This window comes from Cnephaeus nilssonii (genome assembly GCF_951640355.1).
Source record: "Cnephaeus nilssonii genome assembly, chromosome: 19".
Classification (NCBI taxonomy): domain Eukaryota; kingdom Metazoa; phylum Chordata; class Mammalia; order Chiroptera; family Vespertilionidae; genus Cnephaeus; species Cnephaeus nilssonii.
The window spans coordinates 4,220,796-4,289,363 of record NC_137090.1 but is presented as its reverse complement, the minus strand read 5'-3'; the positions used below and the strand labels follow the sequence as shown (position 1 = coordinate 4,289,363).

The window sequence follows — 68,568 nt, the reverse complement described above, 5'->3', positions numbered from 1 at the left end:
TGCATTATCCGGTGGAATTTCCCGGCGGGGACACAGCGGGCACTCAGCAACACTGGTACTGGGACGAATCCGCTTGTGAGGGGGAGCCACTTACTCACAGCAAATCTGGGTGCTGCCTCGAGCTCTGCCTTCACGGGTGAGCCAGGACAGGGCGGGGGACCAAGCAGGCTGGTCCCCAGGCTCTGTACCCCGCCCCAAGCCAGCCCAGGCAGAGGCTGCGGCCCTGGGGACAGCGGCCAGACACAGGGAGGTGAAGGGGGAAGTGGGAGCAAAGCAGGGGAAGTCAAGGCCCAGAGCCGCAGGGAGAGGCTGTGGGCGGAGGGGGGTGCTCCTCGCCAGCTAAGCCCTCCTGCCGGCCCTCAGGGAAAAGCCACAGTGAGGGACACGGGCACTCTCAGCTCTAGGTCATTGCAAGGTCACACCAGCCAGCACATTAGCAATGAGTCATCCTGCCTGGGAAAAGCACCCTTGTGTGCGGAAAACCACCTATGCCTCATGGGAGCCAGCTGCAGGCTGCGTGCTGGGACAGCCACATTCTCCCCCAACCCCCACCTCCGGGGCCCACTCTCCCCACAAAGAACGAGAGAGGCCCTGCCGAGGTCAGAGCCACAAGCCCAGGGAGTCCGTGGAGAACCCACGACGCACGCGGGGAGGTCCCTGCTGGTGGGGTGGGACCCCATAAGAGGCAGGCGTGTGGCCGGCCGCTCCCATTCTCCACGGACTCCGCCGAGCGAGCGCTGGACACCCGCCAGGCCATCAGTGGAGGCGCTGGCCCCCACGATCCAGCGGTCCCGCTCTAAGATCCAAGGGATCAAGGCCAGACTCCCCAGGGAAGAGGATCCAGTCTCGGGCCAGTGCGTTTGGAGTCTTTTCCAAGAGGGCTTCGGGGCTGAGCCACAGAGGGACTGGATTTTCAGGCGGGGCCACGTGTCCAGCCCCCACAAAGGATTGGACGAGAGCTGCTCAGCTGCGTGCGATTGACATTTGGGATCACGTCCTTCTTTGTTGGGGGCCGTCCTGTGCTCGAAGGACATCCCTGGCCTCTACTCTCTGGATTCAAGTGGCAAGCCCACCTCCTCGCCAGCGGAGAGGACCAAAGCGGCTCCAGACACTGGCAACCCTCCCCAGGGGGCAACATCGCTGGCCGCCGGGCTAACCTGGCCTGGCGTGGAGCCTTTTCTCGGCTCGGGGTCCGTTTGATGTTCCCTCCTGCGGCTCACTCACACCGCCGGGGCCTTTTCATCTTCCGACCCTTCCGCCATCTTCAAGAGCACGCCCCTGGCCACGTAGCCCCTCTCACTCTGTTACCGGAAGCTTAGAACCAGGCCTGTTTCCGGGCACGGGCGGCCGGGGCGCCTCCTCCGTCTCATCTCCACTCCACTCCGCTCCCTTTCTTCTCGCCCCCGAACTTTTCTCACTTACGTCCGCCTTCTTATGTTTTATGCATTCGCTTTGTCTGCTTTCAGTCTTTTCTAGAAGAACGGAGGCTACAAAGAGCAAAATAAATATCTGATGTCCAGGTAGGTGCCCACAGGGATGACCTCAGAGAGAAGGCAGACACTTGCCCGGAGGGAAGTAAGATTGCCAGTAATTAGGGGCCCGGGAGGAGGCAGAACGGAACTGGTGCCAGCCAATCGCAGGGCAAGACGGGTGGGGGTCGCCCGGGGATGACAGCAGCCGGGCTGGTCCGAGCGTCTCCCCAGGGAAGGGCCTGGCTGCACCTCCTTCCTGTTCACAGCGAGGCGTTTTCATAGACGGTGTTGGGGTGTCGGCCGGTGGCCAGACCCAACTGGCCAGCCACGTGAACGGACCATCGAACGTGGCGCTTCCAGCCCCGGCTGAGCCTCCCGTGCTGACGGACGGACGGACGCTCACAGAGCAGAGACGGGCTGTCCCCACGAAGACCTCCCCAAAGCGCAGAAGAGAGCAAAATCAACGCCAGCTGCTGTTCCAGACACCGAGTTTTGGAGCTGTTTGTTACACGGCAAGGGATCGCTGGAAACCTGGGCTCCGTCAGGGAACCCTCCGAGGCTGTTTCCTTAGCGGGACGGTGAGCCTTGCGGGCCCACTGGGGGCCCTGACATGGAGAGAGGACTCCACCATCAACAGGGAGTATGAGCCGTGCTACTGCCAAGGGGGCAGGTACAAAGCCAAAGCACAGCCACGCCTCCGAACGGCTGGCCAGCGAAACAGACAGGCAGCGACAGCAGGAACCGCATCCGTTCCTTCTAAGCTCCCATCAGGAGCCCTCACGGGGCACCTAAAGGAGGCCTAGAAGGAAGTGCGGAACTGCGGGTCTCAATGAGAGGGGACACCCCACGCTTGGTCTGACCCTCTCTTCTCCCTCTTCTCCATCTCCACCCCCCAGGTCCCAGTTACTGTCCACGTCCCCAGACAAAGTCTCTCTTCTAGTCCCTCGTGCACATTTGACATTGCTTTCAGGGGCCTCAAAGACCCCCCCCCCTCACTACCTCTGCAGGTCCAAATCCAATCGTATGCCCATCCCCACCCAGCCAGCCACCCAACACCATCAACTTGACCTTCTCCTGCTCTCCCCAGCTAGTGAGTGGCTCTGTCCAGGGCCAGAAGTCATAAACTGGCCACCCGGCCCCTCCCTCCATCCCCCCACATCCTAAATGTCACTGAGTCCTGATGGCTTTGCTTCCTAAATACCACTCAAACCGGTCCACTGCTCTCCATCCCCACGCCGGCCCCTACCATCAGCTCCTGCGTGGACCACTGCCTCGTCCCTCCCACCACCTACTCATCCCTCCCACCTGTTCTACACACAGCACGAGCGAGCTTTTCAAAATACAAATCAAATCATGTTGCCTCTGCTTGAAAGTTCCTGCTGGTGTCCCACTGCTCCTGGGACAAAGAATGGTGCCCGGCCACACCTGTCACGGGCCCTGTGAGGCCTGGCCCCTGTCCCACCTGCCTGTACCACCTCAATCACCCCACCCCTGCCCTGCCTTCTGTGCTTCAGCCACACTGGCTTCTTCCCGTTTCCCAAACTCCCCACTTGCCCTCCTGCCCCAGGGCCTTTGCACATGCCGCCCCCTTATGCTCTCCCAGTCACCCACCTCCAACACACACATTTAAGAAGCCTCCCTGCTCTCTCTGACCTCTCCAGCCCCTCCCTGCCCAGCCCACGGGTACCAGGCAGTCTCTCTCCTTCATGGGGTTAATCTCCATTCCACGTTGCTTTCCTTTCTGCAACTCTTCGATGGGTGTCTTCCTTCCACGCTAGACTTCAAGGTCTTCCAGGCTGTGACTGGTTTTGGTTATTATTCTAACCGAAGAAGCTGGTGTGGCACCCTGACTCCTAGTAGGCACTTGACAAACATTTGTTGAATATTGGTCGGAAAGGACAGCAAAAGTGGAGGAGACGGTGCTGAGGGGCAACCCAGTTCATGGTCATCTGAAAAGTCGGGCAGCATGTTAAGGAGCAGGTGGGAGCTGAGCAGACCTGGATGCATAAATAGATTTTGTATTGCTGGAGTCATCTGGAAGGGTGTTCTAAGCGTATGGAACAGAACAAAGAAGTAGATACAACAAGTTTTGTGTGTGTGTGTGTGTGTGTGTGTGTGTGCATGCTCACACATGTGTGTTGAGTCCAAGGTCAGGCTAGTGGAGGAGCAGGTTGGGAAGAAGTGGGACATGGGGGCTGGTGGATGACTGTGGGTCTTGAAGCCAGACAGAGGAGTTGGTATGTGAGAAATGGGAGACTCAGCCCCGCCGGCATGGCTCAGTGGTCGAGGGTCGGCCTATGAACCAGAAGGTCCTGGTCAGGGCACAGGCCCGGGTTGTGGGCTCGATCCCCAGTAGGGGGCGTGCAGGAGGCAGCCGATCAATGGTGCTCTCTCATCATTGATGTTTCTATCTCTCCCTCCCTCTCCCGTCTTCTCTGAAATCAACAAAAGTAGATTTAAAGTGGGAGACTTCAGAGCAGTGGTGACTCCAGGCAGGCGGTCAGAAGAGAAGCAGACAGGAAGCAGAGGGAGTGGACATAGGGGCGGGGCCAGTTAGGAGGCTGGTCAGCGCCACGGATGTTCCCGTGAGGCCCTGGACGGTGAGGGCGGTGAGGATAGTGAGGACGGTGAGCATGGGGTGGCCAAGGTGGATGAGGAGATGTTAAGAAGAGAGCCATCCTGCAGCCCGGGGACCCCTGTCGGCAACGACCTCTTGTCCTCCTCGCCCCTGAGCGTGAGGACCAGACTGCCAGGCAGAGGGAGGAGCGGCCGTGCAAAAGGCACCAGTGTGATGTCCAGGCTCTCTGTCCCCCGGGCGCGGTGCTCCACGCCGTGCCCCCTTCTGACCAAGCGGATCGATACCAGCCATCAGGAATGACGCAAGGGACGGAGGACAAGGTTAGCCGTCTGCACAGGACACCCTGAAAACCCCAGTGGCGCGGGGCTGCCTGGGTGACTTATTGCTTATTAATAATATAAATATGTAAATGTTCCCCGGGCCATATTGATCCCGACATGTGCACCATCCATCATGAGGGTGAGGAACAGTGTGTTATAAATATCAAACAATAAGTCTGCGCCCAAGACTTATCGATGCGGGTGGGCAGAGGCCGGGACCAGCCCGAGGCAGCTTTACCAGGGAGAGCAACAGCCCCACCCGCTGTGGGGGGTTATGAGGGGCGGGGGGTGGGGGAGAGGAGATGCACTCAAGTAGGGATTCTTGGGCGAAATCCTCCCCTTTTCTCCTTATCCGTGAGCAGGAATTGCAGTCATGAGAGCTCCCGAAATCTCTGACTCGGGGTCCACAGCCTGGAAAAGCATCCATCCAAGTGAGGGGCGGGGTCCCGCCTCCATTTCCCCGGGGACTGCGCTCAGAGGCTAAGGATTCGGTCTCAGAGTCAGGCCAACCCCGGATCGAGTCCCGCCTCCGCTGCTGACTAGCTTTGTAAATGTCTGTTTGCTCATCTGGAAAGTGGGCATGTTGATGCCAACCTGCAGGGTTGCGATGGAGATTAAACCGGGCGATGTCTGTACAGGTGACCCTGTGGTGGTCAGGGTTTAAGCAGGATGATATCTGTACAGCAAAGTCTACGTGGTGGAGCGCAGCGGACCAGGTACATACCATGTTCAAGGTTCAGGAATGTCCTGCAGCTAAAAAAACAAAAAACACAGAAAACTATTTGATTTTATTGAGCTCAGCATTTCCCAAACTCATTGGCCACAAAAATCTTTTCCATAGAGACCTCCCTGGACCAATGTTCCACGTTGTCCTCTTCAGCAGACCCTGACCCGACCCGAGCGTAGCTTGAGAGCTTTCTGCCAGGTCCAAGGAGCCCTGCCAGGATCGATACCTGACCTTGACCTCCGCCCTTCACTCCCAGGTTTCCAAGATGGTCCAGGGGCTGGGAGAGGAGGGAGAGGCTTTAGGAGGAGCCGGGCAGGCAGTTTTCAGGGTTTGCATTGAATATTTCTGCATTGTTTGATTGCCTCCCAGCACACGAATTACTCTGGTGAGGAGGGAGGGAGGGAGGAAGGGAGGGAGGGAGGGAGGGAGGGAGGGAGGGAGGGAAGACTTGTCTCCAGCTCTTCCTGCCCATCCTCTTAAACTAAAGCAAACCTGCAGCACGGAGGGGGGGGTCTATTCTGCAGACACCACCGTTTCTCGTGGCTCTTCCCTATTCCCCACTCAGGCTCCCCGACCTCCCGCCCCCCTAACAACCCTGCAAGCACATCTAACGAAAAGCCACCCCACTGTCATGGCTGTGCCTCTGCCTATGCCTTAGCCACACGGACTTTCACAACAACTATCTCTTGATTCAGTTCCCCAGAAAGAAAGGGGCGCTCAAGGTCCCGGGAGCACCCCACCCGGCCCAGGACCCCATTGGTATGTGCATCGCCCCCCCCCCCCCGTCATGGGCCCTCTTCACGCCGGGTTGGTTTTATTATGATGCCAACAACACACCAGCTTAATTCTCCGCTGTCTTTCTTCTTAGTGTTTTAATTATACAATTCAGCACTCCTTAAAACATGAAAAACTGCTCAACTTTTCAAGCAATTAAAAGGCAGTGGAGTATATCAGCCGATCGGAGACGAGATGAGTAAATCACACAATTAAAAAAACTCATCTGGTGAAAATGCAGCCCCCCCCTCCCAGGAGCGAGTTTCCGGGGCCCCCCTGACAAGAACATGCCAGACAGGTGTCTCCTGCCTCTCACCTTCCACCTGGGCCCGCCGGCTCCCCGGCTCCTCCCTCCCTCCCTCCCTCCCTCCCTCCCTCTGTGGAGCTGGAGCGAGCTGCTTGGGGGACCGCCCACGGGGCCTGCGCCACGGGAGCTGGGCGGGAAGAGCCAGGCGGGCAACCTGGCCACTGAGCAGCTCGTACACGTGGCTGTGTCCGTCCCTCTCGGCCTCGGTTTCCCGTCTGCAAACGGGCTGTGTCGATGAGTCGGTGTTTGTTTTGGTTTGTAGTTTGGTAAACTACACATGACATAAAAGGCACCCCCTTATTGTGTGAAGTGCATAGCTCAGGGGTGGTAAGGACATTCACCTTGTGCAGCCGCCGCCCATCCATCTCCAGAGCTCTTGCAAAACTGAAACTCTGTCCCCATTAACCACCCCCACCACCGCCCCACCCCGTCCCCAGGGATTCCTGCATCACTGGTTTTAAACTGGCCTTTGGGGAGACTGGGGAGGGAGGGGGGCAGGCATCAGGGCTGCCTGGAAGGGAGGAGGGGAAGGGAGGAGTGAGCAGGGGGTTCTATTTCCATGGAAGTCAGCAGGCAGCTCCAGTTTGATCTGCCTAAGCCCCTGGGCTCCTGGGCGAGGAAAAGACTGCGATGCCGTTTTGAAGTCTGAAACGGGGTGGGATGATGGGAGAGGTCTTCTGCTCTCGGGGCAACCGGGCCCAGGGGCTTGGTCTCTAAGGAGTGCTCCGGCCAGGAGCAAAGAGGATTGGGGACCTGCTTCTCGGAGTTTAGAGCAGGACGGAAAGAGTCCCCTAGGAAGGGCTGAGCACACCCCAGAACCCGGCCTCCCCCACCCCCAGGTCTTTGTCTATTCCTTTCTCCCTGCACACTTGGCATCACGACCCCAGGCTCGTGGGACCCCAAAACCTGCGACTTCCCTGCATCTGAAAGTAAGGGAGTGGGGATAGGAGTGCACAGCCCCCCTCACCCAGCACACGGGGAGCTGGAGAGCCTGGGGGTGCCACCTGGCCCTGCTCGCTGACCAGGGGGCGCCTGGGCTGGCTCGGGGGGACGGAGAGGCCAGGGGCCGCTGCCTCGATCCACAGCATCTGGTCAGGATGGAGCCTCCCTGGGTGGTCAGGCCTCCTCCACGCTTCCTCCCACGCTGACGGGATGGCAAGTGCTGAGTGGTGGGCCCGAATCTCAACCAGGTTGGTCTCTGCGGAAGGAGGCGAGGTCGGGGGCCCAGGCATGGTCTCTAGGCCCGGGGCCCAGGTTTCCTGCAGGAGGCTCCACACCCCAGAAACGTGCTGGCTCCACACCGCCCTGTGCGGGGGAGAGGGATGGGAATCCGACGTGCCCTTCCCTTTAACGACCCCTGAGGGTCCGCGGATCGGGCTCTGAACTGCCCGTCCCTGCGTGACCTGCTTTGCGGGTGCAGCCTCCCCTCTGGGTCTCTCCCAGGAGAACCAGGTCCCCAGCCACTGAGGGAGGCCTGGCCGTGTGAGGGGGGACGTAGGCTTGGGACACACCCATGTGCACTCGAGCGGGACAGGTGCACACGAAGGTCCAGCCTTTACGACCACTTCCGGCCCCTGGGCTCCAGCCTGGTCCACGCACCGAGCCACGTTCTCTGCAGTCACCTCTGCGGGGCCACCGCCCGTGCCCGTGCCAGCCCGCCTCTCCTCGCTGACACCCCGCCCTGCCCCGCCCCTTCCCGGGGTCCACAGAACGTCCCCCACCTGGGCCCACACTCTCTTCAAGGTTACTCCCCCGAGCAATTTCGGTTCCAAACAGTTCCTGCTGGTTGCACTTGGTGATTCCAGAACCTCCATTAATCATTCTTAAGCCCTTTGAATGCGATATTTTCCCCAAGAACTGAAATTTCTTCACAACTCCGCACCCACCTGCCATCTCCAATTACCCACGCCCATCAGTCATTAACAGAGAGCATTAGCATAGCCATAACTCTGTATACCGGGATTGATCTGGCGTGGAGTTTCCTCCCCAGCCCCCTCATTGGCTGAGGAGTGACCTGGAGGGGGCGGGGGTGGGGAGGGCAGGCACCTCACCCCATCTCAGAGTTAAGATGTTGGAGCAGAAATAGAGTCCTGATGGCATTAAACCCAGCTCTTTCTTTTTACAGATGAGGAAACTGAGGCCGGAAGAGATGAAGTAACTCCTCCTCCTCCTTTTTCTCCTCCTCCTCCTCCTCCAACCACCCTAGGCAGACTCTCCTCCACTGTGTTTCCTACACACTAGTTGCCAGAAATGCTGTGCAGCCGAAACCGGTTTGGCTCAGTGGATAGAGCTTTGGACTGAAAGGTCCTGGGTTCGATTCCGGTCAAGGGCATGTACCTTGGTTGCGGGCACATCCCCAGTGGGGGGGTGTGCGGGAGGCAGCTGATCGATGTTTCTCTCTCATCGATGTTTCTAACTCTCTATCCCTCTCCCTTCCACTCTGTAAAAAAAAAAACAACAAAAAACAATAAAATATATTAAAGAAAAAAGAAATGCTGTGCAGACAGCAAAAGTGGGGAGGGGGTGGCAGGGGATGCCCGGAGCCCAGGGGACCTGTGATCCGATGCCTTTTGGGAAGCCTGAATATTAATTAGGTCACACGCCCGGGTATGGACAATGCCCCACAGGAGTGCATTCCAGGCTCCTGAGAAGTCTCGCAATGAAGCAACTCCTTTCGGCATTCTCTCTTCCGGGCCTCGGCTTGGAGGCTCTCTGCCTCCGGGCAGCCCCCAGCCGCGGCGAAGGCCAGGCTGACTCCTCTCTTCCATGCGGGAGCCCCTCCTGAGCCCCCGGTTCCAGTGTGAAGGCGGCTCTAAGGAGGATTGAAATTTGCTAACACTTCTCGGGAGCTTACGGCGAGCCAGGCACGGCGCCAACTGCTTCCCAGGAGCTGTTTCATTTCCCTCTCCATGACCCTGCGAGGTGGTTCCTCTCTCCCCATTGGACAGATAAGAAAACTGAGGCTCCAGCCGGTCAAGGAATCCTGCCAGCAACACCCAGCTGAGAGCGGCACGGATGAAATCAAACTGGGACTCTGATGCCAGAGCCCGAGCCGCTGACGATGGAGCGATGTGACCTCCAGCTTCCAGGTCACCTGTGTCCTGGGGGCGTCTTTTCTAGCTCCAGCGACCCTGTTCTCTCACTTCACCAGGAGTTCCAGGGACCCCCCCCTCCCCCAGGGCGATGCTCTGGATCATTCGATTTTAAAATGCCGCATACAGAATGATATTTACAGAACATCGTCTCCCAACAACGTAAAGGTGTCTTCTTCGCCTGCCCCCTCAAAACAGGTTTTAAAAGGCAAACGAATATCTTGAAAGACAACCAGTTATGTTAAGGACCAGTAAGAATATGAGCAGAAAGACAAGCGATGATGCTGGCACGCTGGGTAACTGGAGGCCCGTGCAATGAACGGATGCTTTACAAGCCCGTGACCGGGTGTAAGAGGACGCAAAGGCGTGGTGGCAGGTGCACGTCGTTACTGAGTCCTCCAGAAGCGTTCCACTGCCCCAAACCCTGCGGGCTTCACGTCTTCATCCTTCTCTCCCTCTCCCAAACCCCGGAAACCACTGAATGTCTTACTGTCTCCATCGTCAGAGTTGCCATCATTCAGCGCCTCCGCTGTCTTTGATTCCTGGGGCCAACTGAGCACTGGAGAACCACAAGGATCGTCCAAACACACAAATGAACCGGCTGAGAGACGCCCACATTCTAGGGCGTTTTGAGTGGATCAGGAAGGAGTAAGCTCAGGCCCCTTCCCCGGTTGGAGGAAGAATCCATTTCACTCCCTTTTCTGCCCTCCCCACCCCCAGCCTCCCTTGCGTCCCTCATTCCCTTTAAATTACCCAGGTTTCCTCCTACGAAAGCTAATTTAGGCCCCAGAACAGAGACTCCGTTTAATGTAAATGGAAGAAGTAGACCCGGAAGGATTGATGGTGATAATAACCTGCTTGTAATAACGCCGGGCGGGTCACCTGCTCACGGTACAGCGGACTACAGAGAAGGACATTTGCCTCCCCAAAGGGCGTGGTGTCACCAGCAAACTGCCGGGGCACCAAGGCTTGGATGATCTTATTAAATCCCATAGATCTTACCTTTCCTACGGGAAGAGGGCCACTCCTTCCCCTGGTTCAGACAGTGGCCAGGGGGAGCCCTGATGTGGAGATGGGGGTGGAGGGTGGAGGGAGGGCGGTTCCCCAAAGGCCTAGAGTCAGTGCCTAGTGGACCGAGGGCCAGACTCCCCATGAGGCCACGTGCTGCGGGGCACCCAGGGAGTCCTATGGGTGGGAGGGGGTTCCTGGTGGGAGCGGAATGGGAGAGAAGGCAGCAGGAATGGCTCTTTGTGAGGGTTGGCTCGGACATCACGGATCCAACCTTTCCCAGGCGGGGAGCTGAGCTGAACTAGGAAGGGGGAGGTTTCGCCCGGCCAGCGTGGCTCAGTGGTTGAGCGTCAACCTATGAACCAGGAGGTCAGGGGCACATGCCCGGGCTGCAGGCTCGATCCCCAGTGTGGAGTTTGAAGGAGGCAGCCAATCAATGAGTGATTCTCTCTCATCATTGATGTGTTTATCCCTCCCTCTCCCATCTGCTCTGAAATCAATAAATATATATTTTTTTATAATTTGTTTATTCATTGATTAAGGTATTACATATGTATCCTTATTGCCCCATTGCCTCCCACCCCCGCTCATGCCCTCACCCCCCCTGTTGTCTGTGTCCATTGGTTAGGCTTATAGGCATGCATACAAGTCCTTTGGTTGATCTCTCCCCTTACCCCCACCCTCCCCTACCTTCCCTCTGAGGTTTGAGCATCTGATCCATGATTCTCTGTCTCTGGATCTGTTTTTGTTCATTAGTTTATGTTGTTCAGTATATTCCACAAATGAGTGAGATCATGTGATATTTATCTTTCTCCGACTGGCTTATTTCGCTTAGCATAATGCTCTCCAGGTCCATCCATGCTGTTGCAAATGGTAGGAGTTCCTTCCTTTTTACAGCAGCGTAGTATTCCATTGTGTAGATGTACCACCGTTTTTTAATCCACTCATCTGCTGATGGGCACTTAGGCTGTTTCCAAATCTCAGCTATGGTGCATTGTGCCGCTATGAACATAGGGGTGCATATGTCCTTTCTGACTGGTGTTTCTAGTTTCTTGGGAACTATTCCTAGAAGTGGGGTCACTGGGTCAAATGGGAGTTCCATTTTTTTTTTAAAGAGGGAGGTTTCAGAAAGCTGGGACGCCATGAACGCCGAGCCCCGGGTGGTGGTTAGCCATGGCAGGAGGCTTTGGTGAACCAGAAGCTTTGCACATGTGAAGGAACTTGGGTTCCGATGCCAGCCCCATACTCCCAGCCGGCGTGGTGATGGACAAATGGGAAAACGTGCTTCACGCATGCCCAGCGCTGAGTCGATCTGATGCGGGCGCGTTGGCCCCAGGATCTGGGTGGCCCTGGCCAGGGGTGGAAGCCTCCTTGCCGCTGGCGGGTCCACAGCTTGGGTGTCTTCTGAAGGGCCCTCGTCCCCGGAGAGACCCCAGCCCCCCGCCGCTGCCCTCACCCCACCTTGGAGAAGCAGGGGAGGGGTGCAAACCCTGTCTGCTGTTAGCTCGGGCTCCGAAGCTGGTGGCCCCAGCCCCAGCCCCTCCCGCCCCCCTCCCGCCCCCTCCCGCCTCCTCTCTGTGCTAATGGTTCGTTAGGAAATGGGTAATCTGGGGAGGATCATTAATGCAGTGAACGGAGATACTGCACCAAGGATAACGGCAGCTTCCCCAGTGCACTGCGGCTTTTTAATGTGTTTGCATGAAATCACCCCGTTATGAGAGCTCCTCATGGGGGAGGTGGGGGCGCAAAGGGCACCACGCCCGGGAATGAGGGCAAAGCCATGTGTGCTGAGGGGAAGGCGTGACTTTCAAGATTCCCCTAGACCCAGTCTGGGACCCCTTAAATGACCGTGTCTCCACGGAGGCCTCCACCCAAGGCAGGTGCTGCTCACTCTGGAGAGAAGGCCAGGCCTCTCGCTGCCAAGCAGGGGCCTGGGCCTCAGTTCCTTCCCCAGGGGTCTGCGTGAGGCGGCCTGGGGTGGGGGGCGTGAGGGGTCTGCGTGAGGCGGCCTGGGGTGGGGGGCGTGAGGGGTCTGCGTGAGGCGGCCTGGGGTGGGGGGCGTGAGGGGTCTGCGTGAGGAGGGCTGGGGTGGGGGACGTGAGGGGCCTGTGTGAGGAGGCCTGGGGTGGGGGGCGTGAGGGGTCTGCGTGAGGAGGCCTGGGGTGGGGGGCGTGAGGGGTCTGCGTGAGGCGGCCTGGGGTGGGGGGCGTGAGGGGCCTACGTGAGGAGGGCTGGGGTGGGGGGCGTGAGGGGCCTGCGTGAGGAGGCCTGGGCTGGGGGACATGAGGCAGCCCCATGTGCTTTGTTTTGGTCCCAGCAAAAACAAAGCACAATCCAGCCCCCATGGGTGCTCACCACGTGCTTCCTGAAGGAACGCACCGCCCGGGCCCCTGTGAGCAGAGGCAGGCTGCTGTCCTACCGCGTTCATTGCCCCTCTACCTGCTGCTCCCACGTGTCCTGGGAACTCCCCTCCAGGCCCAGAGGAACCCAACCTCAACCGTATCCCCGAACCTACACAGCGCGAGGCCCTTTCTAAAGCGGATGGGAAACTGAGACAAACCCGGTGTTCTGCTCACATTCAAATGCTGCTTCCACACTCAGAGGGTGGCTGTGGGCACCCACACACTCAGAGGCCCTCTCGGGGCGCCCGAGGCTCCAGGATGCCCTGCAGGAGTGGGGACAGGCAGCTCGGCCTGGCTCCCTCCCTCCGCTCACTGGTGCCCAGCTACCCCCCCCCCCCCCCCCCCCCGCCGCAGGTTTCTCATCATCCCAGATGTCTTTGCGCTCACGGGTGCAATTAACTCGAGCCTCAGGAGCTCTCCTTTCATCAGGCCTCCTAATGAGGCTGCGTCTCAGCCCACCACCCGGCACCGCCTGCCCTGTGCCCGGGGAAATGCTCCCTCCGTCCTCGGATCCTGAAAGCTCCTCCTTCGAGGTCCCTGAGCTCCCCTGGGACTCGACCCCCCCCCCCCCACCTCACCTCCTCAAGCCCACAGTGCCCACTTTCCAGATGGGCACACTGAGGCCCAGAACCATCCAGCGAGTCGGTGGCTGAATCGAGACCAGGACTCAGAGTCTCTCCACCGCCCTCAGCCACGGGCTCACCAAGAACGGGAAAGGGAACCGAGGTTATGGGGTAATGAGGGCGGCTCAACCTTTGCCTCAGGACTAGACCGGGCACATCTTGGGGGAGATTACAAGTATCAGTTTCTTTTCCAGAGGCGTGGGGGGTAATCACCCTGGAAAACGCCTGCAATTACAGCTCATCACCGCCCATAACTGCAGCCTAAAGACCTGGTAATCAGGAGACCGGAGACAATGAGACCTGGGCTTTATTTAGCTCCTCCCCACCCCCCCACCCCCGACCTCCAGCTTCCTGTGCAAGTGACAGAGAGCGGGGTCCCTCTAGGGAGTCCTGGAAGGTCAGGCCACTGGCCCTTGGCAGCCCTCGCCCACGCTGACCCCTTCCCTTTCCCCAGAGGTCAGGCTGGGGGTCACAGAGCCGCCCGACTCCTCTCAGCCCCTCTCTCTTGTCCATTCACCTTTTACTCCGTGTTTATTGAGTGTCACCGACGTGTCACTCCTGGAGAGAGGAGCAGAGGGCCCGGCAGTGGACAAGCCAGGCCCGGCCCCGTCCTCAGGGAGAGTGTATTCTGGTCTGAGATACAGTCGACAAGCAAGCGGATGTGTGACTAAGAGAATGACAGCACATCACAGAGTGATGTATGGAAAACGCATAGGGTGATGGCATAGAGGAGACACGTCAGATCCCAGACCCTCCATCAGCCCCCTTTCTCTCTCTTTCTCTCTCTCTCTCTCTCTCTCTCTCTCTCTCTCTCTCTCTCTCCATTAATTCATTCATTTAACAAGCCTGCGCTGAGACCCCTTAAATGACCCCTCCATACCCCAGAAACTGGGAAGCCATCAGAGGGTTGAGTGAGGCAAAGGCGCACGACCACGTGTTTGTCTTTGGACATGACCCACGGGAAGAGGCCGCTGTGCCCCTTGCATCTCGTCTCCTTCCCTCTGGGAGGCTCGCATCCCGCCCTCCTCCTCCTCCTTTTCCCCTTTGCTTTCTTCACCTGGCTCTCCTCCACCTTCATGCTCTCTGCCTCCTGAGCCTGCGTCCCTTTCTCTCTGTGCTCCCCGCACCTGTCACCCCCTCACTGCGCCCCTACCCCAGGCTCCCCACTCAGGTAACGAGACAATGACCAGCGGAGCAATGACGCCAGGCGGTGGGGTGGCGGTGCCCATATTTTCTGAGTTTGTTCGGAATAAAGATCTGAGAAATGCAACTGCCCTGGAGGGTGAGGGGCAAGGCTTGCTGTCGGCCTGCTGTGGGAGTTCTCGGGTGAGTGTTTGACGTGACTGCATCGTGCATCTAAATGCGGGGATCAGCCCGGAGAGGAGACGCAATCACTCTCCCCGTGTGCCCCAAGTGTCAGAGGTGAGCGGTGCGGGAGCGATAGCAGCCCACACACCTGGCTTCTCTCCGAGGCCCACCTCCCACCTCCACTCGCCGAGCGACCGAGGGCAAGTGACTTAACCTCTCTCACATGCACTCCCTTCGTTTGGAATAAAAAGACAAGACTACCACATGTGTTAGAACTCTTGGTCGCAAGCAACAGAAAGGTACACAAACTCGTTTCAAACAAAGAGGGGGACTGACTCTCCCAGAACACCAGGAGGGGGCTCGAGCAGGCTTCCAGAGAGGACAGGAAGGATAGGGCTCCTTATCTCTCCCTGCCTCTTTCTCTCCCAGACCAGCACCTCCTTCCCAGCCAGGTCGCAGAAATCCGGAACACAGAGAGAGCTCCTGGGTGTGCATGGTCTGGCCGCACTCGATCTCCCCCTTCCCCCTCCACCACCAATTCCAAATTCCCCAGAGGGAGCTGGCCCAGCAGGTCAGGTGACTCTCGTGCACCAATCAGCTGTGGTTGGGGCATCGCCATCGGGGGAAGGAAGTCTGGGAGCCCAGCTGACTCAGGTTAGCCTGGACCGAGAAGCTCCAGGCACCCGTGAGCTGGTGATGTGCTGACTCGGCCATAGAACCCCACGCTGGTGGGGGCTGGGCAGCTCATTGGTGCCCCCCACACCCACCTAATCCCAGAAATAGGCCGTGTGGGTGATGGGCCCGCAGCAGCTGCATGCAGTGAGCGGCCCGGCTGCTGTAGCCCGAGGCCCACGATGCCGTGTATCTGCTCCTCCAGCAAAGCTCAGAGCTTCTCCATCACTGCCTCCTCTCCACGCCTCTGCTGACCGCTCCACGGGGACTGGGACCCCACCTGGGAGACTGTGCTCATCAAACTGCTCCTGCTTCTCCACAGGCCCACGTCCAAGGTAATCCTTCTGCTCTCATCCCACAGTCGTGCTCAACAGCACCGGACATATCCCACTTTGACCTTGAAATCCTCACTTCACTGGCCTTGATGATCCTACCTTCTCCCCATTCCCCCCACCCACCACATTCTTGGCCTGTATTTCTCTGTCTCCTTTACTGGTTATGCCTTGAGCTATGAAGGTTGCTTAAGTGGCTTTCTTTTTTAAAAAATATATATATATATATTTTATTGATTTCAGAGAGGAAGGGAGAGGGAGAGATAGAAACATCAATGATGAGAGAATCGTCGATTGGCTGCCCCCTTGCAAGCCCCACACTGGGGATGGAGCCTGCAACCCAGGCATGTGCCCTGACCGGGAATCGAACCGTGACCTCCTGGTTCATAGGTCGGTGCTCAACCACTGAGCCACGCCAGCCAGGCCAAAGGCAACATCTTCAAGAAGAGTTCTGTGTAGTCTAAGTCATGGGTTGACGTAGTGAGAAGCTGCAAGATATTTTGAACTGGTGAGGAACATAATTTTTCTCTCAAAAATAATTTTTGAAAATGTATACTTAAAAAAAAAATCCAAGAAAAAGAATGTACCAAACAATCATGATCTAAACATAAGCAAAAGTTTGAGCAAATGATGGAGAATAGAGAAAGGTGATCCATTTGATTTTGATGTGCGTCTCCTTCCCATCTCTGCACGAGGCGTGTGCTGGAAGACTGAGAGAGAAGCCAGCACAAGCCCTCTCTGCTCCCTGGTTCACGGGGGAGACGGGATTTCCATCCTGATCAGATGTCAAGGCTGTTGATTGGATTTCAGCTCTTAAGATCAATCTATAGATAAAACATGGGTGACTTGCAGGCGGTTAAAGAACAGAATGAAATGTTACCAACTTTGGCAATGTCAACGTAAAGATAAAGCCGGTAGAACTGGGAGGCTAGAAGGGGTGGAGGGAGGGGAGGTGAATCGAAAGATAGGAGGTCTCGTGATGGCCACATCTTACGGCATAAGCACTCAGGGGTTACTGTCTCATAAGAGAATACGAATTGAGTGTTTTAGGTGCATTGCTTAAAATCGCTAAGGTAACTAGTGTAAAAAAATAAATACAATTACCAAAAATGAGATGATATGGAATCGTCATCTTTCATGGTAGGGAATCAGTATAGGTCTCAAGTTAACAAATCAAGAAATGAAGATATATAGCCCTAACAGGTTTGGCTCAGTGGATAGAGTGTCCTCCTACAGACTCAAGGGTCCCAGGTTTGATTCCAGTCAAGGGCATGTACCTTGGTTGCGGGCACATCCCCGGTAGGGCGTGTGCAGGAGGCAGCTGATCGATGTTTCTCTCTCATCGATGTTTCTAACTCTCTCTCCCTCTCCCTTCCTCTCTGTAAAAAATCAATAAAATATATTTTTTTTAAAAAGAAATGAAGATATAACAACATTAGAGACCACCCAAGACGTACGGAAAACGAAAACATAGTGGTTGTCTCGGAAGGTCAGAACGACATGGAGGGAGTCGTAGGGAGTTCTCTGCGACCCGTTGATGGAAAAGGACAGAAGTCAGATCCGTGTATAGGCGGTTCTGCACGATACGTGGGCACCGGCCCGAAGTGACCTGGAGCAGGACCACCCGGTCAGCACGGTGTCCCAGGAAGAGTGGTCAAGCAGAGTCCTCCCCACGGGCGAAGTCCGAGCATCTCTCTGGCTGTCCCTTTGGCTGAGCTGAGAGACAGCCAGAAGGAAGGGTCTGCGTTGCCTGGTGGGCTGTGGTTAGTGGTTCTACCGGATGGTCAGGGCCTTGGGAAGATCGAGATTGGAAGACGGTGCCAAGGACATCAGGGGAGGAGGTCTGTGGATGGAGCTCTTGGAGTGAGTGCAGAGGACAAACATAGGGCGTGCTTTCCGAATGCCCACCAAGGGCAGTCGCTCCGGGGGAGGCTTTCAATAACCCCCTTAGACAGCAGACCCAGAGAGGAGGCGGAGCGGCAGGAGAGGAAGGGGGAGGCAGCCGGGAGGGACAGAGCTCCTGGGCTGCGGCCCCTCCACGGCTCCCCTCTCACCCCCTCTCGGCGTCACCCTCCCCAGCTGGACTCACCAGGACCTCCCCTGCCGCTCTGGCTCCTTCCCACGCCCCTGTGTGCAGGTCCCTCCCAGACGCCACAGGAGAGGCAGGTCCTAGAGGAAGAGGCTGGGCCGGGGAACGGGGAGTCAGAGGCCTAGGCTCCCTCAGCTGATCCCCTGCATATTACCCCGGGGAATCGTTACCCAGGCCTCAGCTATGTTCCCTGGTCTCATTGTTCCCATCTCTGAAATGGGCACGACCTGGAAACTTCTATCCCCCTAAGATGGTCCAGAACTTCCTGCTCCATCTTTCCTTTTCCAGACCGCACCTTCCATCCATTAAGAAACACCGACATCTAGTGGTTCGGTGAGGGACCTGCAGCCCAGACTCACCCTCCAAGGAGAGGGACACAGAAGGATCTAGAAACAGGGAGACCCCCCACCCACCCACCCCCGCCACCCCAATCTCACACTGTCCTCTGCAACTTCCCTCCCTGTCTCCCTGAAGTACCCCCAAACCCCTAGCCAGCCTGTGAGTTAGGAGCCACTGCTGAAACGGCCGTGGGTACTGATTCTCGCTAAAGACGGCCAGGCAGCCTCCTGGGCGGCAAGGGGGGAGACCTTGGAGAGAACACCAGGGATCATCCACAAAGTGAATCAGAGGAGCTGAGTACCAGCCCAGATTCCAGCAGCCACGCAGGGCCCCGCCCCCACGGCGACCACGGACAGGGCCACAGGCAGCAAGGGGGATGGAGGCAGCTTCCTGCCAATCATCATCTGCCAGCCACTCGGACATGTGGGCCACAGGAGCTTACTCAGCACTCCCAGGTGCCCAGCACCACACAGGCAGCTGAGTGTGTGTGTGTGTGTGTGTGTGTGTGTGCGCGCATGCACATGTGAGGGCTGGGGGCAAGTGTGCAAAGGAAGGCGAGGATGTACACAGTGTGAATCACTGGCAGACATAAGCAGATGAACCATAAAATAATCTAAACTCATTTATTCAACACATCCTCCCCACACACCTGCTGTGCACCAAGCCCGGAGCCGCCTCCCTCCCTGCAGGAGGCCCCCCACCCTGCAGGAGGCTCCCCACCCTGGCAGCTCCCTGGGCCTGCCGCCCCTCACTCCTACCCTCCAACTGACCTACTTCCCATGGATGCCAAGCAACTCACTATCGTCTTCCAGGCTGCATCCCCAGGCCCCGGCACACAGAAGGTGCCTCTAACATGCTTACTGAAACTGTTCATCCAGTCCAGGCCCCAGAGCAGGAACCCCTCCTCATGACGTCACTGACGCTCTCTCACCCCGCCTTCCTCGATGCCGCCACTGACGGCTACTCACTACCTCACGTGCTGTTCCTTCATCAGGGCTCCGTGACAAGTGACAGAATCGAAGGGGTTAGCGGCCCCGTCACTGTAGAGAGAGGAGAGATGCAGCTGGGTGTGGGCGGGCCTGGGTTCCAGAAGGATGGCCCCTCTTTCTCCCCCCCCCCCATTTCTCTCATTCTGTCTTTCTTGACCCCGACCACCAAGCCCCATCTCCAGGGTCTGTGCTCTCGGTGGCTGGCTCATCCTGTCCTTCCACACCCTGGCTTCCTCCAGGCTGCAGGAGGGAGGGAGGCGGCCCCCGGCCTCCAGGTGTGCAGGAACCAGCTCAGGATACCAGAGGGCCCTCCCTCTCTCTCCTTCCTTCTCCCTCCCTCCCTCCCTCTCCCTCTCCCTCTCCCTCCCTCCCTCTCCCTTCCTCCCTCTCCCTCTCTCTCCCTCCTTCTCCCTCCCTCCCTCTCCCTCTCTTTCCCTCCTTCTCCCTCTCTTTCCCTCCCTCTCTTTTCCTCCTTCTTCCTCCCTCCCTCCCCCTCTCTCTCCCTTCTTCTTCCTCCCTCTCCCTCCCTCTCCCTCCCTCTCCCTCCTTCTCCCTCCCTCTCCCTCCCGCTCCCACCTAACACAGGCTGCTTTTCAGGCGATTTGGGGGCCTCCCTGGGAAACAAACACTTTGAAGCCTCTTCAAAGCCGATAACACCAAGTGGCCCTGCACCCCTGGGCCACCTCCAGTCACCGAGCCCCGTGCACACCGGGCCAGCCACGGCCCGCCGCCGCCCACTCACCCCAGCCATTGGGAGCAAAAGCCTAGGCCATCCCCCAGGGGCAAAGCCGGGGCTGGGACAGTTTCCCAGAAACACAGTCAGGAGGCTTCTTCTGCAGCCAAGCCCCCCATGCCACCCCTCCAGCCACAGCCCCCAGAGCAGGAAGAAGAGGGGTGTCTGTGGGGGAGCTCCTCCCAGGTAGCAGGGAGCTTCAAAGAGAACTGCTCCCGGGAGTCCCCGAGCCGCCCTGGAGCTGGGGGCCAGGAAAACCAGCGGCTGACCTGGCACTATGCGAGGTAGAGGCCACGCTGCAGAGCTGGGCCTCGCCGACACTATGGAGGCACTACCTCCGCTCTCCCCGCCTTCGCTCTCTCTCTTTTTCTTTAAATATATTTTTATTGACTTCAGAGAGGAAGGGAAAGGGAGAGAGAGGGAGAAACATCAATGATGAGAGGGAATCATGGATCGGCTGCCTCCTGCACACCCCACACTGGGGATGGAGCCCACAACCCGGGCATGTGCCCTGACCAGGAATCGAACCGTGACCTCCTGGTTCATAGGTCGATGCTCAACCACGGAGCCACGCCAGCCGGCCCCAGCTTCTCTCCTCTGTGCTTTAAGCCCAGGCTGCAGAGCCCCCTCCCCAGCGGCCTCTGGTGCCTGCGGCCTGGGGCAGGGGCACAGCTCCTGGGTTCCGTCACAGCCACAGCCAGGCTCAGGGCCCTCCCCTTGTCCCTGCCTCACCCGCTCATCCTCAGTTAAAACCATGCCAGCTCACCTTCTCCATTAGCAGGATGATTTCAGCAGATGCCCGCAGAGCAGGGGCCCCAAACCTCCTCCCCCACCCCACCCCTGTGCCCTGCAGTTTTTACTCCTCCCCACTCCCTGCTCCGAACCCCAGACCACAAGGGCCAGTGAGGGGAACACCCCAGGCAGCCAAGGGCCCTGAGAGATAACCCACCCACCTGCCCCCTTAAGAACCCGAGCCCCCTCCCCACCCTCTGGCCCTGGCTTCCGGGTATGGGGCTGAATCTCATCAACAAGGAATCTGAAGCCATTAAAATATAATAAAAGAGAAATTAAACGTAATCGCTCTGTAAATTATAACTAATTGAAACATCAATTGTGATGTTTATGATCTGCACTGGAGTGAGTGATGCCTGGAGTCCCAGATGAAAGTTAAATGACGGTGCAACGTCCTGGACGGCCCTCCCCACCCCAGCCTCCCCCGCCTCACAGGGGGGCTTTGGAAAGGACACGGGGAGATGAGAAACAGGGGTGGGGGGCCACTGGAGAGAGGGCTGGAGCCACCGGTGGCCTCCCTCAGGTCGGCCTGCTGGGGACCTGTGTTCCTGGCACCATCTCTAAGTGTGGCATGTGTCACCTCCCGAGCAGTCCCACCAAGCCCACCTCTGGGCACATGACCTTCCTCATGACCTTCCTCGAGTCTCCTCTACACAGCAGCTTTGGGCTGGGCTGTGGACGCCGGTTTCCAACCACCATAATCCAGTTTCTGGAGTCCCGGCGAGCACGGGGCTTGAGTGGATCCGTACGTTAGAGTCTCAGACTGTCTACTGGACCCGAGTTGTCTCCCTGCCCGCCGGTGAAAGGAATGTATGGAGCGGCCTTCCCGGAAGCCGAAGGCCCTTCAGCCAGGGGTCAGGGGTCCCTGCTGACACCTGGAGAAAAGAGCGATGAGAAGCCGAGTCTGTAAAGCCAGGGCCCCCACGCTCCTGGGTTAAGGAGAGGCAGGGTCTCCGGGGCCGGGATTTGTGGCTCCCGGTTAAATGCCGGGTTGAATGGGCTTGCGAGGCAAAACTGGTTTTCGGGGAGCGATGCATGGCTCCCAGGTGACTGCAGCGGTAATTGCTTCGCTGGGACGATCTCCTAACGCGCTCCTGGCCGGCAGGTGGGGAGGGCTCTGGGCAGAGGGACCAGGCCAGGAGCTGCGGCCAAGGGCACCTCTCTGAGGAGGCGGAGGGAGGAAGGAGGGGAGGGAGGAAGGAGGGAGAGACACGGGGCAGCCCACACCGGGGCGAGCTCTGATGAGAGTGTCCTGGGGAACCAGGGCCCCGCAGCCATTGGGTGAATGCTTCCAGTTGGATTACTGGGTCATCCAGCAAACCCTAGCCAGGCAGCTGGTAGCACTGAGGCCGAGCCCCGTGTGCCAGGCCCCGTGCTAAGCAAAGGCAGCCATTGTCGAATACAGAGAATGCGTCCACGCTGTACACAGCACGTCTCATCAGTAGCCCTTCCTGAAGAAGGCGCCGTGGCTCCGAGGGGCCAAAGAATTCAGCTGAAAGGCACAGAAGACGGAGAGATCAATGAGACGCAGTCTCTACCCGGATGAGGTTGCAGTCCAGGGCGGGGTGGGCCACACTCCAACCAGGCCGTTTTTAAGTAGCTTTTGGTTGCATTACAAAACACACGTCCAGGATGCGCTGGCCGTCAGGACAGACAGCCCGCGTTCACCGAGTGGACAGTGCCATGACCAGCCCCCCAGGAACCCCCTTTCGTCCTTGCCTGTCACCGCCCTTCCCAAAGGTGACCATTGCCCGGCCTCCGTCCCCACGTCCTGCCTGAACAACTGGATTTTATCAGGGGTGACAAATGCGAAGGGGGCCGTATGCCAGCAGGAGCCTGGAGGGACGTGTCCCACAGCCCAGGGCGGGGAGAAGACTCGGGAGGAGGCCGTATCTGAACAACATTCTGTCGGATGAGCAGGAGTGCAGGCAGAGGTGGAGGAAGGGCTGTGTGGAGGGGGGGCGGGGGGGTCACCCAAGTGCATGGGTTCCAAATCTCTCACCTGTGGCTACTGATCTTCTTTCTGAGCTACAAAAAGAAATGAGTTCAGGAAGGACTTAGGGCCCGGCCAGAGTGGCTCAGTGGTTGAGTGTCGACCTATGAACCAGGAAGTTATGGTTCGATTCCCAGTCGGGGCACATGCCCTGGTTGTGGGCTCGATCCCCAATGTGAGGTGTGCAGGAGGCAGCCAATCCATGATTCTCTCTCATCATTGATGTTTCTATCTCTCTCTCCCTCTCCCTTCCTCTCTGACATCAATAAAAGTATATATTTTTAAAAGACCTAAAATAACACGAAAAAAAAAAAGTTCGAGGTTAATTTCTCTCTCTCACTGCAGTCTGGATGTTAGCAGCCCAGGGCTGGTCTAGAAGCTCTGTTCTGCACCGTCCTCCGAAGTCTCGCTCTTTTTCTGACCTGTTGTGCTAAGCTGCCTGGCTCCCAAGCCTAAGATGGCTGCCCCAGCTCCAGCCATCACACCCACCGTTCAGCCAACAGGAAGGAGGGCTTGAAGGAGAAGGGGTGCCCCCCTCTCTTTACACCACTTCTCCTTACACCCCATTGGCTATAAGTTAGTCACATGGCCACAGATAACTGCAAGGAATGCTGGGAGACTAGATGTGGGGATTTCTGGAAATCTCTGCTCCAACTTCCCCGCCGTGTATATGCGCCGTGTATATGCAGCCTAAGGGATGGGATTGTCCTTTTGTATCAAATCCTTACCCACCCTTTCAACAGCCTGGCCATGATTCTCTGTCCCTCGTTGTTTCATCAAACACATTATTATTCAGGGATTTCTTCCCTCACTCCTCTGTCCACTCATGTACTCACTGGTTCATTCATTCATTCATTCATTCATTCATTCATTTCTCAACAAATTCTATCCCCGTGCCTTGCATTCAGGGCATGGAGAAGATCATGCAGACCCTGCACTCAAGTTGCTTACAAACTAGTAGGGAAAACAGCCAAGCATTTTAGTGCCCGGACGTAGGTGCTCTGAGAATGTGCAAAGGCTGCCACCCAGACACCGTGGGCCCTAACCCATCTGGGGCTGCACGCAAGGTTCCCAGGGGGAGGTGATGTCCCCTCTGAGTCTTGGAAAAACAAACTTCACAGGAAGCAAAAGGCACAGAGAGGACTTATCAGGCTCTGGGAATATAGAGCAAGGCTATCCCTGTCCATGGTGCTGACCCACAGGCCCTGGTCCCACCTCTCACCCGCTCGGGGCTGGCACTCTGGGTGGGCAGGTGGAATGGCATGGTGTGGCATTTAACTACACACTTCATTTTCGTAACGACCTTCCCATCTCCCCTCTCAGTCTTGCTTGTCAGTCTATGACCATTAAATTCCTCATTAGCAAATGAGATTTGGATGGGCTCATTAAGATGAGGGATGGCCCCAAGATGCAGCTGGCCGGGGGTGAGTTAGAACTCCTTTTCTCTCGCTTAATTAGAAAATAATGCAGCTCCCATTCTGGGCACCCCTCTCCAGGTCTACTATGAGGCTCCAATAGACCCCCGGGAAGTATTCAGGGGGACCAGCTTAAGGGGAGGCCAGGCCATAGTAGACAACAAATAGGATGCAGCTGCTGACTCACACACAACCTCCAAAGTCACCCTATCGGGGCCTAGGCTTCCACCACCTCCTACTGAAGCCCAAACTCTGAATGTGACCTTCAAAACCCTGCCCAGCCAGGCCCCAGCCCGCCTGGCCAGCCAGGCCCTCCCCACATGTGCCCTGCAGGGAGGCAGCAGCAGATGGCCTGGTGTGTGGCCTGCTGGAACTGGCTCTCGTGCCAGCTCGTGAGAGCTGCTTGTTACATGGTCAAAAGCTAGCAACACACGGGCAGCTTGAACTTGGCCATGGTGGGGGTATTTACACCACAGGAATTGGCAAATGCTCCAAAGTAAGAATTTTTTTTTTTCTCATAAGGAAGCCAAATTTTAGACATGTGCCAGCACAGCCCTGTCGGAAGGTCCCTGACAATGTCACGCACTCGGGTAGCTCCCCGCCTTTGAATGTGCTGTTCTCTCTGTCAGCTTCTCCTCCCGTCCCCTGAAGGGCCTCCCCTGTCTCTGTTCTCCGCCTGGTGGAATCCCGGTCACTCATTGAGGCCCCGGGAAGGAGTCCAGTCCCCTCTTCTGTGTCCTGCCCCGTGGGAATCATGTGCCCCTGTCAGACTTCTACCCGAGGGATCATCCAGCTTCTAAAAATGGAAACCCGTTCAATCCATCTACGGGGAAAGGCAGAAACATGGAGGACAGAGCACCTCCCTGTACCCAGGGACGGGGGGCCAGCTGCTGCCACCGGCACCGGAAGTTGTCCCACAGCTGCTCTTCTTCGGAGCCACCTCGGCTCTGCCCTCTGCTTGCACACACCCATGTGGCTTCCCTCGGACAGGTGCCCTCGGCCCCCAGTTTGCATGAAATCCCAGCTCTGTTAGCCCCAGACCAGGGTTGTTCCAGGTTAGTCCAATCCTCTGAGGCCACGGGGTGTGGTCACAGGTCATGGAAGTGGGGGAGGGGGGCACAGCTACTGCCTCCTCCGCAGTTGCCATGGGGCTGACTCTGGAGAGAGAGGTGGGGAGAGCTGGCCCACCTCCCAGGCTGGAGGGCGAGCTCCGTGAGGACCCCCAGTCCTCGCACAGAGGAGATGCTTAACAAGTACTTGCAGATTGCCGAAACCGGTTTGGCTCAGTGGATAGAGCGTCGGCCTGCGGACTGAAGGATCCCAGGTTCGATTCCAGTCAAGGGCATGTACCTTGGTTGCGGGCACATCCCCAGTAGGGGGTGTGCAAGAGGCAGCTGATCGATGTTTCTCTCTCATCGATGTTTCTAACTGTCTATCCCTCTCTCTTCCTCTCTGTAAATAATCAATAAAATATATTTTTAAAAAAAACAAAAACAAGTACTTGCAGATTACATTAGTCACCTCACAGGTTGGGTCCTCCTCTCAGCAGCCTGTGACCCAGCTGGTCCCTGAAGAGGGAGGCCAGAGGCTTTGAGGGAGTCAGTGAGGAGGCACTTTGTGCCTAAGTAGGGAGGCATCCTTTTCCTCTAGTTACTCGCTGTGTGACCTCGGGCAAGTGGATCAACCTCTCTGTGCTTTGGGGGCCTCATCCGTAAAATGGGGGTTGTGATCTCGCCTAATGTAGAGTTGTTGTGAGGAGGACAGGAGACCAACTCCATGGAGCAGCTGGCGTGGCACTTGACACAGAGCAGGCAGTGTCCCCGCTCGATCCTGAAGCCACAGAACAGGGTCCCCCTGCTCCGCGGCTTCCTCCCCAGGTCTGATGTGACTCGGGTCAGCCACACACAGTGATGCTCTTGCAATCCCATGGGCGCCTGCTCTGAGGGTTACATCCCAGGGTAGGGCCTGCTGACAATGACGGCAGCCCCTCCTCCCACCCTCGCCCTCGGGGACGACGTCTGAGCTGAAGACTTCATCTGCGGTAATTAACAGGCCAACTGCATCAGTCTTGCTCCATTAACCACAGAGCAGCCCGTCAGGCAGGGGTGAGAGGGAAGTGATGATCGGGAAGGTGAGGAGGAAGTGGACAGGAGCCTGGGGTGACCCAGCCGGAGTCCAGCCTGCCCGCCACCTCCCTCCCACCTTCTTTGGCTTCCTGTCCCTCAGGCCCGGGCAAGGACTACAGAGGCCACGGGGCACATCTAAGCGGAAAAGGGACAGCCCACGTCACCCCGCCAGGTGCTCCTGAGAGCAGGGGGGTTGAGGGGAAGCCTTCCCTGGTGGAGCAGACTGCGGGGAGCAGCCAGACCCCTCCCCCAGGAAGAGCCCCAGCCCTGAGACTCAGCCAGGCAGGAGGCTGGCCGGGCCACTCTGCCTCCATCCCTCCATCTCCAAAGACACTGATTTCCAGACAGGGAGCCGTGCGGCGGCCCATGAGCCTTTGCGGGAGGCTGTGGCACAGGTTTCTCAGCACGGGGACCCCTGCTGTTGGCTCATCCTTATTTACAAGCAGGCAGCCGCCTCCCTGTTCCCCACCCCCCCCCCCCCCCCATGAGTCTAGATTCGTACAAATTGTTTCTCTCCGCTGGCACTAGGCAAGGAAACAGGAAGGACATGGGAACCGGGGCTGCTGGCCTCCGGGGCTGCACGCCCCCCGCCTCCACCGGGGACCCTCTCCTTCTCTCTCCCTGAGCACGCACGTGCCCAGAGCAGGTCCACGCATGCACGCGGTGCCGCCCACACTGGCACCCCACCGCACCTGCTTCCGGCTGCACAGCAGTCACCGCTTCTCTTTAATCTCCTCACCTCGGGAGCCGCTGCAGCATCGAGAATTGCTTTTGGAAGCGCGGTCCCCAGTTTAATTGTAGAACTTGTCCTGGGCGATGCAGCAGCACGAAGCCACCCTGGCCTCCCGGTGTCTCTGGAAGTACGTGCCCAGGCTCACCTGTGCGCAGGCTCGCTCTGCACAGGATTCACGCCGGCCAGAGCCCGTCCTCCCCCACTAAGGGCACATGAGCCTGAAGACAGTGCCCAGGTTTGGGGATCAGGGAGTGTGGGGGACGCTTGGGGGACGGACAGGACAGAAGAGAGCCTGCTGGGCCCTGCGGGACGTCTCTGCCTTAGACCCACTAAGGAGACAGTGACCCAGGGACCCGGCCACCCGAGGTCACAAGGCCACCCCGTCCAAGTGGAGGAGTGGGTGGATGGAGTGTCTTCCACTGCCTCCGGGTCCGAACCGCCACCCTGCTCCGTGCCCCAGGGAGGACCATCCTGAACCTGTTGGGCTCAGCCAGGGGGATGCCCAGCAGGAGACAGATCAGAGGGAGGGAGGGACAGAGAGAGGGAGGGAGGGACAGAGAGAGGGAGGGAGGGACAGAGAGAGGGAGGGACTGAGGGAGTGAGGGACAGAGAGAGGGAGGGATTGAGGGAAGGAGGGACAGAGGGAAGGAGGGAGGGACAGAGGGAGGGAGGGAGGGACAGAGCGAGGGAGGGACTGAGGGAGGGAGACAGTGAGCTTGAGATACTGGGTGGGTCCCAGCTCTCGCCCTGAGAGGTTGCCACAGTCTGAGCTTGTCCTTTGGCTGAAGGTCTCGGGGCTGTGTGACCTTGACATGTAGGTTCACCTCTCTGTGGAGGTCCAGAGGCCCGCCCTCCATGCAGCCTGGCTGCCCCAGGTCAGGCCCCGAGTGGTGGTCTCCCTCCTGCCTTCATGCACCTGCCTGCACCTCACAACCCGGCTCTTTCTTCACGTGACCTCCAATCACCTGGTCTTGCTTTGTCTGCCCCATGGGAGGGAGTAGTTAAAAGGGAGCAAAGTGCCACTCCCCCGGCCCCCGCCTCCCGGGGGCCCCCCCACCCACATATCGCAGGCTCTGAGGCTGTCATTCATTTCATCTTGCTCCCCCGCCCCACACCCGTCCAGCCCCACTCTCACCCCCACTGGGCATTAATAACACTGTTAATACAAGAGGCCTGCCCACGCTCTCCCCTCCCTCCCCACTCCTGCCCGGCAGGGGGAGCCAGGCCCCGGGACACCGCTGCCCATCCGGGTCTCCTGTCACTCACAGCCAGGGTGCTCGCTGAGCCTCGTGATTTATGGACTTTAATTTTCCTGGAGCCTCCGCCACGTCCCTTCCTTCCCTCTGGTCTGTCAGGGTGTTTATCTCCCACCCCTCCGCCCGCCCCTCCCCTGGTTTTTAATTTGAAGCATCCTTCTGGCGCATCCCGAGCAGGCCGTCTGCAGCGGGAATGCATTAAGCCGCTGACAGCTCTATTGATTTCCTCTCCGCCGCCGCCTATGCAAGATCTGTACAAGCTGATAGGCTGGCCTGTCCCCTGCTCTGAGGAGCCCTGCCCTTTCCCTCTCTCACGCGAGTGTCCCCTCACCCAGGCACGCGCCGAGGCGGGCGGAGGAGGGGCGCGTGTTTCTTGCAGAGGATGGCTTCCCCTCTGCCTGCCCCGCGTGCTTGTCCTGTGGACACCGTCTCCTCGGCAGCAGCTCGGGCATCGAGCAGCCGCTGATGGGGTGAGAGGGGCCATGGAGGGAAGCAGGGGGTTTGAGGAGGTGTCATCTGTCAAAACCGACTGTGCCCTGCCCCGCCCCCCAAGAAGACCAGGCAGGCTCTCTGAGGGGTCCCTCTGCCTGTGTCCCCGAGCGCCGGGGGAGGGGATGTGGGCGCCTCCAGCCCGCCTCCTTTCTCCAGGTGGAATTCTTCAAGCGCACCGGCAGCTCTCGCCTTGGACTCGCGCTCAATGAGCAGCCACGGGGCCGGCTGCTGGCTCAGCACTCTCTGCGCCTCGTGTCTCCTGGCTTCTCAGAAGCAGGGCGGCCGCAGACGGTGGTGCAGCTGCCCGCAGTTGGCACGGGAGGTTGGGAGGGAGGGATTCGTAGCTTCTCCTCAACAGAGACCGGGGTTCGGAGATGCCAGGAGGCTCTGTCAGGGTCTCCCAGCCAGACACAGGGTTTGACCCCAAGACGGACTGTCTCCAGGAACAGTTTTCTTCCCATCTCAGCATAATGCCTCCTCCAGGAAGACCTCCAGGATTGGTGCTGGTTGCTTCTTTATTATGGTCCCCCTCCCCGGAACATACATGCGGTGAGGGTGTGCACGGTCAGGCAGGCTGCTGTGCACGTGTTGGGTGGGCTCTCCCCGTGGGGACCGGCACCCCTGTTACTTGCTCCTGGAGGATCTCCCTGGGCCCACCCCATCCCCAGACCGATCGGTCCCCCAAGGCGCCCATCTGGTCCCACGGTGAGAAGCTTTGGGGTTCCCCCAAAAGCACCAGCCCCCAGGCCCTCACCTGCCTTCTTCCCTTCCTCCCGCTCTCTCCCAGGGAGCCGAGCTCAGGGAGGACGCCAGACTCTCCCGCCAGAACCTTCCCGATTTAATAAACAGCTCCCTTCCGAGATGATGGAAGGCCAGCCCGCCGCTGCCAGATGCATGGGCCCCTCGGGGGCCGCTTGGAGATTAAATGAGATGGTAGATGTGAAAGCGCCGTCAGGTATGAAATGCTATCCAAACAGGACTTCTCATTTATATCAGCAGTCACAGCCTGGATGTTAGAATTCAAGGCAGACAGGGGCCGTAGCTCTCCTTTTCCAGTCTCGGCCTCCATCCCTCCACCTCGGCCTCCATCCCTCCACCTCGGCCTCCATCCCTCCACCTCTGCCTCCATCCCTCCACCTCTGCCTCCATCCCTCCACCTCTGCCTCCATCCCTCCACCTCTGCCTCCATCCCTCCATCTCTGCCTCCATCCCTCCATCCCTCCATCCCTCCATCTCTGCCTCCATCCCTCCACCTCTGCCTCCATCTCTGCCTCCATCCCTCCACCTCTGCCTCCATCTCTGCCTCCATCCCTCCACCTCTGCCTCCATCCCTCCATCCCTCCATCTCTGACACTCCAGCCCCATGTGGCCACTTGGGGACACCACACCCAGGGCAGGGGGTGCCTTCCAGACCTGGAGGAAGCCGGGGTGGCACTGCCTGGCTTTTTAAATGATCCCGTTGAGGTTTCACAGCAGCCCTGCCGGGAGGAGAGGAGGCAGCGGACCCCACACGCCTCGCTTCAGAAGCCAGCAAGTGACGGAGGCGAGACTGGACTGGGCCACGGGCTACTGTGCGGTGAGCCCGGCGGGTGCCAGCCCAGGGCGCCCAGGCAGACCCACCAGAGCAGCGGAAAGTGGGGGAGGCCGCTTAGGGTGCCCCTCCTCCACCCACCCCCACCCCCGCCCCATCTCGAACCCGGGCCTCCATGTCCTGCAGGGTGCGCCCTGGGCCCCTGTAGACTTCTCCACGCGTCTTCACCAGGGCGCTCCTGGCTCCTCTCACAGGGGTCAGGGCTTGGGCCCCTTGGTTACCGCAGTCACGGCCACACCGTGACCTTTGGACTCACCCTCCCCTGAAGCGTGGGAGGTGCCCCCTCCGGGCTCCTGGCTTCGCCTTTCAGTAGCTGCGTTTATTTCCCATTCATCCCCCCGGAGGAAAACTTTGGTACTTGAACAAATTTGCCTCTGTGTGTCGTTACTGCTCATCTATGTTCGCTCATTATACAATGCAAGAGGGCGAGCATCTGTCTCTCTGGGATCTCTGCCAAAGGGAGGCCCAGCCCCTCCCACCGTCCCTGTCCCTGTCCCGCAGGCCCTGCAGTGGGCAGAAGCACCAGGCATTCACTCAACAAGTATTTGTGTGGACCTACTGTGTGCCCGGCACGGCGTGGTCCAGCTTAACCCTCCATTCCTCCCTCCCTCCCCATCTTTCCATCCCTTCATTCGTTCACTCCTCCATCCCTACATCTATCGACCCACCCTGCACAGAGGGAGTGAGCTCTGAAGCTGCATCCGGCTTGAGAATCCTAAGGTGTCCGCATTGAGCACCCACTGTATACATGGATGAGGAATGCATTTCAGGAGCTGTCCACAGCACGTGGAACCCCTTTCTCGCCTTCAAAGAAAGTCAGTACAAACTGTGAAAGGTTGAGGGCCGCTGCAGGGTCTGCGAGAGGTGTGTGTCCGGAGTCGGAGGCGAAGGGTCGTGCCTGAAAGGGAGGTGGGAGCTGAGCCCTGGAGGTGAGCAGGGCTTGTGATTGGACGGACAGCGCAGGCTCAGCCTGGGGTCAGTGCCCAGCGCGTTAAGAGGCCAGTCCTTCGGGCCCGGAGGGCGATCACCTGTGGTGGAGCCGGTGGAATAGAAAAGACCAGAAAGGCATCAGCCCAAAGTGAAGGAGGCCCGCCCAGCCAGGCGGAGGGTCTGGGAACGCCCTTCTCAGCTCGGGAGGGAGGCACCCATCCCTCTCAGGCTGAACCCCAACCTTCAGACAATCTAAAGCGTCGCCCCTCCCAGTGGACTTTTCCCACTGCTGACACCCAGAGGCGCCCACAGTTACAGAAACAGGGTTTGGCTTCTTCTAAAAGGCTCTCTAGTACAATCAGAGGAATTCGGGGGTCTCCCTGTTGGTCTATTCTTCCCTGTAGCCCAGCACCCAGGAAAATAGGCTCAGCCTGGTCTCGTCTAACCCGAGAGAGATGGGCGAGTTCAAAGTGAAGTTCATGGTAAAGTACTCTCGCTTCAAGTGTAATAAACACACAAGGCAATTACATTCTGTTGTGCAGTTATTAAATTTTTGAGAAACAAATATAATAAAACGTAGACACTGGTAGAGAGGTTAAAAATAAAATAAAAGCGGAGCATAAAAATAAAGTCGATAACCACGGGTCTCCCGGAGCCGCCTGAAGAGAGGCTGCCTAAGAGCTGAGAGTAATTATGTGCCACGAAAATAACATCTAACAGCGGCGTGGGCCGGAGGCGGCCAAGGAAGCGCTGCCCTCCCCGACGGACAGCGGTTTTAGGTGCAGCCTCGAAAGTCCTCGGCAGCCTGGGCTCGGGGATCTGAGCATCCTGGGTTCAAGACAACCCTTCACGGTTGTCCCCATGGGTAAGGACAGAAACTTGGCTATTGGAATTACTTCCAGAAGGAAATGTGTGGAATGCCTAGAAAGAGGTTCTAAAATATACATAAAAAGGTCCCGCCCCGATGGTATGGCTCAGTGGTTGAGCGGTGACCCAGGAACCAAGAGGTCACCGTTGGATTCCTGGTCAGGGCACACGTCTGGGTTTCAGGCTCCATCCCCAGTAGGGGTGCATGCAGGAAGCAGCCGATCAATGTTTCTCTCTCATCTGTATTTCCATCTCTCCATTCCTCTCCCTTCCTCTCTCTGTAAAAATCAAGAAAAAACCACATTTTAAAAATAAAAGAAGGTCCCTTCATTCAAATGAGAAAAATCCCCGTGTAGATGCCCCATGCACACGTCTAATGACCGTGGTAGATATAAGATTTAGGTCTTCAAACTGGGTCTAAAATAAGATCTAAAAGCAAAGCCACGGGGTCGGGGGTAGAAAAGGGAAGGGAGTGGAGGAGGGAGGCGGCCCGGTCCATGCGTGGAGCTGCACTGTTAATCTAGGCCTACAGGGGGCAGAGGTGCTGCAATGGGAAGGGCGAACGCTTACAGACTGGTAATTCTTGACCCTTTGCAGACACCGTACCCAGTTTCCTCCGGGGGAGGGTTTAGTTGCCCGGAAACGGAAGTTTCGTTCTTTTTTTCACCCTCTTCGCCTCTGGCCACTTGGTGTAAGTCCCTCTTTGGCGGTACACCGGGACTAGGGGAGGTAATCCGAGGTAATCCACGGCCCAGTGAGGCTTGTGGACCCCCGGCCTGGGTCAAGGGTGCGAGGAAAGAGGATGGAGTGCAGGGGGGCCAGCATTTCGGGGGTTCGGGGAGGGGAAGCGGGGGTCCCTGTTGGTCCCCGCGCCCTGTTCACGCTCATGTCTGTCCTCCCCGCAGGCGCCGGCCGCACGCCCCGTGCCTCGCAGCCATGGTGAGTACGGCCCCTGCCTGAGCCCTCCCCGGGAGGTGGGGGCCCCCGGGGCGAGGGTCTCCGGTGGCCCGAGCGGGGCCGGGGACTCGACCCTCGCCAGCGATGCCTGGCCTGCAGCTCACGCCCCGTTTCCTCTGTATCGCAGCCTCGCAAAATCGAGGAGATCAAGGACTTCCTGCTCACAGCCCGGCGGAAGGACGCCAAATGTAAGGGGGCGCTCTGGGGTGCGGGTGAGGAGAAGGGAAGGATCGCGTTGGCGCGGAGCGGCCCCCACCCCGGCGCTGCCCCGGGAGCGTCTTCCCACATGTCAGGCGGGAGGCCCATTGATTGTGGACATTTTAAAAAGCCGGCCCCTCGTGGCTTGGGTTTGGGGCTCCGAACGGAAGCCTTACTGGGCGAACGTCTGCAAATGCGTGTCCCGCAGACCCGGGATTAGTGCTTGCAGGTTCGGTTCTGGGCCGAGTGCAGGCCCTGCTCGCGGGGATCTTGGTTGACTCAGTAATTTCGCCCCATACGGGTCTTCGTTCCTCGGGCTGTGTAAAGGGAAAAGGGAGCGATGCATCGGGAACATCAGGGGCGAGCCTCTGCCTGCTGTGTGCTGGCCCCGGGTGCCCGGGTGGGTCTTCTCATTCCTGCACCAGGCAGAGGGGTCCTGCTGTTACCCCTTCACGGTAGTTGAAGGAGGTCTGGGGGCTTGTGCTTAGTGCAAGATAGAGCTTGGATTCCTGCGCGGTGTTAACCCAGAGTCGTCTTTCTTCTCCGTAAGAGCTTCCTCTCCCCCTGAGGGTTCTCCAAAGGGAATGTCCTTCTGTGGAATGGGGCCGGGCCTCGCTAATGCTCCTTGTCCCCACGGGACAGAGGGGTGTCGGGAGAGCCTTTCAGTAGGTTCTCGGGGAGGCGAGGGTCCTGTTTGTGTCCCTGGGACCTGAAGCCGGCTGCTGCCTTGGACCCTCGGGTGACTTGAATGAGATGGTGATCACCTGTGGGGGGTGAGCGGCGGCTGGTGGGGATGCCCGCCCTGCCCGATGGTTGTGGGGACCACAGGTGCCGGTTGGCCGTGTTGCTTTGCTGTCGTGCGATAAAGAGGGGACGATCTTCATGTCAGTTTTAGGGAATTGGGGGTCACTCCCGGTTCAATCCCAGCTCTAGCAGTAGCTGTGGCGAAGGTAAGCATGACACCAATTCCTTGTTTTGAGGGGTGACAGTGGTATGATGATCCATTGGAGAACTTAATGCGTTCGAGAAATGACACTGAATCCATTGATTTGTTTGCATTTTAATTCTGTTTGGGGGCCTGATTCTAGACCGTTTGTCCTGTGAAGATGGGTTGTGGTCCCCTGGGCAGAATAGGGCATTTTTTAATTCTAAAATGTACATGATACAAATTTACCATTTTTAAGTATATGTTTCGCTGCTATGAAGTACGTTCCCACTGCATCTCCAAAACTCTTGGTCTTGCAAACTGAAACTGTACATGCCACTAAATCAGTTTGACTGACCTAGGGACCTCTTAAATGAGATCAGACAATGTTTGTTCTTTGTGACTGGCTTTCTTGTTTAGCATCATGTGCTTGAGGCCGAGTCCCCGTGGTATGGATAGACCACGCTGTTTATCCGGGCATCCTGCTGCCAACATGGAGGGCTTCCACCTCTGGCTGTTATGAGTAATGTTGCTGTGAACAGGGACGTGCAGTTGTCTCTTGTCCCTCGGTGCTTGGTATACACCTGTAACTGGAATTAATGCATCATGTGACGATGTAGAATAAATATCTCTTAAGAGATCCTATTCCTTACAAGTGCGTGTAGGTGTACAGCAGGCGCTAGGGCCGACGCAGCTACTTGAGCGAAGGCTGCCAGTGCCGGGTGCCGGCTGAGCCACCGTGCTTCAGCTTCCTGCTTCGAGCCCTGTCCCCTTAGCAGCTATTGGCAGGAACGGGGTTGTGGGTACAAGTTGGCCTGTGATTTGCTGGGGCCGAGCACAGGAGCCCTGTTGGGTCCTTCCCCCGGCCTCTTGATTGGCCTTCCTATTAGCACATCCTGCGGGCGGGCGCCTGAGCTGTCTCTGAAGAAGTTGGGAGGCGGGGTTTGGTTGGCCCCGAAATGACTGGCCCTCGGGGAAGCAGTTGTCTCCCAGTAGCCGGAGGAGCTGCAACGCATTGATGCTTGTCCCTGACCAGTCTCCCCAGGTCTCGCACCCTGCAGTTGGGGCTCCTCGCCGCCTGAGTGGTGGTCCTGAAATGGAATTTGGTGGCAGTGAAGGGCCCAGAAATGGCTCCGTGTCCGTTTTAGGAAAAGTGTGAGGCACACTCACTGTCCTTTCCCATCACCCCCAGTGGCGTGTCATCACAGAGACCGGTTTCCAGAAGTGGAGCGGCGAGTTCTGGTCCCAGCAGTTAGCCATATCCTTGCTTTATAAGCTGCCTCCTTCCCTTCAGAAAATAGACGGGACAGTGTTCTAGGGTGTGTTCAGCGTACAGACACATAAACAAGCCGTGAAGAACAAGCCCCGGGTTCTTGAGTACTAATAACCGGGAAAAGCTGGCTTCTGGCGGTTTTTGAACATTGGGGTCATAGAGGGAAGCTTGTTTTCTGTCTCGACAGAGAGACCGGACAGGGGTCAAGCACAGCTGTGGCCGTGGTTGCGGTCATAAGTGCCACGTTCTGCGTTTGTATAAAGCCGGTGAACCAGGTGATGTCTGTCGCGATTAAATTACTGATTCTGGTCCGTTTGGTAGCTGTCAAGATCAAGAAAAACAAAGATAATGTGAAGTTCAAAGTCCGATGCAGCAGATACCTGTATACCTTGGTCATCACGGACAAAGAGAAGGCCGAGAAGCTGAAGCAGTCCCTGCCCCCGGGTGAGTGAGCGGATTCCTGGGCCGGTGCGCAGGCTGTGGGCGGTGCACGTGTCGCCATCCTGTTCTCGAGTTGTGCCCAAGTAGAGGCGAATCCATTTTGTGGTCTAAGCATCTGTTCTTGCCCTTGTCGTGCGAGCGTGGTGACCTCCAACGTGGTGGCCTGAGCCCTGGCCAAGGCGAATTTGTTTCCCTCGTTCATGCTTTTCTAGTGCAGAATAGTAACAGCTCACACCTCCTCTGTACCTCATTTCATCCCACCAGGCAGATGCTGGTTTTGAGGATCCCATTTTTACAGGTTGGAAAACTGATTAGTGCTGTAGGCCGTGAGAAGGGTTAATAAACAAAGGTCCGTCCTGGGGTGGAGGAAGCTGCCCAGGGAGCACCAAGCAGCACCGAGAAAGTTGGCCGGTACTGCTCGCGGGTGAGAGCCCGCTGGGCCCGTTTATGAAGGCTGACAGGTGTTTGGTTTTTTTGTTTTGTTTTGTTTTATCAAACACTAAATATTTTAGGCGAAACCTCCCTGGTGGGCTTAATGTCTGAGCTTTGTGAGCCTTCTTAGCTTAAGAACAAATCCAGACAAGCAGCTGACTGTCTTCTGATGCCTCGCGTTTGCCTCTCTTGCTCTAGGTTTGGCGGTGAAGGAGCTGAAATGAACCCGACATGCTGATCTGTATTAAAACGTTAAAAACTCTCGTGTGTCTTGTCTTTGAAGGCCGGAAGGGAAATGTATGGGTTGCTAGACTCGGGTGGGGATGGGATGGGGGTCCTGGTGGCAGCCTCCTTGCATCCCTGATCTTGGGCTGTGGTCCCAGTGGACAGAGAAAGCTGTTTTATTTGCTCCTAAGTTTGAACATCAATAGATGGCAGTAGGCAGAAGAGCCGGATGTTTGTGGAAATGAGCCAGCATGCACTCAAGATTTAAAGTCACTTAGGTAAAAGGCGCTCCCTGATAATGAAAAGGCTGGTTAAAAGGAGGAGTTGATTAGCCTTGGAAATGGCTGCAAGCTAAGCCTTTGTCCTTGGGATGTAGCCCCACCTCAGCCCATCACCACCCCCAACCCCCTCCCCGCCCTGTGGCAGGAGGGGAGTGTCCTACTGAGAAACTGCCCCCCCCCCCCCCCCCCAGTGCTGCTCACAGGATCTCAGGAGCAGTGCGCTGCAGGAGGTGAATGTAGGGCAATTTGGAGCCAAAGCTGAGAACATGAGGGCGAGTTAGCCCAGCAAAGGAGCCGGGTTTCCTTCCAGAGGTCTGCCCTGGGCCTCCGGGCAGTGGGGCAGAGATGGAGGTCACTGGGCGGTGGGTGTGTGGATGGGCCAAAACCCAGCATGAGTGGCAGTTTAGGTCCAGCCAGGCCTGAGTCGGGATTAAATCCTGGTTCTGCCGCTTGCCCACCTGCTTGACGCCTCTGAGCCCCCTGAAGAGAGCGCTCACAGCTTGGAGCAAAGCTACTCCAGGAGGTGACAGACCAGCACAGGCTGGGGGCTCCAAGACCCTTGGCAGGGAAGTGTCCCATCATTGCTTCACTTTCCGAATAGTTATGGCCAATGCCCATACTAGAACTTACCCCAGTGGTTTATTGTGAGGGTTAAATTGGGTACTGGTGAAGATTTAGAAGTGCTCTAGGCAAATTTGGGAGATGGAGGTGATGGTCATGTCAGCATTGACCACAAGGTGGAGACATACTCCAACAGATAAACCCTTGACCAGGCCAGTCGGGGGAATGGTTTACCAAGTAGCTAAGAGCCCTGATTTTTCTGTAAGTTTTAAGGGTGTTTGAATTGGGTCCTGAAGGACATGGGTTTTGTTTCTTCCGGGTGCTCAGTGGCCAGTAGCCCCAGGCCACTTTCAGTGGCTTCAGTCCTCCCCATTCTTTTAACGTCCGGTGCCCAGGAGGGAGGGTGCACCACTCTGGCTCCCTGTGTCCGGCACATTGTCCAGGGACTAGCCCCAGCTCCTAGGAGACAAGCCCTGCAGGGCCAAAGAAAACAGCCTTTCATGGGAAGTTCTCAGCTCTGGCTTGTGCCTTGCAGTCACGGTGGCCCAGCTGATTCCAGAGCTGAAGCTGGTTTGAGGCACAGGTGTGTTAAGCCTTCCAGTGGCTGGTGAGTCAGCTTGGGAGGGCTTGTTCTGACTGTGCCGGGCAGGCCCCAGGCCCGTTCGGAAAGGCGGGTACCGTTCTCACTTCATCTCCCAGGAGGCCTGTGAGTTCAGCTTCTGCTTCACTGGCGCACCTGTCGGGCGGCTGGCCTCCGGGGATGCAGCCAGAACACTGTCTAGCTGGGCGCAGACCGGCCAAGCAGGTTTGGGTCTGTCACATGTGAGGGAGCTTTTGCAGTTGCTGTCTTCAGTGGGTGAGCAGGCCTTCCCCTTCCCCCGCCCACTCCCTCGGGCCCAATCCCAGCTCTGGGAAGGCTGCCCTACACCAGTTCAAGGTCAATCCTAAAGGCAAGACATCCTGCCACTCCCCAGGAGACAGGCCCCTCCCGCCTGGGGTCCCTTGTCCTTTCCCTCCTGAAGGACCGCCAGCTCCCAGTTGTGACTAATCCTCCCGAAGGAAGGAGTCCTAACTTGCAGGCTGCAGCTGTCGCCTTCTGTGCTGTGGACATGGAGGAAGGGGAGCCAGGCTGTGCCGGTCACAGGTTCCAGGGACACCATAGGCCGCGGCTGCGTGGTCCCGCCTGTTAGAGATGCCCCCTGAGGGCCCTACGTAATTGCTCCAAGCCCATCTTCCTCTGCAGCCAGCACTGGCTGCTTCAAAGACCAAAACCCTTACCACGTGTGCTCTGGCCCTTGCCTATCTATATTTAAAAATGCAGGCCCTGGCCAGGTAGCTCAGTTGGTTAGAGCATTGTCCCAACATGCCAGGGTTGCAGATTCAATCTCTAGTCAGGGCACATACAAGAAGCAACCAATGAAGGTGGAACAACAAATTGATGTTTCTCTCCCTCTCTCTAGAATCAATAAATATATATATATATATATATATATATATATATATATATATATATATATATATATATAGGTCTTTATTCTTGTAAAGGCATTTATTTTAAAGTAAGGCTATTGGGTGTAATTTACAGTGACATTCACCCTTTTTGGTGTGCAGTTGTGCGAATTTTGACATTTACAGCCGTGTAACTGCCACTGCAATCGAGTGTTTCTGTCCCCCCTACGGGCCTCTTGCACCCCAGCCGCGGACCTGTTCTCGGCAGTTTTCCAGTCTTTCCTCCTTGTCCCTCCCCTGACGCGGGTTTGCACTTGCCCAGTGTGGTCCCTGATCTCGCATCACAGTCACTGCCCTCTGCTCAGAATCCTCCCTGAGTTGCCTCCTCTCCGTCATTCTTCAGCTCTCACCTCATCTCATTCTCCAGGAAACAACCCTGGACTCCATCCCCCTCTTACAACAGGGACCTATGTGGGATCAAAAGCTGCCTACTCACCTATTAGATTCAGACCCCATGCAGACAGGAACCTGTGTTTTATTTATCACTGTGTCCCCTGGAACAGAGGGCCCTCGATCCACATTTTTTTCTTTTTTTTAAAATATATTTTATTGATTTTTTACAGAGAGGAAGGGAGAGGGATAGAGAGCTAGAGACATCGATGAGAGAGAAACATTGACCAGCTGCCTCCTGCACACCCCCTACTGGGGATGTGCCCGCAACCAAGGTACATGCCCTTGACCGGAATCAAACCTGGGACCTTTCAGTCCGCAGGCCGACGCTCTATCCACTGAGCAAAACCGGCTTCGGCTCGATCCACATTTCTTGAATGAAAGAAAACCCCTGAGAGAAGCTTGGTCTCCATCCTTCTGTGCCCCAGCTCTGGGCATGCGCAGATGAGATGGCCCAGTCACACTCCGGGAAAACTGACCCAGACTGACAACCAGGAGGAGAGGCCGGGACACAGGACTCCTTCCCCTGCCCTGTGTCTCCGCGGCTTAGGGCCGCTGTGGGCTGTCCACGGGTGTTTGTAGGCGTTTGCGGACTCCCGCATCCACCTAGTTCCTGGAGCCAGGAACCTGGGAGTTTGCCCCAGTCGCTACTACCCCTTAGGCTGGCTGCCAGGGCCCAAGCCCCATCCCTTCAGGACCCCTTACCTCCACTCCCATCTCCCCAACCCGGGCCTGCCCTTTGCCCTGCCCTCCACCTGCCGGCCCAGCGTCCTCCGGTCACCGTCACGCCGCGCTGTTTTCAGGTGCGGAACCGGGGCCCTCTGCTGCCTGGGGCCGCTGTCGACCCTCAACTCCAGGGAAGCGCCTCCGAGGCTATCAGATCTGCCGCTGCCCCCACCGTCCTATCAGCTGACCCTGCTGCGCCTTTGCCTTTCTCCAAAGCACCCCTAACGTCGCTCCGTGCGTCTTTGCGCGTCGACTGTCGCCATCTGCCCACTGAGATGTGCTGCCCTCGAGGGGGGAGTTCTGTCTGCTTCGCTCACGACAGAACAGTGCTAGCACACAGTAGGTGCTCAATAAACATGTGCAGCTGATGGCCTGGCGTCCCTCCCCTCCCCTCCCTCCAGGAGGCCCGCCCAGTCCCGCCTGCCCTGAAGAATTACGCGGTTTTCCTGGGTCCCTAGTGCCCCCCAGGGGACAACTACTAAATGTTGCCCCCTTCTGTCCCCAGTCTGTCAGTTCACCACCCCCTAAATAAAAGCCCTAAGGACGGCCGACCTCGCCTCCAGTGCCACGACTGCCAGCTGCACCCACTGACACCTTATACTCCAGATCTGCTAGTAAGTCAGGAATGAGAAGCCGGGGACTTAGAGAGGAACTAGGAAGAAACAGATTTAGGAGCGTTTGGGGGCTGTTTTCACTTCTTCCACCCTTTTCGCCTAGGCCAGGACAGATCCCAGATCCCAGATCCCAAAAGGGTTCTTGGGCGGGACGCCCTGCAGAAAAGTGGACGCCCAGAGGGCGGGGCCGAGGCTGGGGCGGGGCCAAGGCTGGGGCGGGCGCGCGTCCCGGGCCGGGTGGCGGCGGGCTGCAGCGGCGGCAGAGCGAGCGGGCTCTCCGGCTGGGCCATGCCGGCCGCACGCGTGGAGTACCTCGCGCCCTGGTGGGTGGTGTGGCTGCACAGGGTCCCGCACCTCAGCCTGCGCCTGCAGTGGGTGAACAGTACCTTCAACCCCCGCGATGAGGATTACCAGGAGGTGAGTCTGCGCCGCCCCGGACCCGGGCCGCCTCCCCAGCCTACCACTCTCTGCCAGCCTCCCAGACCTCCCCCTCCCCCCTCTCCCCCTTTCCCCGGGGACCCTCACCTCGGCGCTCGCGCCTGGGAACCTCGTGGGCCGGGAAAACTGGGAATTGGAGTTCCATCAGTGGTGGGAAGCGGAGGAGGGGAGCGGAGGCTGCCTGCGGGGGTGGAGCTGAGCGCGGAGGGGGAGGGCCGCGAGGGGCGGGGTGGGGACCTTTGTGCCGGAACCCGGGTACCTCCTCCGTGCCAGCGAGGGACTCCCGGAGTTTTCCTGCTGCGGCTTCGAGAAAAGCGCTCTCTTTCCGGGGCTGGGCGACCTGGGAGAAGTTTGGGCTGAAACTAACGAGTCTCCCAAGTTGGGCCCGCAGCACCCCTCCTCCCAGCCCCCGCCCGCAGGGTGGGAGCCGCGGGCACACCTCTTCCTGGGCCATCCGGGGAGGCTGCAGGGCTGGGGGCCGGGGTCCCCACAGGCGCGTGGGTGTTCGGGGGAAGGACGGTGGCGGGGGTCGGCCCCATCTCACCAGCGTCAGCCTCCCGTACAATCAGCCTTCCATACCCTGCGTTTTCGGGGTCTTAGCCGGCCACCTCCCTTCTCCTGCCATTTCTCTGTTGTGCTGGCCCTTCGCCCTGCGGTCTCTGTACCCCACAGGGGGAGGGGTACCCCCCAGACTTCCTCGCCCAGGCTGAGCTACAGAAGCTCCCCCACCTTCCCAGGTCTGGCCTGGGCCAAGTCAGTTCTCTGCCGGGTCACAGATCGGGCTGCAGCCCTGGCGGGGCCCGTTTGTTCAGAGCTATGGGCCCATTTCGGGACTTTGACCCCCGTGGCCTCTGCCTGCAGTCAGGTTCACGGGCACCGTATCCGGTGTGGGGCCCGTCAGGCCTGCAGGACGCTGAGCCTGGAGCCGGCTGTCCGCCTCCTGCCGGCCTGGGAATGGGGATCCCCACCGGGCAGTGGACTGGGAGTCTAATAATAACCCCTGTGGCTCCCCCCACCCCATCCCCCCACCCCCACCCTTCCAGAACCCGGGAGAATCAGGACCCTCCCTGCCTGGCTCCCTCCCCTCCTAATCTGCACGTGCCCCTCCCTGTCCGAGAGCCGCGCCCGTGGAAGTCAGAGTCCCTGAGAACGCCTCTGCCTGGGGCAGCCCCGGGGGATCTTCCGCTCCCCCCGAGTGCCGGAGAGGCGGATGTGATTTCAGAGACAGCTGTGCCGCGCTGTGTATTTGTCCCAAACCCTGCGTCCCAGATCCTGCCCCTGGGCTCTCCAACCACAGCTTTCTCCTCCGGGGCGGGATGGCGGGCGATCCCAGGCACAGCACCTGTGTGTCCAGCAGCCCCGGCTAGCACGGCCTGAGCCTGCCCCACCCCCCTTAGTCCCACGGAGAGGTGGCATCTGAGCCAGAAGGACCCACTCACAGCCCTGCCCCTCTCCTCCCGGGGTTTGGACCTGGCACACTGTGCTGGGTGTCAAGTGACTCCAGAGGGCATCCCCTTCCCCTGGGCCACGGCTCCTGGCAGCCGGACACACGGCCCCACCCCCATGCTCCTTGGCCCCGTCAGGCCTCCTGAGGACACTGAGTGGGAGATGAGGTGGATGAGCCAGGCCAGGGTGGGAGTGGCTCTGGCTGTTATTGAAGGTGGGTCCTATTTGGTAAGTTCTGTTGTCTGACCCCCGTCTCTCCCAGAGATCCACTTTCTCCTGAGAGGCAGTCACCGCCAGAGCCAGGCAGCAGGCGGGAGCACCCTGGATTGGGCACCTTCTGCCGCCAGTCATCTCGGCGCTCAGCAAACTTGATCCGAAACAAGCTCCCTGCCAGGCTCGGGTGGCGGGATGACTAGGGCAGCCGTGACGCGGTCTGGGTCGGCATCCCAGTTCTGTCGCTTACTGTGTGACCATGGCAGGTGTCTGTACCTCTCTGAGCCTCGCTTGTCTCACCTGCACATGTTAGGCCAGATGTCCCATGCAACATGCTTAGTGCATAGAGGGTCCCATAGCACACAGGACCCCAGACACGGGTGAGCTAATGTACTTGACATACACTGATGTCTGAACAAGCCCCACGGCGCTGTGCAGTGCCCGCTGTTGCTGCAGTCACCGCGTGAGCGCCCCGTGCGCTTCCTGTCCCCTCCGCTGCATCAGTAGACCCGCCCTTCGGGACACGCGTGAAGAAGCAGCGGTGCTTGTAACTGTATATTCGGGGCATGCATGAAGCAGCAGAGATATTTTTGTGTTTCGGCATGTACTTTCATGTCTTAACCTGGGGTGCTTCTGTTTATAGACTCCCCAGAGGGTGCCAATGTATGTGCTCAGGCCAAGGAGGGGACAGAGTGGGGGCTAGACCCAGAATTACAGGCTCACCCCACTAACCCCCTCTTCGACGTGGGGGCAGGTCTCAGGGGGAGCGGCCAGGCAGGGAGCCCCCGGGAAGGGTTGGGGCGAGCCAAGGTTGGGATGAGGAAGCACCATTCATCCAGCCTAAACGTTGAGTCATGGTCATCGGACAATCACGCTACACCCCACCACCCCCACGGCGCCCGCGAGAGGGTGGGAGGGCAGGCTGGGGGTGCTTAACCCTTCCCAGCCTGTGGGCTCCAGGTGCCCGGCCTCCGCGCTAGGCTGGCTCACTCTGTCTTCTGTGGTCTTCGGGTAAAGGGGCTCCCCCGCCCCCACTGAGTGCAGAAGCCCCTTGGGGTCCAGTCCTAGCCTCAGGCTTCCCAGAATGCACGTGGGTCACTGCTGCCCCCAGCTTGGGGCCTGGATTTCTGCTCTGGGTTTCTCAAACCAGAACTCACCAAAGTCACTTCAATGAGGAGAGGCTGGGACCGAGGGGCTGTGGGCAAGATGTTGGGGTGGGATGGGAGGTGGTGGCTGCAGGGCACTGGGGGGGCAGGTGACATGGGAAATTGTCCTGTCCAGGCTGTCAGGGCAGGACGGTGTGTGAGCCGAGCTCCTGGCTCCCTCCGGCCGTTTTCTCCCTCTTCCATCCTCCCTCACCCCTGCACGGGGACCTGCTCCATCCTCCCTCACCCCTGCACACGGGGACCTGCTCCATCCTCCCTCACCCCTGCACACGGGGACCTGCTCCATCCTCCCTCACCCCTGCACACGGGACCTGCTCCATCCTCCCGCACCCCTGCACACGGGGACCTGCCGTGCATCCCCTGTGAGAGGGCGGCGGGGACACGGAGGAGGAGGGGGCTGTGGGAGTGGTCCTGCTGGTTAGCCCTCCACTTCCCTCCTCCTCCTCCTCCTCCCCCACCTTCCTCCTTTCCTCTTCCCTTCCCACCTCCTTCTCTCCCAGCCCCCTCTGCCCCATCCCCCCTGTCCTCCCAGCCCAGCAGTAAACCACTAACAATGCCCACCCTCCGAGTTTGGGCTTCCCAGCCCGGCCTTCCGGCCCTCCCCCACCCCCACCCCGCCCTCCTGCCCTGGGCTGACGGCATTATCTGTGACCTCATTGAGGCCAGATGCCCAGCTCAGAGCGGCCCTGGGCCCAGGCCTGCAGCCCCAGCCTCTGATTTTCAGAATTATCTCCCCCTGGGACCTGAAGGGTCCTGGCATCTCCCCCGCACCCTGCTGATTGCCGCCACCAGCACGGGGTCCCCGAAACAGGCTCCCGCCCCGACAGCCCAGGCTGGAGCGCTGGGGGTTCTGGGCCAGGACCCACTCGGGGGCACGTGGGAAGCTGGGTGAGGCTATCCCCTCAGGAGCCTGACTGACAGCCAGGTCCAGCGCTGGCTGGCGGCCACCAATCCTGGTGCCAGCTGGCGCCCATCTGGCTGCATCAAGAGATCGGAGGGCATGGAGTGGGCACAGGCCTCCTGGCAGACAGCCGCTCCCTTTACGGGACCTGAGGTCCTCGCTGGGCCTGAGTCAGCACCTCCTACCCCGTCAGCATTCTGGGCTTTGCTGCCACCATTGGCACGTGGGGTCGCTGTCCCATTCAGGACGCGGTGAGAGGGACCCCAGGGGTCCATCCCGACATCTCCCCTCCCCCAGCACAGTGCTGGCTTCTGGCTTCTCTGGAAGGACCCCACACCTAGGACAAGGCTCAGAGGAAGTAGACCCGCCAGGACATCCCTTCCTGGGCCTGGCCCCGGTCCCACTGAGCTCCTGAGGGGTCCCTCTCCCTGCCTGTCCCCCTCAGTCACTTGGCACCCTCAGCCCTCCCTGCCAGCAGATGCCTCCTGCCCTGTGGGGTTCTGAGCGTCTCCTCGGGCGGGGCCTCATTCATGTCCATCCAGGCGTGTCAGCCACACACCTGGCGCTGGCCTGCAGCTGCCCCCGTCCCACACCTCCCCCTCAGCTGGTCCTCCCTGACCCCCCAGCACCCGTGTCTGCAGACGCACTGCTGGGCCTGGTTCCTACACCCACAGCCCTGTGGGCGCCCCAGGCCTGAGCGCAGGGCTCTCCCCAGGCCCCCAGTAGGGCCAGCGCTGACTCCACGCCTCTCCCTCTGCAGTCGCTGCTGTTCCTGGGGCTGGTGGCCGCCGTCTGCCTGGGCCTGAACCTCCTCTTCCTCGCAGCTTACCTGGTGTGCGCGTGCTGCTGCGGACAGGCCAAGCCGCGCCGGTCCTGCTGCGTCACCTGGTCGGCCGTGGTGGCCGGGCTGGTCTGCTGGTGAGTGTCCCTCCGCGCCGGCCCCACGGGGGCGGCTCGGGGTCAGTGTGCAAGAGCGCGAGGGAGCGCGGTGGACGGAAAGTGGGCCTGCCCACCGCGTCTTGCCCGTGGTTAGCCCATGACTGGGACACCCCTTCCTCGCCCTCCACCATCAGCCCCCCAACAAACCCCAAGCGGTGGGTTCATCAGCTTTCTGGCCACGTCCTCCTGACGGAGCTCTGGGTGTCTCATGGAGAGCCTGCCCCTGGGTGGGCGTTGTCCCTTTTCTTGCCAGGCAGCGGGAATCAGAGGCCTGGGGAGGGGATGGGCCTCTGCTGTGCCACGTCCCCTGCCCGGCTGCGAGCCTGCCCAGCAGTGTATTGGGTGGCACAGGCGAGCAGAGGGCATCTGCTCTGAGTCCCTGTCCCCTCCCAGCCGCTGCCTTGAGTCTGAGGTTAGAGAAAGTCTGACTCCGGCCCAGATCAATCCATCTTCTCACGGGATCAATAGCTCTTAGCGCCCCAAAGACTCTTCTTTGGGATGCAGAGTGAGGGTGTCTGACTTCAGGCCGGAGCCGTGCTGCCCGGGCTGTGTCTACGCGCTCCCCTGTGTGGCCGGTTGCGTTACTCTTGTTTTCAATCCCCAGAGGTTCTTCCCAAAGCCTCAGGGCCACCCGGAGACCTCCTGGGTGGCCGCCCTCAAGGGGTAGAGTCCCTAAGTGCCTGGTGTCCACTGCATCCAAGAACCCACAGCGGAGTGATTCCGGCAGGAGGGGACACAGACGGGACCCCGTGAGCCTGGGAGCGAGGAAGTGGGTTCTCACCCCAGGAGGCTCACCTGATAGGGCACCTTCAATGTCCAGTCCTGCCTGCAGGACGCAGGGGTGATGCAGCGCCGAGCACGTGGGCGGGACCTCGGCTGGGGGAGACAGGCGGCCAGGGCCCAAATCCTACACGGAAAGGAGAGTCCAAGCCCGGGTCTGGAGTTTGCAGACGCCTGGGGGTCCCTGCAGAGAGGAGCTCCTTCAAAGTGACCTTGGCGTCGGAAAGCTGCTCCTGGGACTGAGCCCACGAGCGTGAGCGGGAGAGGCGGGACGTCAGACAGACAGACAGACAGACAGACAGACAGACAGACAAAGGAAGTGCTGACACACAGGGGGCCCTGACTTTTTAAAAACACGACAAAGGACAAGAACCCCGTGGAACAGTAAAAATAACTCCGGAGGGTCAGATCTCCTAAGTAATAATCACCTGCTGTTGAAGGGAAACTACACAGGAGTGTGCAGTGCGCTTAGCGTGGTCTACACGGTATTTGTGCCAGGCAAGAGGGAGCCAGTGGTGAGAAAGACGGCACTGTTCCGGGGAGGGCCCAGCCCAGCCCACACTGACACATGGGCGCAGGGCAGGCACCCTGACCTGCACCTTTTTTTTTTAAACATATTTTTATTGATTTCAGAGAGGAAGGGAGAGGGAGAGAAAGATAGAAACATCAGTGATGAGAGAGAATCATTGACTGGCTGCCTCCTGCACGCCCCCTACTGGGGATTGAGCCCACAACCCAGGCATGTGCCCTTGTCCGGAATTGAACCTGGGACCCTTCAGTCCCCAGGCCAACTCTCTATCCACTGAGCCAAACCAGCCAGGGCCTGACCTGCTCTGTTAATGGGAACACTGAGCTGGGGTCAAGGCACCTGGAAGGTTCCTGTCACAGTCTCCCAGGATCCTGTCCTAGCTCCTGTCATGTTTAAAGAAAGAAGAATCAGCACACACACGTATGCATGCGTGTATTCGTCACCCCCACCCCCGGGATTACTGTTTTGAATGAACACTCAGGAGGCTGCTTAATGAGGCCCTCATGGCCCCCTGGGGTGTGGGTGAGAAAAACGCCGTGGGTGACAGAGGCAGGATCTGAGATGATTTGTTCCGCCTGGAATGCTGGACTAAATCCCACCCGATGAGATTTCACAGAGATAGAGGCAAAGCTCTACTATTGGTTTAAACCAGACAAACACCCATTCAACGCTGCGGAAGGGAGGGGGGACGGGGCTTCAGGGCAGATCCCGTGGAGAAATCCGGGGCTTGTGAGCACCAGGTCGGCAGTGGGGAGAGGGGATCTCAGGACATCAGCGTCCCCGCTGCCTGCCCCCGCCCCGTGCTCAGAGCTGGACGGACAGCCTGGGCACCTCACTCAGGCCATGATTAGGGGCAACACTGGCCAGTTAGCGTGGAGCCTAGAGGACGGTGAGGATGTTGACAAGGGTCTGCAGGACACGTGTCTGACCTTAGGTGTCCGACAGGGTGTCTGCAGAATTGGAGGCTTATTCCGGGGGACCTAGAGGATACCCGGGAGCCAGCGGGGGCCTGGTTCAAGGAGGTGGGCTCCAGCTCAGGGTAAGAAGGGACTTTCTTCAGCTGGAGTCACAGGGCCAGAGCAGGAGGGTTTCCTGCGGCCTCGCTGCCCTGAGCTGTGGAGCGAGGCAGCCAGACCGGGGACAGGCTGGCCCTGAAGCTACCCCCGGAGAGAGCGCCTCAGCTAAAGTCAAAAACCCACCTTCTCTCCCTGGAGAGACGAGCTCTGTTCATAACATCAGACCTGGAAGCAACCAAGACTTCCTTCCGTGGGTGATGGCTAGATAAGCTGTGGTCCATCCAGACCATGGAATAGTTCTCAGCGCCAATAGGAAATGAGCCACCCACCAGCGTGGCTCAGTGGTGGAGCGTCGACCTGTGAACCAGGAGGCCACGTGCCTGGGTTGCAGGCTCGATCCCCAGTGTGGGGTGTGCAGGAGGCAGCCAATCCATGATTCTCATTATTGATGTTTCTATCTCCCTCTCCCTTCCTTTCTGAAATCAATAAAAATATATTTAAAAAGAAATGAGCCATCCAGCCGTGACAAGCCACGGAGGAATGGGAATGCGTGCTAGTGAGTGAAGGAAGCGGATCCAAAGAGGCCACGTGCTGTGTGGGTCCCACCACATGACATTCTGGGAAAGGCAAAACTGTGGAGACAGGGAAATACCAGGGGATGCCAGGGGCTGGGGGTGGGGATGGATAGATTGGACAGAGGATTTCTAGGGCAAGGAACATGCTCTGTGTGGTACTTAATGGAAGACGCATGTCATTATACGCTTGTCCAAACCCGTAGCATGTTCCACACCGAGAGGGAACCTAATGCACATATGGACTTTGGGTGACTCGATGTGTCCATGTAGGTTCACCAGTTCTAACCAACGGCCCGCTCTGGTGGGGGCTGTTGACAGTAGGGGAATCTGGGAGGGGAGGCAGGAGGTTTATGTGTAACGCTGAACTTTCCATTCAGTTTTGCTGTGAGCCTAAACTACTCTAAAATAGCACATTAAACAAGTTCTCTGGTGCCACCTCTAACTTCATTTGGGGTCTTGCCCATAGTGCCGCGGTGGGCGTTGGTTTCTATGGAAACAGCGAGACCAACGATGGGGTGTACCAGCTGATCTACTCCTTGGAAAACGCGAACCACACCTTCTCCGGGATCGATGCGCTGGTAAGGCTCTGGGCAGCGGGCCGGGCCGGGCCGGGCACAGCGGGTGAGGTCAGTGTGGTCAGAACAAGGGCCCAGTCAGATCCCGCCCGCTCGGCTCCCGGGGAGGAGGGGGTGTTGGACTCCATTTGGGGCTGCAGTTGGTCCTGCCAGGAGCGAACAGGCGATTGCTGCTTCCCGGGCGGGCGGGGTGCCAGGGAAGTGAGGACCAAAGGAGAAAGGCTGCTGGGCCCGGTGGGGCGCGGGGACAGGGTGGAGCCGGATCCCATTCATCTTCAGGAGAGCTGGACACCCTCCCCCTGGGCCAGGGAGACCCTGCACTTGGAAAATGAGCCCCACGGTGTTCCGATGTTCACATGTAGAGTATCACGGGGTCCAGGAGGTGTCAAGGGGAAAACTCTTCAAAAGCAAGTCAGCCATGAAAGGCACGCCCGGTGGGGGTGAGACTGCCCGGAGCCCTCAAGGTGTCCTCGGCTCTGGCTCCTGAGCGCCGTGGGTCCGGCCGGGGCCTCAGGGTGAAGGATCGTGCTGGGTGGGCAGAGATGTCGGACTTTTAGGGAACGAAGGAGCTGCTTTGCTGAGCCTTGGGCCTGAGAGACAGCGACAGGAGGAGAGGGGGGGAGTCTGGGTTTCTCAAATGTAGACCCTGGCCCCCAAGTGTGCCCCCCTTCACTGGCAGGGCCAGGTCACACGGGCTGATCCTTCAGGCCGCCCCCCGGCAGCCCCGTGCCCGAGGAGGCAGGCTCCAGGGCAGTTCTCAGGGAAGCCAGTCCTCGGACGTCACGCCGTTCCCGACCCCTCCGGCCCAGCAGAGGGTGACCTCCCGGGTGGCCCATTCGTGTCAGGGCCTCGCCAGGAAAGGCGGCCCCAACCGCAGCCTGGGCCATTGTCCCGGCTCTCCTGCAAGAGGATGCTGAGGAGGACTCACCCCCGTGCCCTCCTCCTTCCTGAAGCTCCTCTACGGCCTTCATCCCTCAGCCCTTCCAGGCCTCGCCTTAAAGAGACAACGGAGCTGCTCTTCAGTGCCCAGCATGGCAGGGGCCGTGGCTCTGGCCTCAGAGAACTTCCTGGGGAGCTGAGGGTCCCCAGGACCCAGCTCCCCTGCAGAGCCTGTCCGTGCACACCTGTGCCCACGGGGCCCCATCCCCGGGGACTGAGAGCTCTGAACACTGGTTTGGGCAGCTCTGGGGTGAGGGAGAAGCACTGGCTGGAGGCAGCTGGGCACGACCCGGCTGCAGGGAGCTGACCTCGGCCTGGTGGTCCCATGTGTCTGCCTCTGGGTTCTTCCTCTCCCCCCTCCCCCACCCCCTCCACACCCCAGCATCAGGACCCTCGAGGAGGAACCCAGCCCCGAAAGGAGAATCCCCGGCCAGGGAAGGCCCAGCGCCGGGACCTTCACTAGCTGATGGTGACAAGGAATGGCGTTGTCTCCGGGGCTGGAGGAAAGGAGAAGGACCCAGAGCCGTCCCCATGGGGATGCTGGAACTCTGTCCTCGTCCTGAACAGTGAGGACAGGAACCCCAGGCTTTGTGGCCCAGCCAGCGGAGGTGCTTCCATCCTGAGGACAACCCCTCCTGCCTCTGCGGGACCAGGGCTCTCCTGGGGCCAGGCTCCGGGCCTGCAGGGCTGGTTTGGGCCTTGTGGGAGGGGGAAGCCCCCAACACGCCCGGGCCCAAGGGCTCCGGAGGAGGCAGCAGGTCTCCGAGGGCTCCCAGGTCCAAGGGTGAAGGCCACACGTCAGACAGGTGGTGAGATGCTGTCCGCGAAAGGCCTGGTAATCTCCGAAGCGCCCTCCAAATCGGGGTGCCGAGGATAGATAATGAGTGCCATTATTGTAACTGATGTGATTATGCATATTACTATAATCACCTTCAAGGGGCGAGGAGGCTTGAATTGGGGGAGGCGGGGACTTGAGGAACAGGTCAAGTGACTCAGAACGGAGCCAGAGCCAGGTGGACCCTCCCCGGCTCCCTTTCCTGGGCCAGAGCCCCACACGGGTGCCTCGGCGGGAGGGAGGCGGGAGGGGCCAAGGCTCAAGGCTCCGCTGGCCTAGCGGGTTCTGGATCAGCTAACGCTCTGATGTGAGGGTCATCCAGGGTCATTTGGGAGTGCCCGTGGGTCCTTCCTCTGGATCCAGTGCCCCCATCTGGGCCCCAATGAAGGGGCCTGGGCTCCAGTTACCCAGGGACCAGGCCCACCTCTCACCCCTCTGAGGCTCAGCTTGAAGTAAGGGCCTTGGGCTCTACCTCCCTGAGGCCTGTCAGGGCCAGGGTGCTTCCTCCGGCTCTCTGCTGGGCTGCAGCAGCCTGTGGGCAGCCCCGGGGGTGGGGGGACCCTGGGCCAGGGAGGCCGCATTCCTGTCCCAGGTTGGAAGCTGGCACTTTCAGAGCAAGAACTAGAACCCAGGTGTCTGGTCCTCACCCTCCCCTCCGAGGATCTGAGATGGGGCTCCTCCCCTGAACCTGCTGAGCAAGGCTCCCCCCCCACCCCCACCCCCCCGCTTCGACTCCTAGGGTCTGCCCTTCCAGAAAACCTCTAAGGAGAGAAGCTTCCTCCCTCCCAGAGGTTGCCCCAGAATCCCCTGGGGAGCTTGATGGCCTGGAGCGCTGGCCCCACCCGTGTCTGATTATGTAGGTCTGGGTGGGGCTGAGAATTTGTGCTTCTAATGAGTTCCCTGCTGCTCACCCTGCTGCTGCTGCTGCTGCTGCATCCTATACCCTATAGGACCACAGCTCCATCCTATACCCTATGGGACCACAGCTCCATCCTATATCCTATGGGACCACAGCTCCATCCTATACCCTATGGGAACACAGCTCCATCCTATATCCTATGGGACCACAGCTCCATCCTATATCCTATGGGACCACAGCTCCATCCTATACCCTATGGGACCACAGCTCCATCCTATACCCTATGGGACCACAGCTCCATCCTATACCCTATGGGACCACAGCTCCATCCTATATCCTATGGGACCACAGCTCCATCCTATATCCTATGGGACCACAGCTACCACCACCTGCTAACTGGCCTGTATCCCCGCCCCAGCCTGGGGCGCTGAGCTGCCTCTGCCCCCTCGGTGGGGGGAGCTATTCAATTCTGGAGCATCCCCCCTCTGCCTCCCTGCTGGGAGCTGTCTGTCCGGAACCTCTAAGGACTGGGGTGGCGTGGAGAAGGGGTGCTGCAGCAGGCTGTCACGTTTATAACATAGGAACGTGAAAATGCCACGGAGTTCACTGTTTGTGTCTCCTGTCCCTTTTAATAACATGCCTGCGGCCATGTGTGCGTCTTATTGAATTAAAAAGGACAGTTTTTCGGGGTGACGTTTAGTTGCTGGGTTTACTTCCCATGTGAGGCCAAAAGCTGCTGAAGCCCTAAGGGGTGGGCATCTCTGCACTCCGCCCCGCCCACTCATCCGCCAGCCCCGCCCGCTCCTCAGCCAGCCCCGCCCGCTCCTCAGCCAGCCCCGCCCACTCCTCAGCCAGCCCCGCCCACTCCTCAGCCAGCCTGTGAGAGCCGGGAACTAGCTGGGAACCAAACAAGCCGCCGTGGACATTGAAAAACAAAACAAAACGAAACAAAGAGGGCCTTTCTCCTTCTGGAACCAGGACCTCGCAGAGCGCAGAGCGGTGCAGATGTGAAGGCCGCCCCCCCCCTAATCAGGGGGTCATCTGCCTCCTGCTGAGCTCCGGCTGTGGGAGGCGCCTGCCCCTTCTCCTGGGTCATCTTTATCTTCCTTCCAGGCCTGGGCTTCACACGCTCCCCCTCCCAGCCAGTCGTGCTGGTCGGGTTCGTGTGACAATCTCAGAACAGCCCCGCTCTGCTTCCCCTCATGGCCAGCACACACCGGCCCGAGCAGGCCCGCAGGGAGGGAGGGATGCGCTGGGCTCCGGGGCTGGGTCCCTGGGTCCCACGGGGACCCTAGGTCTGAGTTCCTTATCGTCAAGCCATAGACAGTCCCTGCCATCGTCCCTCCCTCTCGACCTTCGAATAGCAAGTTGCTTCCTTCAGGGTCCGCTCAGCTCCGGGTTCTTGAGGCTCAGCCAGGGGACTGGAGCCTGCGGGACAGACGTGCAGACAGAGAAGGCGTGGGTTTCCTCCCGCCAGGTGTCCAGGGGGCAGGATGGGGTCTGTCTGTTCGTGCAAAGCTCCCTGGTCTGCCTTCACGCGAGCTGGCAGCTGCCGCTGGCTGGACTACGGGCGTCTCTCGTGTGAGACCTTTCCATCCTGTTGTGGGGACGAACGGTCAGGCGGCAACAGGAACTCTGCGCTCAGACAGATGATTGATTCCTTGACCTAAGAGAGAATTCGTAATCCAACGTGTTGAGAGTTTTAGGAGAATCACAAGGAAGCAACAGGGGGATCCGTGTGTTTCCCCACCTGGGTGTCTCTTTAGAGTAAGGTGCTGGATCGCGGGGCCAGGTCCTGGTCAGGCCGGGTCCGGGCCTGTCCCCTGGAGGGCGGGGCCAGAGAGCTGGGTGGGTAATGGGAGCCTCTGTCCTCCAGCCTCCGTCTGAGCAGCAGCCTCCGTCTGAGCAGCAGCCTCCGGAGCCCTGCATAGCCGGGGCGGGGGGGGGGGGGGGCGGGGGGGCGGGGAGGGCTGGGGTGGCGTGCGTGCGAGGTGCGCTCACTTGAGCCCAAGCGCTGTCCTCCGCTCCTCGCAGCACTTCTCCGGAGTCGGGGTCCAGAGCCACACCCTCTGGCTTCCTCCCGCCCCCGGGCCAGATTCCCACCCCAGCCTCTCCCCAGGTGTCCGGAACCACCCAGAAGATGGAGGTGGACCTAGCGCGGCACCTGGCCCGGCTCAGTGAGATCTTCGCCGCCCGGAGCGATTACCTCCAGATCCTGACGTTGGTGCAGCAGAGGGCCGCCAGCGTCATCGAGCAGCTGTCAGGGGTGCCCGTGTGGACGGAGGTCACAGCCCAGCTGACCCGGCTGGCCGACCAGACCGGCTACGTGGAGTACTACAGGTGAGGGGCCCGCGGGGGCTACACTGGCTTCCTTCATCCGAGCCTGCGTCCTGGGCCCTGGCAGGAAGGTGCCCCAAGGTCTTCCTAAGCCATGAGCTGAAGTGAGAGGACATGAGGGCGAGTGCTGGGCCTTAGACCAGCCTCCTGAGACAGGCAGGCGCGAGGCCCGTGAGGGGCGGTGCTGAGCCAGGACCCCAGCGTGGACCTCCCGCACACAGCACGGGGCTCCCGGGACCAGCATGCTCCCCGGCTGCTGCTGGGTCAAGTGCAAGTGGTTGACAGTTCCTCACCTGCCACGGTGTGTGGGGCAGGCGGCCAGGGACATGGGGGTCTCTTTGCCTGCACGGAGCCTCCCCTGACGGCAATGTCTTAGCAAGCCCAGAGGTGCCCCCAGCTGGAGTGATGGGGCTGGGGGACACCACACCCCCCCCTTGCTATACTCGGTGCAAACTCATCCCTATGTCACCTGTTCTTTGGGGGCCCGATGATGTCTCCCCTGCCTCCCCACTCCTCAGACCCCGTCCCAAGGGAAGACGCTGGGCACTCACTGGTCAGCCGAAGGGTCTAGTGAAGGTCCCTCTGGGAGAGCCAGGGAGGGCGGCAGCCGTCTGGCTGGGTGTCTCCCGGCTGAAGGCAGCACCCACTCATGAAGTCACTGCACCCAGGCCCGGCACGGAGGAGGCTCGAGGGCGGAACAGATAAATGAATCCTGACCAAGAGGTGTCAGCTCTTTGGACCCCCTCCCCCACCCCCCCCAATTCATTGGCTCCTTTTCAAGCCATTTGCAAAGGTCACCGCCTTTAGCCCAGCGTTGCACAATTTACTCTGGCTTTCTGGATTCATTTCCCCTTTATGGGAAAGCCCCACCCCCGGCTGAACGAAGCCAGAGACCTCCCTGCCCTGGGCTCTCGCCTCCCCGGGGGTAGGGTCCTGCTGAGAGGCAACACATGAGGTCTTGGCTCCAGGTAGCGCCCCCCCCCCCACCCTCCCCCTGCAGCCGTCCCGTCCCTGCCCTAGATGGGTGATCGTGTGCAACAGCGCCTTTCTCCCTGGTGACAGAAAGAGACTGCCAACTCTGAGGACTGGCTGTGACCCGTGACCCCAAACAGTGGCCTCTGATTAGTCCTGGGACGTTGGAGACATTCATTGCCTGAGCCTTCGCAGTCTCTTTGTCATGCGGGGTCAGGGGAGGTCGGGCGCAGCCATCCATGGTGCCCCTGCTTTCTCTGAGAGGACCTAGCAGAGGGTGTACCTAAAGGAGCTCATTTTTAAGGTAGTTTTATTAAAAGTGGGAGAGGAGGGTGGTGCCAACTGCCCAGAAGCTATTTCAATCTGGGTGATTGACAGGGACCCCTAGAACTCCCGTCCCCAACTCCCACCCCTTGTTCAGATCTGGGCAGCAGAGGTCTCCTCCAAGGTTAGCGCCTGCAGCTCCTGAGCCCTGAGGATGACCTGTCCCTTGTCCTCATCTTCCGCTGTTTGCTCGCTCCTTCTCTCACCCGAGCGGCTCTGGGCACACTCTGTCTATTCTTGGCTAACAGGCCTTAGGGCTGGGGTTCCTCTAGACAGCCTCCCCATCTCTGCTTTCCGGATGGTGTAGAGCAGTGGTCGGCAAACTCATTAGTCCACAGAGCCAAATATCAACAGTACAACGATTGAAATTTCTTTTGAGAGCCAAATTTTTTAAACTTAAACTTCTTCTAACGCCACTTCTTCAAAATAGACTCGCCCAGGCCGTGGTATTTTGTGGAAGAGCCACATTCAAGGGGCCAAAGAGCCGCATGTGGCTCGCGAGCCGCCGTTTGCCGACCACGGGTGTAGAGCATGGCCATCCAGCTCAGCAGACATTTCTTAGCACTTCCTGCAGGCCTGCCTGAGCACTGGAGGCGTGACAAGCCTGCACAGACGACCTTGTGACGGAGTGAGCCGAGGAGTGAGCCAGCGGAGGCCGGATGTGGGCGGGGCCATGGGAGTCAGGGCTGGCAGCTTCGTGGAGAGCCACGAGCCACGTTTTCCGTTAGAAGTACAAACCCAGGTCATCCCCCAGCTCCTCTGGGGAAATGCATCCGCCTCGCAGCGCTGTTTCCAGGAACCGCCTGCGGCATGAGTGTGGCTGCAGAACGAGGGGTTGAGCTCGGTCCTGGAGAGGGAGCTAGGAGCAGTCCGAACTTGATTTCCTGCTGATGGGGAGAGAAGCCACGAGAAACCTTTGGTTTGAAACATGAAACCAGGACTTTGAGAGGGGCCTGGTGGCTGGTCTTGTCTCTCTCTCTCTCTCTCTCTCTCTCTCTCTCTCTCTCTCTATATATATATATATATATATATATATATATATATAAAATATATATATATAAAACAATAAAAGCAAAATATGCTAATTAGACCAGACAGCCAAATTACTTCCGGACGTCATTCCGAACGTCCTTCCAGACGAAGCCATGATGGCGAAGGCAGAGGCAGAGGCAGTTAGGGGTGATCAGGCAGGCAGACAAGCAGTTGGGGGCATCAGGCAGGCAGGCAGAGTGGTTAGGAGTGATCAGGCAGGCAGGCAGACGAGTGATTAGGGGCAATCAGGCAGGCAGGCAGGCAGAGTGGTTAGGGGTGATCAGGCAGGCAAGTGAGTGGTTATGGGGTGATCAGGCAGGCTGGCAGGTGAGCAGTTAGGAGCCAGCAGTCCCGGATTGCAAGAGGGTGCAGGCCAGGCTGAGGGACCCGCCGTGCATGAATTTCGTGCACCAGGCCTCTAGTATGTATATATGTGTGTGTGTGTGTGTGTGTGTATTGATGAAGAAGGGAGAGGGAGAAGGGAGGAAGGGATAGAAACATCAATGGTGAGAGAATCATTGATCAGCTGCCTCCTGCATGTCCCCTACTGGGGATCGATCCTGCATCCCGGGCATGTGCCCTGACCGGGAATTGAACCATGACCTCCTGGTTCATGGGTTGATGCTCAACCCCTGAGCCACCCCATCCGGACATGGCCTTGTCTCTTGTAGGAAGGCTGGAGAGTTGGGGAACTCCTGGGCCAGGCTCCCCTGCTGCCGGCCTCAGTTTCCCAATCTGTGAATGGGGATCCTAACACCAGATGGTCCCCGGGTCCTTCCGGCTCTGACTCGGATTCTGAGAAAACTGGCTCCTTGATGGCCTCGTCCCAGGGGAGGGTGGGTCCTGCAATCTCCCCAGAGCCCCACCTCCACTTCTGGGCACCACAGGCACCTGCCGGTCTGCCCCACGCCGCGCAGGGGGTGTTTCGATCAGGCGCTTCGGGGGCCTCCATTCACAAAGGCAGAAAGAGCCACACTTGGCTGCCAGGCCTCCAGCGAGCGAGCTCCCCCTCGGAACCCTTTTGTCCCTTTCTCCCGGCTCCGTCCCACTTCCTACCCACACGCCAGCCCTCTCACCCTCTTGGGGTATCAGTGAAGCAGGAACCCAGCTCTGGAGAGGAGGGGTCAAACTGAATTTATTTGGCTCCGACGTCGAGAAAAAAAATGAGCAGGAAGCTTCCCTTGTGGGCACTAGAAGGCCCTCCTGGGCCCCATCCCGCCCCCGGGGCAGTGGTACAACGAAGGCTCAGTGGGCCTGGGGCTGCTGGTCAGGCCCCCGAGGGGGGAGTTGTGCCCTGCTCCCCCTGACCGTCCCTCGCACCCTCCCCCCCCCCCCCCCAGGTGGCTTTCCTACCTCCTGCTCTTCATCCTGGACTTGGCCATCTGCCTCTTCGCCTGCGTGGGACTGGCCAAGCGCTCCAGGTGCCTCCTGGCCTTGTGAGTAGCCCGGCCTGTGGGCCTGGGACAAAGATCTGGGCAAGCAGGTGGGGTGGCGGGGCCACCAGCAGAGAGAAGGGGACCCGGTCAGGCTCAGGCTCAAAGGAGGTGGTGGGAGCAACAGCCTGCAGCCAGCCGCCTCCTCCCCTGCTCAGCACCCAGCCAGGAGGGGGCAGCAGCCACCACCTCGTTATCTGGACCCCAAGCAAGGGCTGGCCTTTCCTCTCTGTGTCCCCCTCCTGGGCCTGCCCCGGCATTAGCCTCCCACCAGCACCCCCTCCGCTGTCTCCGGCACAGCGACCTATGTCCCAGGTTGGGCCCTTCTCCCTGTCCTGGCAGTCAGCAGGGCCGATGTCAGGGCAGGAGCCAAGACTCAGGGCTCAGGGAGGGCAAGTTCATGCCAAGCGGAAGGGCGCTGGGGTTGGTGGGGTGACAGCCGTCAGGGGGTCCCGTGCCTGCCGGCCTTTGCCTGGACCCCACCGCTGTGCCTCTCTCCCAGGCTGCTGTGCTGTGGGCTGCTGGCCGTGATCCTCAGCTGGACGTCCCTGGCCGCCGACGCCGCTGCAGCCGTGGTGAGTGGGGGTGACGAGGGGAGGTCTGACCAGGACCAGCTGAGGTGGGTGGTACATCAGTGTGTCCCGCCCGGAGCCCCCAGGGCAGGTCCGCTTCCAGTCTCTGTCCCTAAGCTCGAACCCCAGAATCTCCGAGCTGAAGGGCCTTAGATCTCCTGCACCAGCCCCCCTCACGCTTCAGAGGGGGACACAGGCCCAGGGAGAGGAAGAGGCTTCCCCAAGGTCATGAGGCGTTTAGCCGAGGGAATAAGACAGCTGAAGCCTGTCCTTTGCCCCCACCGGCCCGGGCCTAGCCACCGGCTTACTGCTTGTAAGGACGTGCGGGGGTGACGAGGTGACGGCTCTCTGGGCTGGAAGAAGTGACCGGGACAGACGGGTGGGATCTGGCCCTCGGCTGGCGGAGCCCCCTGGCTTCCGCGGCACACCCTCGGGCACTGGGACGTGGCATTGAGCTTGCCTCCGCCCCCTTCCCTCCCACCCGGTCTGACACACAGCGATGCATGTGTGTGGATGCGGCGCCTCAAAATGTTAGAAACTGAAACATTTTGGGTGGGGAGCTTCCTATGTAGATGCTCGGGCTTCAGTAGACCTGGCGTCGGAGTTAAGCTGCGTGCCGTGAGTCCTTCATTCCTTCGTTCCTTCATTCATTCATCCGGCTGTTGTCTGGCTCTGTGGCAGCCAGTGGTGCTGGGTGCCATGTCTGTTCTTCGCTAAGTGGCAGGAGAAAGACTGGCGGGCATATCTGCACCCCCATGTGAATGGGGGTGCCGCGGAGGTGCCTGCTGTGTGTGTGGCGGGGGGCCCAGGATTTACCAGGGGGTTTCAGGGAGCCCCTAGCTGATTCAAGGGCCCCAGCTACCTGGAGCGAAAAGAATGTGCTCCTGCCGGGAGCCCTCTACCCAGACTCATGCCCAGGGACCTCAGGGGCTGGGCATTCGCTCACAGGACCCAGAGAATGAACGGCCCCGGTGCTGTTTGGCTCACGGCAGCTTTTGGCAGAGCTGGCCGGAAGGGAGAGGAGGCGGGCAGCTCCTGTTTGGTTTTGTTCCCCCAGAGGGAGAACTGGACAGGCGTGAGCATGTGCCCCAAGGTGGGGGGCCCCTTCAGATACAGGGAAGGGCAGGTCGGAGGGCGCACGTCATGCTCAAAGGCATCCTGACGCCATCGGGGGGGTGGGAGGGCTCTGCGTAGTCAGGGGAGCGGCTGCTGGCCAGGGCAATGCGCACCACTGCCTGGCCCACGGCCTCTCCTAGGACAAGTGTGAGCACGGGGAAGCTCACATGTGCTGGGCCTCCTCCTGCCCCCCGCCCCCCCTGCAGCCTCTGCCCCCGGGCGCAGCAGCAGCCACTGGCCCCCTGAAGCTGCCCTATGGGAGGCCACCTCCTCCTGGCTCCTTCTCCCCCGGCTGCAGCAGCCAAGGAACCCAGCGGTGATTTACAATCTCCCGGCCGGGCGCTCTGGAATGCAGGGCCACTGAGAGAAAGGCCATTTCCCTGACGGGTGTAGCCAGGCCCCCGGGTGCCAGAGCCCGTGAATGAGCCTTTGATTCGCTGCAGATCCTGCTGCATTTTAAACGGAAGCGGGGCGAGGAGGAGCCGGGAGGGGGAGGCAGGCCGTCCAAGGCTACTGTGGGCAGCTTTTGTGTGGCCTCCCTGGCCCTGCGCTCTGAGGCCTGGCTTTTGTTTGTGGGTTATTTTTAGAGCTGTGGGGTCAGAGAAGTGACACTGTGCCCCCCTGCCTTTTCTGTCCCCCAGAAAGGACCTCCCCAAGGAGGCACGGGGCATTAGGAGGTTTGGCTGCACAGCACCACTGATTTGAGGGGAGCTCCCCGGGAATCCAGGCACTCCTTCCCCGCAGTGGGCCCCTGGGAAGGTCACTGCGGTTCTCCAGGCCTCCTCTCCTCTGTAAAATGGGGAGAATCACAGCCCTTGCCTTAGAGGATGGTTTGTTGGTGGGATGAGATGGGTGGTTAATCCATGTGGGTGGGGGGGGGGGCTATAACACATGCTCACTGAACAGCAGCTGCCACCGGTTAGCACCGTCGTCGTCATGGGAGGGTCCCCGGCTGACTCCTTCAGAGTCGGGAGCTGCCTGCAGGCTCAGCCACCAGCTGGGCACTGGGTGGCTTCTCCCCCTGCCCCGGCTGTGCTCGGCCCCCTTTCTCTCCCCTCCCCGTCCCCGTCCCCACTGCGTGGACAGTGCACTCACAGGCCCGTGTCCTGGTGACAGGCAAGGGGAGTCCTGGCCGGAGCGGGGAGGCGGGACGAGGAGGCCACATCCCTGGCTGAGCTCCTGACAGGGCCTCCTGCCCGTCTTTGGATCTCAAACTTCTCGGGGGTGACCCAGACAAAGATGGTGGCCTCGCTCTCTCCCCACCCCGCCCCCCTCAGGCTGGCTCCCTTCCTTCTGCCCCTCCAGTGACAGGGTGGGGTGCTCCTGAGCCTTGCTGGTCACCAGCCAGGCCATGCGGTGGGTCATCAGTGGCAGAGCCTGGAGCTCATGTCCTCTGACTCCCAGCCCCGTGCTCTGCCCAGCCCCCCAAGTCTTCCTGAGCGGGGCCTGCCCCCAAAAGCGCAAAGACGGATTCAGCACCAACATCGTTCTTTAGAGAGCCCAGGGAAGGCTTCCCGGACTGACACCCCAGAGGGTGTGGGGACTGGATAACAGCAAGACAAACAATGACACGGATGAGCAAGTGAGGCCCCGGTGCAAATAGCCCAACACCCGTCCTGCAGCCGCCCGTGCCCCGGCTCGCCAGCGTCCATCCCAGAGGAGGCATCGGAGACGTGGGAGGCTTGATGGACATTAGTTCATAAAGGGAACGTTATAGGCAGGGCGCCTGCAACAGAGCTAGGAAGGGCAGAGCCAGGACTCAAACCCGGGAGCCCGGTTCCTGGCTGTTCTTGGCCACCCAGGACTGAACTGAGGGGGTCCAGTGGCTGGGGACTGGGGGCACGGGGCTCTTACCAGGGCCCTAGAGTCGTGACTTGGCCCCGCCCCTCCCGTCTCTCCCTGGCTTAGGGCACCAGTGACTTCTGCGCGGCTCCCGACACCTTCATCCTGAACATCACGGAGGGCCAGCTCAGCACAGGTAACCTCTGTGGTCAGAGCTGCCTGGTCAGCCAGACTGTGCCTCTACTTACCCGCTTCAGCCCTGTAGTCCCCAGTCTCTCCCAAACCCCGCACTTCCAGCACCAGCCAGACCTCTGGGTTGTTTCTTTTTGTTATTTGTTTTTATTGATTTCAGAGAGGGAGGGAGAGATAGAAACATCAGTGATGAGAGAGAATCATTGATCGGCTGCCTCCTGCATGCCCCCCACCGACATTGAGCCCGGGATCCCGTCATGTGCCCTGACTAGGAATCAAACTGTGACCTCCTGGTTCACAGATGGATGCTCAACCACTGAGCAACACCGGCCGAGCTGCCTGGTCAGCCAGACTGGGCCGTTTCTTAGAACCTGCCTCCTTGGGGAGCTTGGGGGTGGCTCCGCCACTGAGGATAGACGAGGGCCTGGTCCCTTTCCTGCCTGACCTGGTCTTTGCCTTGCAGAGGTGACCCGTTACTACCTGTATTGCAATCAGAGCATCAGCAGCCCCTTCCAGCAGGTACCGCACCCGCCCAGCCCTCACCCTGCCCACAGTCCCCTGCGTCAGCATGCCCCGCTCCTGGGCCCCCGGCCCCAGCACTGACCGGGCAGGTGGAGGCGGCCGGGTGTCCTTTGCTTCGCTGTGGTCCTCTGAAGGGGACAGTGTTCTCGGTCAGCATCTTCCAGCATCACGTCGGCGTGTATGATGCCCGAGACCCAGGGTGTGGTTGGCGTGCAGATGCTGTGAAGTGGGTCTGGGTGGGGTCCAAGAGTCTGCATTTCTCCCAGGCTCCCAGGCCAGGCCAGCGCTGCTGGTCCGAGGACCACACTTAGAGTAGCAAGAAGCAAGAGGACCCCGCAGCTCCCGAGGAGCCTGGGGATGAGGGGAAGGTTCCTGCAGGCGGGAAGGGCCATAGTCAGGGGTGTGAGTGCAGAGGCAGCTGGGGGAGGGGCGCTACAGGGGATCAGCCCTCCGCAGCGGGGGGTCCTGGGGCGTGAACCCTCACAGTGGGGCCGGGTCTCTCCTGGGGCAGGCACTGACCGTCTTCCAGCGCTCGCTGACCGCCATGCAGATCCAGGTGGCCGGACTGCTGCACTTCGCTGTGCCCATGTTCCCCACGGCGGAGGTGAGGCGGTCTCCCCAGTGTCCACGCCGAGGAGGGGGAGCCCGGGGCCAGGGCTTCAGGGAGCCAGGCTGGGGACAGGTTCCACCCCCCACCCCCCACCGCCCCGTAGTCTGGCTCCTTTGGCTTTAGAGGCCTCTGTGCACCCGCTGCTGTGTGTGGTCTTAGCCACAGCCCCATCCCCACCGCTCAGTCTCTGTCTGTCCGTCTGTCTGTCTGTATGTCTGTCTTTAGGAGGATCTGCTCAGCATCCAGCTCCTGCTAAACTCCTCCGAGTCCAGCCTCCACCAGCTGACGGCCTTGTTGGATTGCCGAGGGCTGCACAAGGTGCTGGGCTGGCCCTGGGGGGCGTGCGGGGGGTAGGGACACCCCCCCCTTCCCCCCGCTGGCCACCTTTTCCCAGAGCAGCCAGGAGAGGCTTAGAAGAGAGATTGCCGGGTGTCCTGCAGGCCTGGGGGATGGGGAGGAAGCTGGGCAACGGGAAGGTGGAAGCGGTGCCTGCCTGCTTGGTTCTCTCCAGCAGCTGCGACAGGGAGACTCGGTGAAAGCACCAGGGGGCGAGGTGGCAGCACTGGGTCAGGTCACCTCTAGGATCCTGGGGACCCTGACCTCGGTGAGGGCGGCCGCTCCCCACTGTCCACACTCCCGGCCACCTGGTCGTCCCATCCATCTCCCCGGGTTGCAAGTGGACATCCCAGGCTCACGGCCAGGGTCAGCTCCAGGAATGTGAACCCTCAGACACTGATGCAGGGAACACACTGGGATTGTGCCAACATCTTTCACATCCGGGTGGATGGGGAGCAAAGAGTCATCGTGCCGGTCCAGGCCGAGGGGGCGGGGCTTCCAGGGACAAGCCCAGCCCCCAGGCCGTGCCCACTCCCGTCCAGCTGCGTGTCCCCCTCCCGCAGGACTACCTGGACGCCCTCGCCGGCGTCTGCTACGATGGCATCGAGGGCCTGCTCTACCTGGGCCTCTTCTCCCTCCTGGCGGCCCTGGCCCTCTCCACCATGATCCGCGCGGGGCCGCCGGCCTGGAAGCGCTTCACCGCCAGGTGGGCTGCCTGGAGGGGGCTTCCTGGGGAGCAGGGGGGAGGCTCTGCTCTGATGGAGCTGAGAGCTAACCACCCGGGACGGACAAGAGCGGCGGAGGGCGCAGGCACTCGCCCCCAGCAGGCTCCTGGGTTTCTGCAGAAGGAGCTGGGGCAGGAGTGGGTCTGAGGATGGTGACACCATTTGGCATCCCTTGCTGGTCCTCTCTTCCTCTGCAAGACTCTGGTGTGACATAAATGAGGGGAGTTTTCACTGCTGGGAGGGGTGCCCCAGTATACCAGGAAGCATAGATGGTAGCACTGTTACCCGGACACCTACAGAATCATTGAGGAGGTAGACAGAGGAGAGATGGTAGGTCAGACGAGAGGAAGCAGCTTAGGGAGGTTCCGTGGTCAGCATGGGGGGCTGCCTGGAGGCAGTGGCTGTGAAGTTGGGATCAGGGTTGAGGGATCCGTGGGAGTCAGGGCTGAGGAGCGTGTTTTAGAGGAAAGTCAAGGGCACAGCTGTGGTCAGAGGGAAGAGTCCTGGGAGGAAAGATGGGGGAGCAGGCCGGGATCCCGCGGCCTCGGAGCCTCCCTCGCCCCTCACGGCGGGCCGCCTCCTATGTCATTCTAGGGACAGAGACTATAACGACATCGATGACGACGACCCCTTCAACCCCCAGGCCCGGCGCATCGCCGCCTACATGCCCTCGCGGGGGCGGCTTCCCAGCTTCTGCAGCTACAGCGGCAGCCTGGACAGCCAGCCCGGCCTGCCGCCGCCGGCCCAGACCGTCTCCAACGCCCCGGTCTCGGAGTACATGTACGGCAGGGCTCCGGGCCCCCCCCCCCCCCCCCCCGCCCCGGGCCGCCTCGCCCACAGGGAGATACGTCTGCAGGTCCAAGGGGCCAAGTGATCCCCTCCCTGGAGCCATGGGGTGCTGGCAGGAAGGCCCCCAGGAGCAGTTAGTCACATGACCCCTGCATAGCCACGTGTGCGGAGGGAAGAGCCCACTGTAGATGCCAGGCCTCCCCAGCCGGCCGGGTGGGTCTCGGGCCGAGAATCTGCATTTCTCCAGGCCACGCTGCCCCTGGGCCCTGCCGCTCACCGAGGCCTCTTCCCCGGGCCCCCCCACACTTAGCTTCCTGCCCACACTCCCTCGCTCTCTCCATAGTCCGTTTCCACCCGCTCCCTCCCGTAGGCACGCCCATGGGACCCCCTTCCCTGCACCCTCCCCCCTGAGCTCTCCTCTCGGCCCTGCAGGAACCAGGCTGTGCTGTTCGGTGGGAACCCCCGCTACGAGAACACGCCGCTCATCCGGAGAGGCTCGCCTCCGCCCACGGTAACCGGGCTCCCGCAGCAGGGGAGCGGGGGGCTCCGGGCCCGGTGTCTGTCGGGTTAGGGCTGCACCTGCCCCGTCCAGTAGGTGAACTAGGAGCCCTGGCGTCCCAGGACCTGGGATCCGTGGCGTAGGCCTGGCCCTGAGACCAGGATGCTCAGGGGTGCCCAGCCCGGTCCTCAGGAAGTGTGTCCCCTGCAGGGGCACTCGGGGACGCTGCTGCAGGAAGTGCCCTGGATACTTAGGGGCCTGCAGGGAGGAGCCGGCCCCGCTGCCCTGTGGGCCCGGAGAGGTCCTGGGGAGAGCGGATGGCGTGAGCCATACCTCAGAGCAGCGGGTCTCGCCCTGGGCGACGAGGCCCCCAGCGGACACTTGGCCACGTCTGTTGGCATTTTTGGTTGTCACACCTGGGGGTAGTTGCCGCTGGCATCTACCCGGGATGCTGCTCAGCGCCCAGCACGGCCCCCACCTCAAAGAATGACCAGCCCCAGGGTCCCTAGTGCGGTGGTTGAGAATCTGCTCTGACCCACCATCTGACTCTCCCGGCGGGGACCCCTCCTTGCTGGGTTTTGCCCAGAGCGCCTCCCCACTGTCTTTTGGTAAACAGCACTGGGTCCGGGCCCTGGTGCCAGGGGACGGGGTGGGAGGAGGCCTGCGTTCAGACTCAGCTCCTTTTACTTTATGTTTTTAAGTATATTTTTATTGATTTCAGAGAGGAAGGGAGAGGGAGAGAGAAACATCAGTGATGAGCGGGAATCACTGATCGGCTGCCTCCTGCACGCCCCCCACTGGGGATCGAGCCCACAACCCAGGCATGTGCCCTGACCGGGATCAAACTGTGACCTCCTGGTTCATAGGTCGACACTCAACCACTGAGCCACACCGACCGGGCCCAGAGTCGGTGCCTTTTAAACCTCGCCCGGCTTCTCTCTAACCGCCCGGCTTCTCTCTAACCGGAAGCCCCATGGGTTCCTTGTCCTCGCCACCAGCTGCTGTGACCCCGGGACTGTAAATTGACTCTAGTATCCACCTGAGCACTGAGCACAGACAGTTAGGAGAGGCCTGCTGCGGGGAGAAGTGAGTCACTCGAAGCCCCGTGATGCCGGATAAAAAGGGTTTTCTGGTTCCTTTCTGCTTGGAAAGATCCAGGCCGCTCTCCCTGCCATTAGACAGTCAAGGACCGGCCTTATTTGCGGGGCTCAAGGACAGAATCAGTCGTCCGCCCTAGAATTGAGACCTGCTCAGAAACCCTCATTACTTTGGGGGGAGACACCCCCACCCCTGCCTACCATTGCCAGGGCATGAGGAGACCCAGGAGCCCACAGCATGGAGGCGTGGGCAAGCACCCCAAGTAGCGACCCCACAGCTGGCTGGCCCGGCTCTCTCGCCCTCAGAAATCCCCGTCACCTTCGCGAGTACAGTGTCCGGTTTAGCTGGTGACGTGTCTGACCCTGTGCTGCTGTGTCTCTCCCCCCGCAGTACTCTCCCAGCATGCGGGCCACCTACCTGTCCGTCGGGGACCAGCACCTGCGGCACTACGGGAGTGAGTTTCCAGCCTAACCCTCCCCGAGGCGCCTGCCGCCTCCGTCCGGCTTGGTTTGTGATTCATTCGCCCGAAAGCTGCGTGTCTTCAATAGAAGCCAAAGGCCTCTGGGAACCGCCTGCAGGATGGCAGGGCTGGACGGCGCCTGGGCCTGGCTGGGACCCTGACCAAAGCCGCAGGCAGACGGAGGGCCCACCACCTGGACCCACCACCTGGACCAGCCTCTCCCTCCGCTGGCCTCCTCTCCACACCAGAAATGTCCCCCAGCTGCTCGGCTGCCCCTACACCGGGAGCCTGGATCCGCTCACCCCTAATCCTGCCCTTGCCGGGTGGGGATGGCAGCAAGGAGGGGCTGGCTCAGGCCGGGGGGTCCCATTGCCAGCCCTGTGCCTCCTGCAAGCGTTTTCCTGCAGGCAGAGGTGGGAGCGCTGATCAGGAGATGCTTTTAGGAAGGCGATGTCCCCAGTGAGACCAGAGACTGTCCAAATCCGTCTCCCGGGGCCTGGGGGCCTCTTCCCGGGCCGAAGGGAAGGTGCTGGGGAGCCCCGCCTAGGAGGACAGCTGCCTCGCACCTGGCAGCTCCGCAGTGACACCAGGTGGGAATGTGGGTGTCAGCCCGCTCCATCCCGGCCGGCCTTTCCGCAATGCTCGGTCGCCTCACCTCCATTCCAGCTCGATGCTGGGAGTGCGTTCACGGCCGAAGGGGCCGTCTCAGGAATTCGCGGGCACTTTGAAAGAGACTAACTCTTCTTTCCCCAGTGTTTTAAATGCTTGGATTAGCCAAAGAATTGAGCCTGTGGGCACAGTTTTTACAGTAGATCCGGCTCGTTCCCTTACCCCTGGTTTGGATCCCGTTCCTTTTCGGGTCTTGCTGACACTGCCAGGCCATTAAGGACCTAGGGGAGGGGGGGAAGTGGGGGGATTTTTAAACAAAATAAAGATCAGTGAGACCTCCTGTCCTAAGCTGCTGTTTGATGGCCCTTTAAGGGGGGAAGGAAGGACAAACAGCATGAACAGCGTCGCCCAGGGGAAAGGCCGGCCCAGGCCAGCGTTCCCCTCCCTTTTGTCTTCAGGCAAGTCTGTCAGTAACGGTTTTAGCAAAGCTGGACAACTGTGTCGTCTTCCCTGCCACCCCCCCCCATCCTGTCCCCACGCGCCCCCCCCCACCTTGTCCCAGGCCCCCACCCACGCTCCCTGCTAGCTGAGAAGGCACTATTAACCAGGAGAAAATGGCCCACAGTTCTGCCCGCAGAGGAGCCAGGGTTAGGGTCTTGGGTGCCGCCAACGTCCTGCCAACTCGCAGAGCCCAGCGCTCCCACAGCCTCACGCGCCAACGCAGGGACATGGGTGGGGGGCTTGGGATAAGGCTCTAGTTGCGTTTTGGAAGAGCCACCTTCGCATCAAACACGGACAGCAGAGTGGTTCTCAGCCCCAGCCAGGCCCCCAGGACAGAATGGGGCCACGGGGCAGCCGGGACTCACGGCATTGACCTCTACGAGCCGTGCACCGTAGACACACTTCCGATGGCCACGTCCTGTGCGGATGGAAACGCCGACGGCAGGCCCGTGCTGCTCACTGTGTCGTCGCTGGCGCCCGGAGAGCTGTTGCTAATGCACGTAGACCACACTGGGTGGCTCCTGGCGGGGCCGGGTGGGCACACCTCTGCCTGGTACGTGTGCACCCTCGTGGGGGGCCAATAAACCGCTTGTCCTAGAATGCCTGTACTCAGTGTCTGCCTTCCTTGGCTGTGGAGGAAGGAGGGGGCTGACGGGGCCCTGCTGCCTGGGTGATGGGCCGGAGGGCCTCAGAGCAGGTTTCGGGGGCAATGTCAGTCTGCGGGTTGAAAGATGGGGCTACTGAGTGAACCTCACGGGGCCCCTCACCACCCTTACACTCAGACCTCGTGTCTGCCCGCCCCTTCCTCCAGCGATCCCCGGAAAGGGCGTTGCTCTTACTGTCACTAATAATGAGGAGCTTGTGTCGGACGCCTGCAAGGCACCAGGGCCTAGCCCACGTGTTTCTGCTCCTTGCTGGTCAGACCTCAGTAACCCTGTGGGTCACTCCTTTTGCAA

At 59.6% G+C, this 68,568-nt stretch overlaps 2 protein-coding genes across 5 annotated transcripts; both read left to right on the top strand.

Annotated features, from left to right (window-relative positions):
- Positions 1-32,609: 32,609 nt before the first annotated feature.
- On the top strand, positions 32,610-36,449 carry RPL38 (ribosomal protein L38). Of its 4 annotated transcripts, none has more exons than XM_079798940.1 (5): positions 32,610-32,651; positions 32,866-32,899; positions 33,045-33,105; positions 35,635-35,757; positions 36,385-36,449. In XM_079798940.1, exons 2-5 carry the CDS (start codon positions 32,897-32,899, stop codon positions 36,408-36,410), a joined length of 213 nt encoding a protein of 70 aa, XP_079655066.1. In that variant the 5' UTR covers positions 32,610-32,651; positions 32,866-32,896; the 3' UTR covers positions 36,411-36,449. The 4 variants fall into 4 exon arrangements, with proteins under 4 accessions (XP_079655066.1, XP_079655067.1, XP_079655068.1 ...); XM_079798941.1 differs by having other exon boundaries at positions 32,635-32,699; XM_079798942.1 differs by lacking the exon at positions 32,610-32,651 and adding an exon at positions 32,669-32,689.
- Positions 36,450-40,691: 4,242 nt separating this feature from the next.
- On the top strand, positions 40,692-68,196 carry TTYH2 (tweety family member 2). Its single transcript, XM_079798362.1, has 14 exons — positions 40,692-40,909; positions 45,417-45,574; positions 48,962-49,073; positions 53,823-54,043; positions 57,709-57,804; positions 58,304-58,376; positions 61,398-61,467; positions 61,927-61,982; positions 62,497-62,589; positions 62,821-62,913; positions 63,495-63,637; positions 64,251-64,436; positions 64,878-64,956; positions 66,433-68,196. The coding sequence occupies exons 1-14, from the start codon at positions 40,781-40,783 to the stop codon at positions 66,511-66,513; spliced, it is 1,590 nt and encodes a 529-aa protein (XP_079654488.1). The 5' UTR covers positions 40,692-40,780; the 3' UTR covers positions 66,514-68,196.
- Positions 68,197-68,568: the final 372 nt, after the last annotated feature.

Excerpts from the sequence above, each read along its gene's own strand:
- TTYH2 (XM_079798362.1), top strand. The coding sequence starts at position 40,781 with ATGCCGGCCGCACGCGTGGAGTACCTCGCGCCCTGGTGGGTGGTGTGG. Across the intron at positions 58,377-61,397 it reads CCGACGCCGCTGCAGCCGTG|GGCACCAGTGACTTCTGCGC; the intron begins GTGAGTGGGGGT and ends TCCCTGGCTTAG. Across the intron at positions 62,914-63,494 it reads ATTGCCGAGGGCTGCACAAG|GACTACCTGGACGCCCTCGC; the intron begins GTGCTGGGCTGG and ends CCCCTCCCGCAG.
- RPL38 (XM_079798940.1), top strand. Across the intron at positions 33,106-35,634 it reads CCGGCGGAAGGACGCCAAAT|CTGTCAAGATCAAGAAAAAC; the intron begins GTAAGGGGGCGC and ends TCCGTTTGGTAG. Across the intron at positions 35,758-36,384 it reads GAAGCAGTCCCTGCCCCCGG|GTTTGGCGGTGAAGGAGCTG; the intron begins GTGAGTGAGCGG and ends CTCTTGCTCTAG.